The sequence below is a fragment of the Natator depressus genome, chromosome 21 (genome assembly GCF_965152275.1).
Source record: "Natator depressus isolate rNatDep1 chromosome 21, rNatDep2.hap1, whole genome shotgun sequence".
In the NCBI taxonomy this organism is placed as follows: Eukaryota; Metazoa; Chordata; order Testudines; family Cheloniidae; genus Natator; species Natator depressus.
Window position 1 is genome coordinate 14120406 of NC_134254.1, and position 65355 is coordinate 14185760.

Here is a 65355-nt window from a genome sequence, read left to right on the forward strand (position 1 = left end):
CAAACCTGATCCTCAGGCTCAGCCCAGTGCTAACCCCTCCCTGACCAGTAGGGACCCCTCCTTCCTGGGTGCAGAGCTCCCTTGGGCTCCTGCCCTCTGAGCACCTAAAGGAGCAAGGCCCCAGAAAGCAGCCCAGCCCAATGCCCCAGAGCCTTGCTCTGGCTCAGCCCCCACCCTGCCTCGCCTGCAGAGACCACGCAGAAGTGCCTCGCACGCTCACTGGGAAGCTTTTTATTGTCACAGCTAAAGGCACGTTGGGGGACTGGAGCACCGGAGCAGGGCTGCCGCCACAGGACGCTGCTTCAGCGCGGGACAGAGCTGAAGACGATCACAGATCTGGGGACAGGGCCAAAGCCGGCAGGCTCCAGGGTCCGCTGCATTTCTGCTGCCCACGCTACCAAGTGGCAACTTCACTCCAAGCTGCAGCTTCCGTCTACGGAGCAAAGAGACCAGGCCTGAGCCAGCGGGACAGTGCCGTGCTGAGACCGGAGCCTCCGGGGCTGGGGGGCAAGGAGAGGCTGTGCAGCCCGTCTATCCAGCTCCAGAGGGGAAAGCCTGGCCCAGAGCTGCTTCCCGACGCCCACACAGCGTCCTCCCATGCTCTGGCCTAGCTCTCTTCCTACAGACGTGTCCTGCCCCTCGCCCCTCCCACTGTATGACCAGGCTCCAGCTCCACTCATCTGTCTCCCCACTGGCCCCGTCCCACTCCCCCTGCATGGGCACCAAGGGCCCAGGCTTGGACCTCCCCATACAGATGCTCCCAACCCAGAATCCAACCGATGCTTTGCTCTCCCTGTACGTGCCCACCCCCTACCCTCCATGCGTCCGGCTACACTCGTTTCCCTGTTTGTGGCCACTGATGTCTCCCAAAGACTCTGTGCTCCCCGACACGCCAGAGCTCCCCTCACCCACATGCCCACTAATGACACAGGGCTCTCCACACACCTCCACCGTCACCACCCCGCCTCCCAGGCTCATGCCCAGCACGGCCCCAGGATTGGGAACGGCTTCTCTCGCAGGGCTTGGCTTGTCACCAGACTCACGCAGTGACAGCAAGGCCCGGGTCTCTGCTCCCCATCCCCACCACGCTGCGCTGGCCAGAATACGCCCTCTCTCCACCAGCAGGCAGCCCACAGGGGGCAAGCGGGGATGGTACTGATCACACGACCTAAAATGTAGCAACCGTGTTTGGGTCCTTGGGGCCGGATGCCCCTGCCCCAACTGGCCTGATTATAGCCCCATCTAGACGCCAACCTACCTTGTCCTTCCTCAGACCCGCCACACGGCCCTCACTGGGGTACTGTGAAAAACAATCCCATAGCAGAGTCAGGAAACCGCCCCTTGGGCCTTTGCCACTCATGCTGCAGGACAACGCCGTCCCTCATTCCCACCACCGTCTTCTCTGCCCTGCCCCTCAAGCTCTGCCCTCATGGGGGGGGCACAAACCCTGCTCTCAGGGAATCAGTACCCAGACCCACTAGTCTGATGTAGGAATGTTTCCCTGTCCACTCCGCCTTGGCTTCAAGCCACCACCTGTTGCCCTGCCACATTCGGGTCCCTTGCCATCTTCCCAGAGTGGGCGCGCTCCTCCCCTTCCTACTCTTCCCCTAAAGGTATTGGCGGCTGCACTCATGGCCACTCCGCTTTGCTGGACTGCACGCACAGCTCCCATGGCTCCTAGCCATGAACCCAGGCGTCCTCTGTTTTTGTGGTGCTCTAGCTTTTCCAGCCTGGGCCAGGGCTCTGGAGAGTGACACTGTCCCCACCTAAGGGCTTGGCGCCCCTAGGGTCCATGTGACTCCCCCAGCCTGCAGCGAGCCTACGTCGGCCACTAGCCCTAGCTTCTACAGCCACATCACACTGCAGAAGCGGGTCCACACCGGCTCAGCCCGCTGGGGTCCTGTCGCTGCGGCTGCATTTACGCCGACAGAATGCGTACCCTTAGCCCAGCAAGGATGCAGCCACAGTGGTGCTGAGCCACTATTGTAGATGGGGACTGAGCGGGCGTGAACCATCCCTCAGCTGTGAGGCCTGCCAGGGCTGGGCCTGTTTGGTATCTCCGTTGAGTCCTCTCAGGGGGGAGCCAGTGAGCTACTGGGCATTCGCATCCCTACGCCAGCTGGCAACTGATGGGGACGGGCTCTGTTGTCGTCTCATTGACTGTGGGTGCTGGTGCTGGGCGGGGGATGGCACCTGTTTTGAGGTCACCCCAGAGCAGGCAGCAGGGCAAGCTCCAGGGGGCGCTGATGGGCCGTGCCAGCTCGTTCCAGGGAGGGGATATGCCCCCCATGGTGGTTCTCCAGCGGAGCCATTTGCAGGCGATAGCAAAGGTGCCTTCTACCATCTTCAACTGGGCCAGGCGCTGTGTCCCTTTTCCCCGCTGACCCCTGCACTGCTGGGTCCTAGGCCCAGCCCCTCCGTGCAGGAGGGTTATGTCGAGCACGTCACTTGGCGCTACCCTGCAGGGCTAGTCAAAAGCTGCAGGTTGTGCAACACGGCTGCCCAATGTCGGCAGGGCAAGCCAATGTGAACGCCTAACACCTGTGCCCAAGCCCCGCCCAGGCTTCACTCTCGGGTGTGATTCAAGCTGTTAATACTAGAGCCCCTCAGACAGTCTCAGGACGACGTGTCCTCATCGCCTCTCCATTATGAGCAGCTGCAGTGCTCTTGCTCACCTCCCGGGGGCACTGGTGAGGTAGCAGGCGCTCAGCCCCGGAACCGCTCCCTCTCGTGGCGTGGCAGAGGCCAAGTTTGGTGACTCCTAGGCCGCAAAGCCAGGCGTGTCTGTCCAGGCTAGCTGCTTAGGGGCCTACTTGTGCAGGGGGTAAGGGGTGTGGCCAGCAGCTGGGCTGCTAGTTTATACGGTGGGGAGAGGGGTGCCTAGAGCGGCGATCTGGCTAACTGGCTAGCAGCTTCCTACTTTCAGCCTTCCCAATGGAGGTGCCCTTGCGTGCCACTGTCATTGCCTGGTCGCCAGACAGCGCTCCTGGTTCCTGGTACACTGTGGGCAGCTCAGCAGATGGGCTCTGGCTGGCTGCACCCCACACCGGCCTGAAGCCCTAGCGCAGCTGTTACAAAGCCCAGCATAGCCGGAGGCTCTTTGCCACCCCTGGAGCCTAATATCCCAGCCGCAGAGCTTGGCTTAAAGAGATCGCAGCAGGGCAATACGGTGACGCTGCGGCGCTCCAGAGGGAGGGAACACGGGTCGCCACGGGACAGTTCCTCATTCCAGCCAGGGGCGTCTGGGGGAGCCAGGCACAAATCTGGCTCATCTAGCCGCAGCCATGGGGCTGTAGCATCTGGGCGCCGGGCCTTGTGCACAGAGGCCACGTGAGATGGAAAAGGGACGTTCTACTGGAAACCCTGAGGCCTTCCAGCCTGAGCGCACCCCTCTTACCCGCCCCGGGGAGCGAGCTGGGAAGGCTCGGAGAATGGCAATGAGGTCATGGCCCGGAGAGCCACGACTGGAGAGCCATGACTAGCTGGCAGCTGCTCAGTGAGGGACCTAGGCCCCGCTTTGGTGGACAGCTTTCCGCATCACAACGGTTCTGGCCACATGTTCATGGGGGGTGCTGAGCGCTTGGGAAAACCGGGGCACAGCTGAGGATGCTGAGCCCTTGGGAATGGGGCTCTCGCTGGCTCTCCTATTAGCAGTCTCCACCCAGCAGTCTCCACCCGATGGGCTATGGAGGATGCACGCCCCACCCAACCCATCAAGGTGCTTATATGGCCCTCCTCACTCCCAAGTACTAATGAAGGGCCGGCCTGGGGCCCCTTCCCTGGGGGCATGGGGTGCTCATCCACCCCGTGCTGCACCAAGGGTAGCATCTGTCTCTAGGGCTGTAGAAGGTGCTGGGAATGTCCTAACTAGAGCCTGCTGCCTATCACCCTAAATCTGGGGCAGATACAGCCCTTCCCCCATGACACATTCATGTCACCCACTGAGGAGTGGGTGTTACAGGTCCCCCGCTGGGCCAGACTGTTAGAGGGGCAGAGAGGGACGTTTGACTCTTTAGCTCAAACTGGCACCATTCATGTTTTTCGCTCTGGAGGGCCCCAGTTCAATCCCTGCTGTCCCCCAAAATGGCAGCCGTCAGAACCTCCTACATAAAGTGAGGCAGGAGGAGATTCCAATGCAATGCCGTGGGCTTCAGTAAAACATGCAGGGTTGAGATTTAAAGAAGCCTAATGCCCCAGATCTCAGTGAGACCCAGGCACCGAAGGCTCCTGGACATCTCAGGCTGTGAATTTCAAAGACAAGCAACCCCAGCACTGGGACGAGGAACAGATCCACAAGAGCCGCCAGCCTTACCTTTCACATCAAGCCTACAGTCCACCGAGGCTTCCCCGAGGGGATTGACTGCTTTGCAGGTATAGACGCCTCCGTCAAATGGGCTGGGTTTCCGGATTTCCAGCGAGCAAACCCCCTCATTGATCACTGCGATGTACTTGGGGTCTTCCCGAATCTCCGTCTGGTTTTTCAGCCAGATGATTTTGGGCTGAAAGACAGCGGGTTTCGTTCGCCGTAGAAATGAGCTTGTTTCCCGAACAGCTGCTCGCGGCAGCTGGAGGCACCTCACCAGCCCAAAGCTTCTTCCTGTAGCCAGTGCTCTGCCTCTGGTCATCTTCACGGCTTTTCTGCACTGGCCCTGGCCGTGAGACCTTTGAAGAGCCCCTTTGCCACGGTGAATTAGAAGCCACCCAGCTGGTGTGATCTGTCAGTTTCTGGACAGGACCCTCAGGGCATGCAGCAGGGCCTTTGGGGGAACAGCCGTCCAGGGCCCCATGCCCGTCGCTGACGGGGCAATGGGGTAGCTCCCCGTGTGTGCGTGGAATGGGGCTTTGGTGCAGCAGAGGAGTGGGTTAACCACACAGGTGGCACTGTTCCCTCGGCGGTGGTAAAACACCCTGATGCCACGGAGAGGGGCACCTTAGATACTAACACACTTGCCCTCCGCAGCCCCGCGGGGAAACAGGCAAGTATAACTAGCCTCGTTTTAGAGATGGAAAAATTAAGGGTGAGGTGAGGTGACTTGCCTGAGGCTGTAAATAAGCAGCGCCAGCAGGATTAGAACCCAGGTCCCCCAGCTGCTGGCCCTGCATTCCAGCCACTGCCTCTTCCCCGCCATAGGAAAGTCCATGGGAGGAGGGCGGTGCATGTGGCTGGGGAGCCCGGGCAGAGTTTCTGCACCGCCCCCCCCAGGGTTGGCGCACGCCCCTGACCTGCCAAAACGGGGCGCTGCACGCCCAGTGCTCTCAGATAACTCCTCCGGCCCCTTCAAACACCGACCCCCGTAACGGAGCAGCCTCCGAGCCCGCTCCTTCCTGCCGGTCGCCTGGTGCCACCCAAGCACCCAGCACAGTCACGCTGCAGGCTCTGGCGGCCGCTCAGGCGCCCACCCCGTGACCAGACGTGCGAGGGGGGGCGGAGGAAAGGCGGGGTGAGGAGAGGGCAGAGTCTCACCTTGGGGAAGGCCCGGACGCAGCAGAAGAGCTGGGTGTTGTAGCCTCTGGTGGTGGACCTGTCCGCCAAGGGCTGGGTGAATTTGGGAGCTTCGGAGAAGTCCCGGCCCAAGTATTTCTCGGGCTGGTAAACAATTTCTAGGAAACAAACAGCAGTGCTCGTGCCAGGCGGCGGTGGGGCTCGGGGCACCCTCAGCAGAGAAGCACGGACTCCTCCAGAACACCCTCCTCCCAGGAACAGAATCAAACCCTGCCAAGAGTGGGTCACTGGAATGTGTCCCCGCCCCGTGCTCTGTACCAGCCCAGGAGAACCCCCACCCCGACCCCGCAACACCCTGATGTCCCCTGAGATCCCACCGCAGCCACCCAGCTGGTCTCGGAGGGCCAACATCTCATGCTGGGAGAACAGCTCTGAGGCCGTGCCACCCCATGCTACCTGGCAGGAGATCACAGGAGAGAAAGCAACGGGTTGGGGGGAAATTACCAGGGAGACCACTCCTCCTGGAAAAAAAGCTATTTTAGGAAGGTTTAAGAGAATATTTATTGGGACTATTTTTCATATCCTTCCGCCTTTGGAGCTAGGGGCTGAATCCCATGTTAGGGAACCCAAAGAGGTCCACAGAGCCTCCCCAAAGTGCTCTAAACTAGCTGTGTGCCTTTCACACCGTACCGTCCGCTACCGCAGGCTCTTGGGTGGGGTCAGGGACAAGGGCTGTGCTAGGACTCCCCCTGTTCTAACGGGAGAGCGCTCCCGTTTCGAGCCGGGCAGGGAGCTGAACGCTGCAACCTTTTGACATCTAGAAAACCCTGGGCCTCCTCCTTTCATTCACATCAGCATTGCTGAGCTGCAGCCGGCTGCAGCTTCCCCAGCCAAGCTGTCTGGCCCCCGCCCCGGGGGGATCTGGCTGGAGATCTCCTGCTTCTGCCATTGGGGAGAGCGCCTCCTCCCCGCCTGGTCGCTGCTCTTTGTTGGGCGCCCCCAGCACCCACCTGGTTTCGGGATGTGGGCCAGCTCCGTGGTGACGGCCGCCACGGCGCTGTGCCCACAGGCGTTCTCCGAGAACACCCGGAAGGAGTAGCTGTTGCCGATGATGAGGTCTGAGACGGTGCAGCTGAGCCGGGGGCAGCGCTCCACCACGGTGAACCATTGCTGGAAGCCAAGGGGAGCCGGGCTGTTAGTGCGGGGACTGGCGGACGCTACCCAGTCCCCGGGGCTCTTCCTGTTGCAAGCCCCAGTGCTGGGAGAGTGGGGTCAACCCCCCGCCATGGTTACAGCACAGGTTGGCAGGCAGCCCCTCAGCCCAGACCCTGGGGGGAGCCCGGGGCCCTGGCGATCCAGTTATGGGCCCGGGCTCCACCCAGGCACCGAGTCGGTCTTTCCATGTCTGCATCCCCGCTGCAGCCCCTCTGCCTTGAGCAGCCGAACCCAGCTTGGCCGAGGCCTCCACCCTCCCGTGAGGCGCCGGGCAGGAGCTGAGATTCCCTAGATGGACGCGCCGCTCGAGCCAGCATGGCAGCCAGCTTCGGCCCCTCCGCCCTCCCCCATCTTTTCTCTCCTCCTCACCTCCGCATTAACGGCTCTCTCCCTGCTCCACGGCACTCCCAGCCATCGCCCCGCTCCACCTTCACCCTCTCCTCCAACCCACTTGCACCCACCCCCCACTCAGTGTGAGCCCCCTCCCCTGCCCTCCATCCCACCCTCAGCGAATCCTGCTCGCCCCAGGGCCTGGTGGTGGCCTGGCCCTTCTGCTCTCCTCAGACCTCTGCTGGCCCCTTGACCTCAGCCCCTCCTGACCTGCCCAACACCCTCCATCGGCCCGTCGCTCTCCGCGGGCTCTTCTCTCCCGGATTTTACCATCTCCCCTCTCATAATCCCTCCCTTGAGCCTCCCCGCCTGCCCCTCACAGCCAAGATCCTCAGACACGCAGCCTTGGCAGTCCAGCTTTAACATCTCACCTCAGGCACCCAGTGGCCACCTGGCCCCTTCTCCAGCCTCATCTCCCTGGACCTTCCCACCGTCTCTGATCCTGTTGATTGCACCACCCGTCTCAGCTGCCTCTCCCCGGGCATGGCTGGTTCTCCCCCCGCCTCTCTGGCCACTCCCTCCGTGTCTCCTGTGGTGTCTCCCCCCACCTCCATCCATGGGTGTCCCTTAGGGGCTTCTCCTTGGGGACCCTCCTCTTCCCCCTTGCCTGGGTGACCTTATGTGCTCTGATGGCTTCAGCTGCCATCTCCCAGACCTTCCTCAAAGCCCCCGCAGCCCATCCGCTCAGTCTCATGTCTGTCCTTGGCTCTGGCACCTCAGCTGGAGGGCAGCATGGCAAAGAACGAGCTCATCGACTTAAAGGCCAGAAGGTCCATCCTCTCATCTGACCTCCTGCACATCACAGGCCACAGCCCCTCACCCACCCACCCACCCCTGCAGTAGTCCCACCACTTCTGGCTGCGTTACTGATGCCCTCAAATCGTGACTAAAGACCTCAAGTTACAAAGAATCCAGCACTGACACTACTTTAAACCTGCAAGTGACCCGTGTCCTATGCTGCAGAGGAAGGCGAAAACACCCCATGGTCTCTGCTGATCTGACCCGGGGGCGGAATTCCTTCCCGACTCCAAACATGGTGTCATAAATAAAGAGAAGGGTAACCACCTTTCTGTATACAGGGCTATAAAATCCCTCCTGGCCAGAGGCAACATCCTGCTACCTGGAAAGGGTTAAGAAGCTCAGCTAACCTGGCTGGCACCTGACCCAAAGGACCAATAAGGGAACAAGATACTTTCAAATCTTGGGGGGGAAAGGCTTTTGTTTGTGCTCTTTGTTTACGTGTTTGTTCTCTCTTGGGACTGAGAGAGGCCAGACAGAAATCCATCTTCTCCAACCCATCCTAATCCAAGTCTCCAAAATTGCAACCAGTAGAGATAAGCCAGGCAAGGTGGATTAGTTTATCTTTTGTTTTATGTGAATTTTCCCTGTGTTAAGAGGGAGGTTTATTCCTGTTTTCTGTAACTTTAAGGTTTTGCCGGGGGGGCGGGGGGAGGGATCCTCTGTGTTTTGAATCTGAATACCCTGTAAAGTATTTTCCATCCTGATTTTACAGAGGTGAATCTTTTACCTTTTCTTTAATTAAAATTCTTCTTTTAAGAACCTGATTGATTTTTCATTGTTCTTAAGATCCAATGGTTTGGGTCTGTGTTCACCTGTACAAATTGGTGAGGATTCTTATCAAGCCTTCCCCAGGAAAGGGTGTGTAGGGCTTGGGGGGATATTTTGGGGGAAGACGTCTCCAAGGGGGCTCTTTCCCGGTTCTTTGTTAAACACGCTTGGTGGTGGCAGCATACAGTTCAAGGCCAAGGCAAAGTTTGTACCGTGGGGAAGTTTTTAACCTAAGCTGGTAAGAATAAGCTTAGGGGGTCTTTCATGTGGGTCCCCACATCTGTACCCTACAGTTCAGAGTGGGGAAGGAACCCTGACTCATGGTGAGTAGTTAGACCCTGAGCATGTGGGCAAGACCCACCAGCCAGACACCTGGGAAGAAATTCTCTGTAGTAACTCAGAGCCTTTCCCATCTGGTGGCCCATCTCTGGCCGTTGGAGATATTGGCTGCTAGCAGTCGCAGATCAGCTCCGTGCCATGTAGACAGACTCCTCACACCATCCCTGCCAGAAACTTATCAAGTTCAGTCTTGAATCCAGTTAGGGCTTTTTGCCCCCACTGTGCCCCTTGGGAGGCTGCTCCAGAACTTCACTCCTCTGATGGTCAGAAACCTTCGCCTAATTTCAAGCCTAAACTTGTTGATGGCCAGTTTATATCACCCAGTAGAGAATCCAGGGTCTGTCCCATTACTCAGGCCTTGGGGCCACACTTACAGCCAAAAATAAGCCATGCAGTCGCAACAGGGAGGGGCTAGCTGTAGTGTAGACACCCCCTAAGAACGGAAAGAGATTCCTCATCTGGGCACCTCTGAAGTGGGTGGACCCTGATACCTTCCCCCTCAACTGTCATTTTAGCCTATTAATTACCCGTAGGGCAGGTGAAAAACAAAAACCAACACAGCCCACAACTCTGATTTCCGCCAGGAGGAGACATGTGGTTGTCTTCTTTGTGCAAACCTCTGATACTCCGATTTGCCTCCCCTTGGGATACCCTCGAGAACGAGTTGGGGCCGTTTTGCTGGGCGAGCTGCAGAAAAAGGCACTGACAGTTCTTGATAGCTCAGATCGTTACTGAGATACCAGCCTAATGACTTGCTCTTTGACGTCGTTCTGGTGGAGAATCTTCCCTCAGCTGCAAAAAGTAGGAGCCACTGAATGCCCCGAGCAAGACAGACAAGGCATGGCAGCCGGCCCTCAGCCAGGGTGAGCCTTTAATGTGCAGGGTAAGCAATTTGCTCATGGGGAGGCTGCAGTTGTTGACACAACAGAGAACAGTTGCCCTTGTGCCTGGCTCAGCGGGTCCTGCCTGCATGACATTCTCCCTTTCGCCTGCACCCAAGCATCATTCAGCAGCGACTGGTCTCACAACAGGTGCCGGTGGGGGTTGGGCAAGGGGGATCTCACTACTTTAAAGGCTGAAAAGCAAGAGGTGCTGAAACTGGCAGGCCTCCTCCCCTCCCCAGCCCACCCCACCTCCCGGCCTTCCTCTTCCGTATCCCCAGATGCTTCCTCGGGCCAGTCCCTCCCGTGACCTCCTCCAGTAGCAGCAGTGGGGGGTGGGGGGAGCTGCCATGACCCCTACATCTGCCCACTCCCCCGCCCGACAATTAATTCCACCCTCCAACTCCCAGATCAATCCTGTCCCCCATCAACTCTGCCCCTGCATCTATTCTGTCACATCTCTCCTCCTGCAGCTCCTGGGGTTCTTCACCTCCTTCTCCCAGGCCTGGGGAGGGGCTGCAGCGGGGTCCCCTCTCCAGGCAGGATGTTGCATGCAGGGAGGGGAGGAGCAGAGCAGACCCCGTTGCTCACAAGGGGAAGGACGGGGAGGAAGTGGAGCTGCTGGGGTCTCTCTGCTATCCCCCCGTCCCCCGCTTGACAAGGTGTCACGTCATTGGGAGGGGGGACAGAACCCTGTCTACCTCCTGCACAGATCTGATTGGCTGCTCTTCCCCAGGAGGTGGGTAAGTGGGGAAAGCAGCCAATCGGGAGTGGTCCCCAAGTGGTACTAACTATGCACCCCACTGAGACAGTTTATGGCCCGGGTCTGCGCCCCATTGCACCATGAGGCTTGAGCACTGGGTAGCGAGGGGCCTGGCAGTGACTCTCCGCTCACATCAGAAGGACACCCGCCTCTTGCTCAGCCCTGGGCCCAGGGCTACTCACTGCTCTCCAGCCTTCAGGGCTCTGCCTCCTGAGGGCAGCAGCCAGCCGCCCCATAGGCAGCAGCAGCTGGAAACGAGATGCCCCGGCTAGAGGCACGGCACCTCAGAGTGCTTCCTCGGGAAAACTCCACTTGACGGACCATCTCCATGGCAGGTGGTTCTGATCACGTCCGTCCCTCGAGCCCCACGCCCCACCACCAGCTCCTCCTCCATGTCATCACACACAAGCTTCTGCTCCTTTCTTTTCAGGTCCTACACAGCTTAGTGCCTCCCTGCTTATCCACACCACACGGCCCTGACTTCCCCCGCTCTGCTGCCCCTACAGCGCCAACCTCCATGCCCAAAGCCACCGATGCATCTTCTTCGGAGCACCCCTTGGGGTGGGCAGCGTCCTCCTGGAGCGACCTCTGCCCTCGCCTCTTTCAAGCCCCTCTCGGAGGCTCACTTCACTGGGTCACCTATGGGCAACTCCCAGCTGAGAACGTCGGGTCTATAGGGACCTTGGACAGACACCTGATTTCTCGCTCGCTTTATTATTTTTTGGAAATAGCTGATTTCAGACCACCTCACTGTGAACAGAGCCGGCCTGGGTAAAGGCCTGGGCCACCCCCCACCCCATTCTTTCCAGCTGCCTGTTACAGCCTCTTGCTTTCGCCTGCGAGCCCTGGCCGTGCAGCACCCGGCCCAACGGGACCCGGATCCCGACTGGGGCTCTTGTGCAAATAACCGAACACATGCAGAGCTGGGAACCAAACCCTTTCAGAGGCACCCAAGAACGCCCCGTGCAAACCACCCCTGCGCCGCGACGTGAGGACTCTCCTACACCGCGCAAACAGACCCCAGGAGGGGGCTCCATCTCCACGGCGCTGCCTGCTGAGGGAGGTTAGGAGGCTATCGACACCAACCCCCCCAGTGCCATGTCCACAGCGTCTGACTCAGCTCGGGCCGTACACCCTCCCCAGGTCCCGCTGCTCAGAGAGGTATGCCAGGCAGATGCCGCAGACTCACCCCACTCTTCCTGTCCGATTTCTGGACCGTGTACCCTTTGAGGGCTGCGTTCCCGTTGTCCTTCGGCGGGCTCCACTCCAGCGCCACGTTAAACCCCCACACGTCAACCAGCTTCAGGTTCTCTGGAGGGCCCGGCTGCTCTGCAATGACAACCAGAGGCTCATACCAGCCCCTGAGGCCGTCCCCTGCCAGGTACGGGGTGGGCACGGCCGCTCACAGCAGTAGCCAGAGAGCTCACACAGCCACCTGCCTGCGGAGATGGCAGCTGCTTTGCTGAGTCCATGGGTTGCGGCTCTGTGGATCTGTATGGGGTGGGAGTAACTTAGGGAACCCTGGCTGGTCCCTCACCCAGAATCTGCCCCATCTCTTACGAATCTATAGTGCCCATCACCATGGTGTCAGAGCAGGGAGAGACCTGCATGTGTGTCTGTCTGATTTCATGGGTTATTCATGTGTGCAGGAGCCTACCGCAGCATCCAGGAGTCTAGCAAGAATATGCACCCTGTCCCCCAGCCCATAATGACCCTCTCTCCGTCCCTACCTTCTATCCATTTTGCACCCTCTTATTCATCCCTTTAGGGCATCTTAGCCTTATGCCCAGAAGCAAGCCCCAAACCCTGCAGTGTTTCTCATGCAGACCTTTCCTCCTGACCACACACAGGGCAGCGGGCAGAGCACCCTGCTCGGGGAGGTGCTGCAGGAGCTTCCAGCATCTCACACATAAGGACAACACACTGGACTCTCTCCCCCCATTGCTGGGTGCTGGCCAGCAGGGCATTTTGCTGGCAACGCCATCCCCAGCCACACCAGGGCTTGGCTAGCCCAGCTGGAGCTGCCATGTGGCAGAAGTGAATTCTAGGGGTCCCGTGCTGCAGGGAATCTTGCTTGATGGCTGCAGGCCCTTGAGAGCCGGCAGAGGCCGCAAAGCTCCATCCAGGCGCCGCCCCACGCCCAGTGCTTGCTCCGTTCTTACCGATGACGCAGATGTCAATGGTAGCTTTGTCCTCCAGCCTGTCTATTTTGACGCTCAGCTGGTACTGGCCAGAGTCACTGCGCTCTGCCTTGCGAATGAAGAAAATGGTGTCCCTGTCGCCGTTGCGCACGGTCACCCTCTTGGGATCCAGAGGCTGGCCGTCTTTGCTCCAGCTCACCTGGGGCCTCGGCTGTCCCTAGGACAAAGGCGGAGGAGAAAGCTCAGGAGAGCAGTTCAGCTCCATTCCACCAGCCGGGCACCGCCCAGCCAGCTCTCTGCCAGTGGTCCCTGTGCGGTCTTTGCTGGCGATGCACAGGATAGGGCAGAGACGTGCCTTCTGAGAGCACCTTTGAGACGTCAGTTTTTTAGGGGGCGGGTGGCTTTGCCTAGTGGCTCAATCTGTGGCTTGGCTGCGATGCCATTTCCAACGCCCGTCTTCTGATCTCCCCCGCAGCTGTGGTCCCTGGGAGCAGTCGCTGCTAGTCAGCAGCCTCAAGAGGACAATGCCAGCTGGGCCCACGCATGCTAAGACTACGGCTAACGCATCAGCTGTGACACGAAAATACAGCGTCCATCCGAAAGCGGATAGCCTGTGGCCCTGATCCTCCAGTGGGAGCCCCACCCACTCTTACAATCTAGTCTAATTAGCTGCAGCAGTGTCAAATTCTCGTTTTGTCTTTGCTAGAGAGACCAGAATGTGCAGACAGCGGGGGGCGGGAGGGGGTTGCTGCTCTGGAGCGCTCAGCGTTTGCATTGAGTGTCACCTACTGAAGGGCACTGACAGTTAATTACGGCCATGCTTTAATTGGCACGATACCCAGATCACAGCACCAGGCACCTGGCTGGAGAATGCACGGCACTTTGCAGGCACCTACTCGCCCGCACGAGCCAGAGCAGGAGGATCGCAGGGTATGCAGAAAAGACCTTTGCAGCTGCTTGGTTAGGTAAACAGACAGGGCGGACCCTGGGCTGGACAGAACGCTCAGCCCCCGTTGGGGCCCCTAGGCTGTTGACATGGCGTTGGGGCCAACCTCTACCATTGGGGCCAAAGAGAGTTGGAGGATGCCCTGTCCTCGCCAGTCACTGGTGCACGTGGCGTGCAAGGTGAGCGAGGGAAACACAGCTCCAAGCCCCCGAGTCACGCTCCTGGGAGCAGGCAGGAACCCCCTCCTCCACTCTGCAGGGGTCCCACCAACCCCTCTCTCTGCGTTGGGGCAGGGCATGGAGGACAGCCCTGCGGATGCAGGAGCCTTCCTACTCCTGCCAGGTGTGAAGACCTTGATGGTATGGCTCTAGCCCCTCCCACCCAGTCAGTGGGGCAGTAAATATATTCTCAGTGCCCCCCATGTGGTTGGGGGGTAAAATCCCACTGGGGCCTGCCCCCAGGACCTGGTGCCGAGGAGCTGGGGGAGGGGTGAATGGCTTTGACTGAGGGGAGAAAGGGCATTTCCCCAAGCCCTGTAATTGGCAGAGCTCCTTTCTCCCTCCAGCCTGTCCCATATCTCAGCCCAGCTCTCCGCCATCTCCCAGGTAGCGTGGGCCCAGCTGACCTCCCAAGGCCAACACCTGGGCTCTCACCCAGGCCTCCTCATCAACCCTGCAGAGCCAGGCAGCATCCCATTCTCATCTCTTCTTCCTCCAGCATGTGGCCTTCCCGTTCTGTCCCGGGGGCCTAAACTCCCCACCAGGTCTCCTCTGCCTAGACCCCCTCGAGCCACGCCAAGTGCAGCTGCTGACACCTCTCTATAGTGCTTTCCTGGCTCTCCTCACCTCATGCCTCTGAGCACCTGCCGACCTTTACCATACTTACCCTCACACGGGCCTGAGAGGCAGGGCACTGCTAGTCCCCATTGGCCAGCTGGGGAACTGAGGCACAGAGAGACTAAGGGACGTGCCCAAGGTCGCACAGGGACTCTGTGGCAGAGCCAGGCATTGAACCAGCGGCTCTTGAGTCGCAGCCTAACCACTCTTTTCCCTTTGCTCTCCACATGCCCCTTGGATCCCTCCGCTAGCTCCCCGTTTCTCCCCACCACGTTGAAGCTTCCTCTCCCCTCCCCACGTGTCCGCTCCTGTCTGTTCTGCTGGTCTCCCTTGAGCCACCTGCTGCAAGGAAGGAGCCCCCCAGCAGCTCCACACATGGGAGGGGTTTTGCTGTGTAGCCAGAGGCCAAGCCCAAGAGCCATTCACTGGAAACAACAATCACCTACCTGGAAAGGGATTAGCAGGTTCACCGCCTCCCCCACGGGCCGGAGGTACGTCTGCCGCAGGTGGCGCGGCACTCGGATCTTCGGGTGCTCTAGACAAAGCAGACGTCACACACGCCCGTCGTTTTCATGAGAGCTTCGGGAAATCACAGCCCCGCGCTCTCAGCGGGAGTTCCTACAGCAGGATCTCAGGCCCCCAGAGCACTTCTTGTCCCAGGTATCCCCAGCCGCTCCCCGCCTGGGCAGCACAGGATTGGCTGACTTGGCACCAAAATGCAGCCACCTCTTGGCTGGAGCGTGGCTGCCAGCTCACACCAGTAACACAACACAAGGGGATTACGGAGCAAGTGGGGAATTACTTCTCCAGCAGAACCTGGGCAGGCTGCTGTTGGGCCAGAACATCCCGACTCTAATGAACAGGGGCTGCGGAGCTGTTACTGCCCACAGGTGGTCACGGGGTTGGTATTTTATTGCATCTTCATGGCTGTGCCTCCTGCAGCGTAGTACTAAATAACGCTGTTGCTGGGACTGGAACTCGCTCCAGAGAGAGCGCCCCCTGCTGAGTCACCCGTGCCGCTCCCTGCAGCACAGCGCCCCCTAGCACCACACCGGGTCATTGGGGTCAGTGCTCACCCACTGGAGAGAGCGCCCCCTGCTGAGTCACCCGTGCCGCTCCCTGCAGCACAGCGCCCCCTAGTACCACACCGGGTCATTGGGGTCAGTGCTCACCCACTGGAGAGAGCGCCCCCTGCTGAGTCACCCGTGCCGCTCCCTGCAGCACAGCGCCCCCTAGCACCACACCGGGTCATTGGGGTCAGTGCTCACCCACTGGAGAGAGCGCCCCCTACAGAGTCATCCAACACCCCTCCCTGTAGCACAGCGCCTCCTAGTGGGGAAACTGGTTCTCTACGGACTCAGGAGAGAGAGCACTTCTAACTCACGCAGCACCATTTCCTGCAGCAGCTGGGGTTCCCTGTTTGACTGTGAGCTGAGAGAAGAGTGCAGGCCGGACGGTGAGGGGTACTAACTGGGACCTCTGGTGCTAACACCATGTGCTGGAAACTTACTTCTGTGTTCCCTGGGGAACATAACAGAGGGAAGCAGAAAATATTTGCGCGTGTATACGGACTTTCTGTCTCCTTTACCAGAGTCAAAATAGCAGCAGGGTAACTAATATGGCTGCATTTGCTGGCAGTTCCTTTGGGGCCAAAGGGTTTATGCTAATACATAATAAAAGACGCATATGCCTCTCCCAGGATTAAAAATGCAGGGACTTACCTCTAGGAGGGATATTGTGTGGTGGGGGTGTCTAGAATTAAATCTGAGTTGAATGATGCCTAAACAGCTGTGAGAGTAAAACACAGGCAGTGCGGTGCGGGTAGCGAAGGAATGCCTGACATTCCCAGATGGCCTGCCCAACAGCTGAGCTAGCATCCCCTCCTCGCATGCTTCTATTTGGTCCTGGAATTTCTTCCTGATGCCCACGCTTGCCCTTATCAGTCTCGGTGGAACAAAGAAATCTCACACCCCCCCCAAGAAAAAATGTTAATTCACGTGTACCCGTCTCAGCGCCTATACACACACATCGTCAGGTGTACCTTACCCTGGCAGAGACCTCATGATAATTGTTTCCCCAGGTGTGAAACACTTCTTCCTGCCCTAGTTACATGTGAAATGTGCATTGTGTTGACTGTCCAACAGATACATCACAATTCCCCATTCCTGCTTTTAACTGTCTGTCTGGGGGTCTGCTGCTATTTAAAATCTCTTCTGAGCACTCCACATGATTTGTTGAAACAAGTGAACTGCATCAATAAATAAGTGAAAATGGAAGATAACAGATGGAGCAGAGTGACATACACACAGTAGGGTTTAGCAGAACAAACATGCAACATTAATAAGCCATGCACAGTATTTGTTCCCAGCACAGCGAGGAAAGCAGTGACAGGTACACATTGAGAATGAAATGCAAAAATTAGATTAATGCCACTTTTTGGTTGAGATTTTAGTTTAACAGAAACCAGGACACTCAAAACTGTAACTTGTCCCCAGGGCATAAGCATGAAGGCATCAAACTGGCCAACATACCATAGATACAGAAAAATAAAATACCACGCAAGGTGGCCAAGTTACAGTTTGCTCAGGAGCAGTGTTCCTTTTTTCATTTCCAATTTTTTCGGTTTGGCGGCTGACCCAAAAGGTCCACGCCCCCCCCCCCCCCAAAAAAAGTCTTTGTTTGATTCAACCTGAAATAAACGTTTTCATCAAATAACTCAAAAAAGTTTCATTTGGAATCAAAATGTTGGTCGACTCAAAATAAAATTATTATTTTTTAGTTTTTCATTCCAATGTTGGCCTTTTCAGGTGTTTCCCACCCTTTATGTGTGTGTGTGTGTTTTTAAACTGGCCAGATTTAAAACTGAAACACTGTTTTGGATGAAAAAAATCTAAACAAAACGTTTTAAAACAAAACAGTTGAAATAAAAAATGTCACCTTTTCTGGAAACAATTTCCAGTTGAAACTATTCATCGAATTCAAATTCGGCAAATGTTTCGGACCCTGAAAAATGCATTTTTCAGCAAAAAACAAAGCAAAAGAATTGCTTTATTCACTAACAAAAGTTCACCCTGTACTATTCAGGACCCATCTTTGAATTTCCTGATTCAAACATTTGCCCACGGTAGTGCAGTGTTCTGTATTTAGCATGCGTTTTCAGAAGAGACTGTGTTTTCAGAAAGCAGCTGAGTGATGGTTAGCGGCCTGGGAGATACAGGAGTTCAGACTTGATGTTGATCTCTTCTGACCTTAAACTCTGTGGGCTCGGCTTACTGCGTGGCAAGCCAGGCATGTGACTCTAGAGCGCACCAGCTTGCCGTGCAATAACTCACCCTTTGCACAGTGCTACAGTGCAGTGAAAGTCCCAGAGTGTGGCTTAGTTCGCATGGAAATTGGTGCACTATAGATTCACATGCCTGGCTTCCCACCCAGCAAATCACCATGTAGATGAGCCCTGGCATGTCTACACAGGGACACTTAGGAAAATTAATCTGAACTAACTTAAGGTGTGAATTTACAGTGGATTCGTGAAACCACATTAAACTCCGATGTGGACGCTCATTTGGAAATAAATGGCCTTAATTTGATTTAGTTTAATTCACTTGCAGAGTGAACTAAAACTGGCCTCATCTCCACTAGGATATCTGCTAAAGTTACCAGTTGATCTGCTTCTGGGAGCACAGGTGTTGACAAGGTGCTGGTGGCTGCAGGCATATTAAACACTGGTTTGGGTACAATTGATCTCAGCAGGGTTAGACAACGCTGCCTGCAACATCCTGGCAGAGGCCAGAGGCCCTGTGTATGCTAATAACACACTGGACCCAAGGTGGCCGTAGCACTCAAAATACATCAAATCAGATACATCAAAGAATCCTTATGTGAATACCGACACAGTTTGTGCTCCTGCCTGACGGGATTACAAACTGCATTACCTCCGCCGTCAACTGCGTTGCTGGGGAGGGGGCTCATCGAGAGAACGTCGTCCACCAGCACGACAGTCTAATCCTAATCCCTCTCCACAGTGATCATAGAAACCCACGGGAGCTGATGGGATGCACAGTCCTGCTGCTAACGGTGTACAGGGCCTCAGCATTCCACACGGGATACTGCAGGGTAGGCATAGCAATGGCCATTCAAGCTTTACATCCCTTTTTCAGCTGCTGATAGCTTTATTGGAGTTTTCCTCTGGGGTTATCATTTCTCAGAAGCTATTTATTTTCTTTTGGGGGGCCGGGGGGAGTGTTTAAAGAAAATCCACTGAGCTCTTTGAGTTACAGGAACATGAAAACACACAGGTTAACAATTTCTCAGTCCTGTCTGCTCTCGGCTAGCTGACAAACAGCTTTGTGTTCCCATGTCACGAGTGGCATGTTCATAGCCCGCCGAGAGGAACAGGAGCCTTGCTGAGTGTGGGGACCATGATTCTTTAGCCAGTTCGAAGTGAGTCACGTTCCCATGTTGCACACAGACAGTGCGTAACTCTTCCGAGCAAAATAAGCCGGCATCATTCTAGCACACAGACAGTTGCATACATGTGTGTGAATGTACAACAACACATGAGTGTGCAAAGGACAAGTGAGCCCCAGATGCTATGAGTGTATAAATAGAGGCGTGTAAGTGCACACACTGAAATAACACAGCAAATGTTTATTTCAATGATTAGAACGTTCAAATGAACGCCTTTTGCTGGCGCTCTGACGATACATGGGCATTCCATGAGCTATCTAGTGGTCTGTCAGGAAGTGTCTAGACACAGGTCAGGGACGTCCAAATGGAGTGCCCTGAAATCAGTGGAAGTTGCACCCATTTACATCCAGGCTGAATTTGACCCAGTAACTATTATTTGAGAAACAGCAGTTGATCACAATCGAAAGCCATACTGTAATGCATCAGTGGGCAGAGCTAAGGGTTCGTGAGAGTTCAACCTTAGCTGAGCACATACTGACTTGTGCGTCTTTGTGCTACCATAACGATGCACCAGTGTCGCCTCTGTATAGGCTGCATGGAGTGAGGACAATACCGTACCGAGTATCTCTCTGATGACGACAGGCTGTTCCAGGACAGCTGGAACACTCATGCCCCCAGCATTCACTGCCTTCACGCGAATCTGAAGTCTATCTCCGGGTGTCAGGTTGCGGATCGTGTACCGGACAGAAAGAAAGAGTTCTTTGTTAGCAGCTTCCCAGTCTTCAGCTGGAGCAAACAAACAAAAGATCTTCCTTAATAAGACAGCAGGTGACAAGCGGAAAAAACCTAACTGCCAAATAAAGTAAATGACGGAAGTTAAATGGATTCTGACAACGTTCATAGGCCCAGCGTGGGACCAGTTTTGTGGTAGTGCAATGCACCTGTCTACAAAATCTAATTCTCTCCATACGGGAGTTTCCCAAAACTACTTCAGTGCACCTGTGCCACCGTTCAAATCCCTAGCTAGCAAGTTGGCAATTTCATTCCCCGCAGAATGCAACCCAAAAGACCTCTGTGCAGCTTCCTTCATCCCCAGCAGAGCTGGCTAAAGAGTGAGTAATGCTGGTTTGGTGAGTTTTGATCAGACTTTCAGTGGGACTCTGCTCACTTACTCTTTCCCTCACTTTTCCTGAGCGTTCGTGACTGGGTTAATGTTCCCAGAGAGCAGCTTTCTCAGAGCTAGTGTAAGCGGGGGAATAGTCCCGCTATTGTGGGGAACTTTCCTGGCTTCTGCACTACCCCAGTGAAGTGGGCTAGCGAAAGGATCTGAGTCCTCGCTCCGACTTCCTTTACCCAGTGGCCTCCCTGCCCTTGAGGACTCCCCTTCCACTCTCCTGTCTGGCAGAGTCCTCGTAACCCCAACAAGGCTGGGCCCAGGATTCCTGGGGGGCTCGACCCCCAACCCTGCTGTGGTCACCTAGGACAGGGGCTAGGGTGTCCCCACTCCGGGGTACTCTCTCTGCACTGGGCACTTCTCTGACCCACTGACCATTACATACAGTTTAAAGCAAATGCAAGTTATTTAATCAACAATTAATTTTAAAAAGAATAAGGAAAAATGGGAAAGGTGAAAGGAAACACATCACACCGCTCTGCGGCAGGGCACATCACAAACAGCGTCTCTGGAATGTCAGGGCAGTTCACAGTCTGTTCCTTGTAAAGCCCAGGCCCCTGCTCAGGCCCTGGCTGTGCTGCAGGGATGCTGCGGGTTGGACACTCGCTCTGGTGGTGGCCACACGCTCTCAGGCTCTAAGTGGTGGGACCCTTCTTCCCAGTGTCGCCCCCGCCCTGTCGGGGTTACGATCCAAGCCTGGCCTGCAGAGCCCCTTGGCTGAGGCGTCTCCCTGTGCTGGGCCTGCTGCCCAGGGTCCCCCTCGCTCTCCCCAGCTGCTCATCACACCCGGCTCCGGACTGCTCCAGCCCCAGCTCCACCACTCGGTCTCAGCACGGCTGCAGCTCTGCCTCCAGCTCCCGGGGCTGCTGCTCTGGCCCCTCTGGCTCTGGTTGCTGCGGCTCTGCTCCCAGGACAGGTCTGCTCTGCAGGCTGCTTCTGTGACTCTGCTCCCAGCACTGACCTGCTTCCTGGGCTGCTTTTCTGGCCCCTCTGGCTCTGGTTGCTGCAGCTCTGCTCCCAGGGCAAGTCTGCTCTCTCTGGGCTGGGCCTCTGGCTTTGGGGCTGCAGCTCTGCTCCCAGGACAGGGTCTGCTCTCTCTGGGCTGCTTTTCTGGTCCCTCTGGATCTGGCCCAGCTCTGCTCCCCAGCTCAACTTGGGCCCCTGCTTTCTCCTCAGCTCGGCCCCACTCTGTCTGACCCAGGCAATTCCAGCTCACACGGTGGACGGGACCTCCCTGGCCTCCTGACTCCCTGATTAGCCTGCCGGTCCTGTCATTGAGGCTGACCTGGAGCATTGGCCTCTCCCCATTGTTCCTGGGGACTGTCAGTCTCAGGGTCCTGATTTGCCATAGACCCTTCCCCCTTTTAGTACTGGGAGCTAGCAACCAAAACACCCCCACTGAATGTCGGTAAGGGGCCAACAGTCCCTTTACACTAGGCTCAGAGCCAAATGCCACTGCATTGCAACACCTGCTTTGATTCAGGCAAAGGCAGCAGAAAGTTACAAAGGTCAGGTTATCCAGTCAGGGAACAGAAACAATGCCATGCGGCTAGAGGTGACCATTTGCACAGTGTGACTATGGAACGGTGAATATCAGATACTCGAAGGAGTGCTCATGCAGGCTGAAATTTACTCACACAAAATATCCATCAAACAATCCGGAACAGCAGACACCTTTCAAACAGGAAAAAGGGGCGAAACTCACTGAATAAATTGCTCGTTCTGAACTGTTCACCCAACGCTCGGCCCCAGCCAACCAACACTCACCAGCCCCCTCCGATCCACCAACCAACCAGAGCTCATTAGCCATCCCCACCAGCCAGCTCATTCGTACTTATCAGCCTCTCAGAGAGAAAACTGGCGTGCCATCCAGTGTCCCAGTGGGGAAGAGCCTGCAGAAGGGGAATGGCCCTCAAGTGGGGAACTTTGCACTTTCAGGAGCTGCACAGAAGCTAGTGCACTGCTGCTTCCCCCTCGGGACCGTACAGCTGCGAGCCTCAGGCTCCATCCTACTCCGCTTTGTGCGTTCCCACTGAGCCTCTGGTGAGTCAGTAGCGTAGCAGGCAACACCACGAGTTGCTGGTGAGTTGACAGCCACATAGCAGGGCTTGTCAGCCACCCGAACAAACAATCTACATGCCCTGGCCTCCCCAAGCCAACTCACCGGGGCTTCCTGACCAGGGCTTGGCAGCTGCACCAAAACAAGCAAGAGGTAGGACTCCTCTACCATCCGCTAAACACTAACTAGGGCTTGCTAGCCAACCTCAGCCAGAGCTAATCAGCTGCCTTCAACCAGCCACAGCTTGGGAGCACAATGCCTCTAACATGCTAGACAGCCAAGGCTTGGGAGCCTCCAAAAGTCAATCAAAGTAAGGATGGCCAGCCATGCCATCCAACCAGAAACATCCATGCCCTGGAAGAAGTCCTCAAGACCCACCAGTCCGTCCCCCCCAAAGCAGCCCCCCAGAGCTAGCTTGCCTCAGCACCCAAAGAAGCGAGGGTCACAAGCCCTCCCTTCCACCCCTAACCACCAGCAAGGTCTGTGCATCAGCCAAAACTTTCCAACCAGCCAAAACTCTCATGCCGGCCCCAACCAACCAACAGCCCAGATCCAACTAGCTAGCCAGGGCGCAAGAGCTACCCACTGCCAGATGGCTAGGGCACCCTTACCAACTAACCAGGCCCTATACAATCAAGGATCATAACAGACTGGATATTAGCCCAGCTCTGTCCAAACAGGTGCTTGGTTTAGCACCAGACTTGGGAGTGCCAGGTTGGGAAGCACTTTTTCCTCCTTCGCTACACAGTTCAGTGTTAGGGGCTGGTGGTGATGTAACCTCCAGTAAGGCAGCTTCCCATCCTACCAAGGCTCATGGGCTACCCCAAGCCAGCCAGTGCCCGTAAACCTCTCCGTATCAGCCAGCTATGGCTAGCACTCTGCCCCAAAGCCACCAACCAGGGTCTGCTGCAACCAGACATCAGGGACCCCCACTATCCAACTGAACAACCAAAGATTCACATAGCATCCTGCTCACACAGCCCTGCCAGGCTCAGGAACCGCGCCACACATCCAGCTCCCACCGACAAACCCAGCCACAGCTCCCCAGCATCCTCCAAAACTCAAGCCACCAACAAATGCAAATGGGGAATCCCCAACCATCCCCCAACCACCAGTCTGAAAAACACGATGGAGCAAATCCTGCCACCAGCCAGGGATCAGCCCCAAAGAATCAGCCAGCCGACGCCTGCCAGTGGCCCCAATGAGAACTTGCCAAATGCCACCAGCCGATAAGGTCTCCCTCCCTAGCCTGCCCTATTCCATCAACCAGCAAAGCAACCAGTGGGCTAATCAGAGACCATCAACTTGCCAACCAGAGCCTGCCAGCTGCCACCAGCCCACCAAGTTTCACTAGCCTCGTCCAATCCAGTTTGCCACCATCCAGCTCACCACCAGTCCTCAACCCAGGAACCAACACCTACAGCTTCAGCCAAGCATGACTTGCCAGCTCTCCCCAACCCTCTCTTCCTAATCCTTACATTTCCTTTCAGGTCCATGAGGATTAAATATTTCCCCTCTCCCTGCCCATCTCCACCCCCTCACCAATCATCCTGAGTCTGAAGCCAAAATATATTGCACCTGCTGATCAAACATAACGCCAACATGTTCAAAATTCGGTGCCTCAAATTAGGGATCTATGTCTATATATAGGCACCTAAATATATGAACTGCTTTTCAGAGGCACTGAACAACCGCAATACCTGCTGATTTCAATAGACCACTGAAAATCAGGTCATTTATTTAGGAGACAAAATAGAGACACAGACCTATATCCTCAAAAGGATTTAGGCACCTAATGTCCAATGAAATCAATGGGAATCAGGTGCCTAAATACCTTTGAGGATCTGGGCCACAGGGCCCTGAAGTGAAGTACACAAGTTTGAAAATATGGGACTGACCTTCTTAGTGCCCCTCCATTTGGCCCTAGCCCCCCACCCCTTCCTGTTCCTCTGCAAACTTTTTCCTCCTCCTGATGTTTTTATGGCTTTCTGGCACCCAGATCCACATTCATATGTAGTGATTCAGATGTTCAGAGACCCCAACATAGGACAAGGAACCACCCTGCTGTTCCCACCGCTGTCTCCTGACTCCAGTATGCAGCTCAGGAAGAGGGACTTGGGTTCATAGATTCACAGATTCCAAGGCCAGAAGGGACTGCTGTGATCATCCAGTCTGACCTCTGGTATAATACAGGCCAGAGATCTGCCCCAGTATAATTCCTAGAGCAGAACTTTTAGAAAGACATCCTATCGTGATTTTAAAATGGTCAGCCATGCAGAATCCACCACGACCCACAGTAAATTGTCCCAATGGTTAATTACCCTTGCCATTAAAACTATACACCTAATTTCCAGATTGAATTTGTCTAGCTTCAACCTCCAGCCATTGGATTGTGTTAGACCTTCCTCTGCTAGACTGAAGAGCCCAGTATTAAAAATATGTTCCCCGTGTAGCTACTTATCGACATAATCAAGTCCCTTTATCCCATGGGAGCAACGCTTCCTCTACAGGTCGTCACTGGACATTAAACCTGTGGCCTTCAGCACCAAAAGCATGGCCCTCTTCCCGTGGAGCTATTGGCATCAACCCACTATCTGGCAGCAATAGGAAGCTCCTATCCTCTATAGACAGCTGGCCAATTGTTACTTATTTGGAACTTTCAAAGCAAAAAGAAATTTTACACAAAAATGTTTTGCTGGTTTTCAACCAGCTCCTCCCCTGTGTGGCCTGTCCATGAGTCAGGGACATGACACACTCAGTCAGTGTGTCACACGATCTTCCCCATTAACACACAGCTCTTCATGCTTATAAAGGAGTAAAGCTCAAGCCTACTTCCATCTCTACAGCACTCCACCAGGTATCCATCCAGGCCAGTGGAGCCCGCCTGCTCTGGGGCCTTCCATGTCAGGGACACCGAGTTATCATTCACGTCCTCCACTGCCAGGTGCAATGGGCAGCTGGGCGGCTCTGTAACAAACACAGACATGTTAGAAAGACACAGAACCCCCACTGACACAACCCCTCTGGCTAGGCCTGTTCGCCACACACAGCCTCTCAATGCATTCCCCAAGTGCCTAACACACTCCCACCACAGCCTCCCACCACCACCCCAGCCTCCCACCACCACCCCGGGACTCCCACCCCAGCCTCCCCTGCCCACTCCATCCACCCAGAGATACCCACCCCAGACACCCACCCCAGCCTCCCCTAGCCCCCCATCCACCCATCGACACCCACCTCAGCCTCCCCCACCCACCCCCCAAGACACCCACCCCAGCCTCCCTCACCCACCCCCCACAAGACACTGAGACACCCACCCCAGCCTCCCCTGGCCCCCTATCCATCCATGGACACCCACCTCAGCCTTCCCCACCCAACCCCCACAAGACACCCACCCCAGCCTCCCCTGCCTATCCCCTGAGAAACCCACCCCAGCCTCCCTCGCCCACCCCCATCCACCCAAATACACCCACCCCAGTTTCCCCTACCCAACCCATTCCCTCCTAAATGCACCCACCAGCTTCCCCATGACCCAAAACACACCCAGCCCAGCCCCACACACTCACCCCATTCCCCTCTGCCCCCCCAGCACCCAATACACCCATCTCAGCCCCTTGCCCACACCCATGCACCCAGACACACACATCCCAGCCTCCCCTGCCCATCCCAGCCTCCCAATACACCCCCAGCCTCTCCACCCACCCCCATCCCCCAATTCACACCCCCCAGCCTACACTGCCCACCTCCCTACTCCCAGATATCTATCAACGTAAGAGGGGCAATACCAGGTCAGACCAATGGTCCGTCTAGCCCAGTATCCTGTCTCTGACAGACAGGGCCAGGTACTTCAAAGGGAATGAGCAGAACAGGGCAATTAATGAGTGAACCATCCCCTGCTGTCCAGTTGGAGGTTTTGGGACACCCAGAGCATGGAGTGTGTCCCTGACAATCTTGGCTAATAGCCATTGATGGACCTGTCCTCCATGGACTTATCCAGCTCCTTTGGAACCCTGTCATACTTTTGAGCACCTCAGCCTCCCGCTGCCTACCCTATCCCCTAAATACATCCCCTCCCCCTGCCAGCCTAACCTCCTCCCCTCTTTGCACCCCCAGACTCCCCCTGCCCACCCCATCCCCTAAATACACCCCTCCCCCACCAGCCTAACCTCCTCCCCTCTTTGCACCCCCAGCCTCCCTCTGCCCACCCTATCCCCCTAAATACACCCCTCCCCCCACCAGCCTAACCTCCTCCCCTCTTTGCACCCCAGCCTCCCCCTACCCACCCCGAACCCCGAGGATGGGCTCCCAGGTCCGCCTGGCTCCCCCTGCACAGACGCTCCTCTCTGATCAGATCCCTGTTCGCACCCTCCCAGCCCCCCTTCACCTGCTTTAGGCTCCCCGCGCTCCGGAGCAGCGGCCGGGGGCTGGGGCTCAGGCGGCAGGGCGCCCCCTGCTGGCGAAGCGGGAGCCGCTTCTGCTGCCCGGGTTTCGGCCGGTTCGGCTGCTGGGGTCGCCTGGGCCAGCTCTGGGTCTGGTTCTTTGCTGGGCATGACCGTAAGGTCTGTGGGCTCCGCTCTAGGGGGGAAGAGGGCTCTGCCCGGATGGGACCGGGTGTCTGCTCCGGATCTGGGGGCACCGCACCGCCTGGGACCGGGTCTCTGCTCCGGATCCGGGGGCACCGCACCGCCTGGGACCGGGTCTCTGCTCCGGATCCGGGGGCACCGCTCCGGCTGGGACCGGGTCTCTGCTCCGGATCTGGGGGGTCCGCTCCAGCTGTTACCGGGTCTCTGCTCCGGATCTGGGGGGTCCGCTCCGGCTGGGACCGGGTCTCTGCTCCGGATCTGAGGGGGGCTCCGCGCGAGGAGACCGGGTCTGTGAGTCGCTGGAGGCTCGGGAATTTTTATAGGCTCCGGCTGCCACCTGTCACCTCCCCGCAGCCCCCTGCCGCGGGTGGGGGCCGCCGCCAGGAATAGCCGCCCGGGAGCTGCGCGTCCCCGACTCCCCCCACCCGGCCCCCGGCCTGGCCCGGAGCTGCGGGGCTCCTGACTCCGCCCGCCCGGGACCGGCCCAGTGCGCCGCCGCCCCGCAGCGGGCCCCCAGCGCCCCCAGGGAAGAGCGGGGCGCTCCCCAAACCCGATGGCCACAGAGTCTCCTAAAGTGAGCCGGCTGTGGGTACCGCTCCCCTGACCCCCATTCCCAGAGTCACCCCCCCCGACCCCCACTCCCTGAGTCACCCCCCACTCCCTGACCCCCATGACCTCCCCTGACCCCCACTCCCTGAGTCATCCCCCTGACCTACCCTGACCCCCACTCCCTGAGTCACCCCCTGACCTACCCTGTTAAGTATCCTCACACCTTCTTGTCAACTGTCTAAATGGGCCATCTTGAGTATCACTACAAAAGTTTTTTTCTCCTGCTGATAATAGCTCATCTTAATTAATTAACCTCTCACAGTTTGTATGGCAACTTCCACCTTCTCTGGATGTATATATATATATCTTCTTACTATGTGTTCCATTCTATGCATCCGATGAAGTGGGCTGGGGCCCACGAAAGCTCATGCTCAAATAAATGTGTTAGTCTCTAAGATGCCACAAGTCCTCCTGTTCTTTTTGCAGATACAGACTAACACAGCTGCTATTCTGAAACCTGAATTCCATGAGTGACTCATCTGCTCCCGCCTGGCACTTCCTGAGTCCCTGGCATCCATATTAGTCATCTTGGGTTGCAAACAAGGTGAGCAGGTGCCCCCTCCTTCCCAACAGGGTCTAGTGGACATGGGAGCAGGGGTTACTCTGTCCAGCTGCCTGTGGGCCAAGAGGGGAGGAGGCTTTGTTCTTTTAACAGAAATAAAGTCCACTCAAGTTATATCAAATTCACCCACAAAGCAAGAATAGCACTGATGGATTAAGCACTCTTTGTTCTCTCTCTCTCTCTCTCTCTCTCTCTCTCCATTTTTACCACACTCATCTCTGCATGCCAGTGCCTAACAGAAGTGTCATCACCACTGAATAAAGGCCCCATGTGGTCTCTTTTCCTCCCTACCTTTCCCTGAGGCAGCCAGAAAGTTTTCTCCTCTTTCTCCACATTTGTAGTTGTCTATGTTATGGCCAGGGAAAAGTTTTATGGTATCTGTTTCCACCCTTCTGGACCAGCTGCAGAGAAAGCTCTGTCCGCTGCCCTGGTGGGCTTTGCCCTGGGGGCGCACGATTTCATAGTCCCTGAGAAACCTGCCTGCCTAGGGAGATCATGGCTGCAGAGAGGCAGGCTTGGGCCAGTTATCTGGAGGGTATTAAAGCCTGAATCTAAGCCACTCTGGGGTATAGGGAGCAGTGCACCAGGGTGATGTTCTCGCAGCAGCCCATCTGGCTGAGGAGATGGGCATGCTGGACTAATTAAAGCATTTTTAATGTTGGGGGGGCTCATTCCTAGGTGGGGTGAGTTGCAGTAATCCAAGAGGGAGGGCATGAAAGCGTAGAACACTGCGGCCTAGTCAGCATCTGCAAGGAGAGCGACAAGCTCTGGGCAGCTGCGCCGTGGAGGAGACATTTTTAGCCACTGTAGTCATCTGAGTATCCAACATCAGCAGCGCAAGGTCCAGAAGGCCCCAGGCTGCACACTGCTCTGACCATCTGAAAGCAGACTCAAGAGAGGGCAAAGTTATAGCGGTGGCCAGATCTTCCGAATGTTTCCCTCTTCAGTCACCAGGTTTAGTTTCAGCCAACCGCCAACCATCCAGGTGCCAATGTCAGCCGGGCACTGGGCCTGCTGAGAGACAGGAGCATTCACAGTGGCAGACGTAAATGATATGTTAAACGACGTGTAATCTGCATGTTGCCGGCACTTGAGACTCAGTCCTTGACTCCTGCCAAAACCTTCCAGGACGTCGTTCCGATACTTTTATGGGGAGCCAGAACAGCATCTGCTGGCACTTCCAGTATTTCCAGTATTTGCATTCTCCAGCACAGCGCTCACCTGCCGATGTGTCCATGATATCTCGTGATCCCGCCGTGGCCGCGTGGAGATGTTAAATAGGATGAGGAAAAGAACAGAATCAGGTGGAACTCCACAAGGTATTCACTGTTCTCTAGGAACTGCAGAAAGAAAGGGTTGGGCCCATCTGGGCACTTTTCTGTTAACTCCTGCTTTAGCTTCACGCCAGGAGAGTAATTGATCATGATCATTAGCATCCAAAACCACCGAGAGATCCACTAATACGGATATGGACATTCTGACCACAGTCCAGGGTCATTCGCCCTCTGTCCATTCAGCAGCGTGGCCAGCATTATTGTCACTCCACATCCCAGCCCGGAGGGATCTAGAACACCGGTGTAGTTGTAAATGGCTCTTTGCTGGTTTTTCAGTTACTATATTCAAAAGTAAGAAGGATACCAGGCAGTAGCAGGTAATGTCTGTTAAATCAAGAGATGGCTTCTTGGGTACCAGTTGGATACCACATGCACAGACCCGTCTGAAAAGGGGTCTTGACAATATCTGTTAGTAGTAGTCCTAGCTGTTGTCAAGTCACTTTCACAAGCTAGGAAGGAAGTGGGTCTGAGGCCCAGATAGATCCACAAGGGTATTTAGGCTCATAATGTCCATTGAGGCTCTGGGCCTGACTCAGATTTCCTTCAGCATTTCTGCTATTTTTTGCTGTGTTAGATGCAGGCGTGGGTTTAGCCTGGGTTCCTTTCCACCCCCAGAAATCATGAAACCAAGGGTGCCAAACTTGAGTGGCACTGTGACCCCATGCACCAGGTCAGGACGCCGGGTGCAGGGAGCTAAGCCTAGACCCAATGAACAGGAGCTGCTGCTGTGGGGTGAGTGAGGAGTGGGCTAGCTCTCCAGACCACCACCACCACCCAGGGCCTCCCCTCTCACCAGGCTGGGATTAGGGTTGCGGGGCTGGGACAGAAGGTGCTGTGGAGGGTGGTTGGTGCCCCTCCCTTGACTACAACTCAAAATCACGTCCAAGAAGAGTGCACCCATGTTTATTATGGAACACTAGTAATGCACAAGTTAAAAATAAATGTCTTTGCAAAAACTGCAAAAGCACCTAAAACATGTCTAGTTATGCTAAAGAATTGAAAAATCAGAATAAAAAGCAAAAATATATTTTAACAAAGGGGGGGGGGGGGATAAAGAGTGAAAAAACAGGTCATTTTTCTCTCATATGCTGTACCAAAGCACAGCTTGTGTTATAAATGACTTGAGCCGTATTATATTGTAAATAAACTAAATTAATCTGTGTATACACTCGGGTTACTAAAAACAAGGGAAATGTAACACCAGACAAACAAACAAACAAACAATATATCCTGTTAACCAACTTAAGCTATTTAAGAGTGCATCCCACAGACCACAAACACCAGGAAATATCAGTACAGAGTGGAAAAAACCTGCCATGTTGAAAATATTTTTTTAAGTGTGTTATAAATAACAGACTGGTCCACTACACTTCTGCTTACTATACATGGACAAACGAGGATGCGATCAACTATAGAAACATTATAAAAACCAATAGCCGGGCCAGGTCAAACTGTTATTTAAACTGTATATTATTAAGCAAAGTAAGTTCACGGATATACCTGTGGTTTTAAATCTTTCTCACTAAAATATGGCGAAATTTCTTTACTGCGTAAAAACAAATGTATCATTACTGCATATTTCTTGATTAATTAATATGATAGCATCTTATCAGAAATGAGCACAAAACTCAAGGGCTGGTCAAAAAACTATTTCACAGTCTGGTATCTTTCAAAATACTGTAGAACACTCCAAAATCCAGACGAAATTCTTGGCTACATTTCAAGATGATCTAAATCTAAATATCTTCTTGAAACAGGGGTAATAGATAGATAGATATAATAGATAGATATAAATCATGAACTATTTTGACCACCAGGCAGTGGAAACCATTGTATGGTACTGACGGCCTGGCCACTAAGAAATGGTACACCATTTACAATATGCAATATGCTAAACTGTAAAAACACAAGTACAAATTAATACATTATTTACAGTAAACAACCTAAAGGCAAGGGGAAATCATGGTAGGGAAATTATATGTACCACTTACTGTGTAACTCCCATAACCAGCTCGTTAGAAAACACTGAAAAAGGAAAATTGCCCAACCTTATTAACAATAAACAGTTAGCTAATTGATAAAAACTCTAGCTAACTGACAGTGTGTTAAAGCATGTAACCAAATTCCCTTTAAGAACCATCTGAGGTCAGTAACATGACATCCTAATTAAGGCACATGTTATTCAAAACAATCTTGCTTAGCATCTGGTTCCATGTACACTTCTCTTACGGTATCACTACCGATATTGGATCCTGGCACCGCAATATTTAATAAATTGGGTACTGTCCATTCAGCAGTATCTACACTGAACTGGACGGCATTATCTACAAAAACAGCTGAATCTACGTCAACTAGTGGTGTATCATGCACCAACGCACACCTGATAAGCACCCCACACAGCTTCTTATGCCAGGGATGTTTTTAACATCACAACTCCAGAAAGGCTCAGCCCAGCATCGGAGACAGAGACGCTCGACGCTCCTATCTCCTGCCCAGTAAAGCTTACCAAATGGTAAACGTCAGCGGGAAGGGTGACCTATAACATGAATAGACAGTACTGTGTAGTAACTAATGACGAGAAATGTCACTTGTAATGTCACTACTCCAGATTTCTGTTTTGCTCCTCATGTACGAGCCTTTGGAACACACTCATAACGCCTTTCCCAGTTTTTCAAAACAAATCTGTTATCCGAAGTAAGCTCAATACCAAAACGAAGTTAACATTTACCTACCAGTTTTAATGTCCGTATTAATCACTTTAAAACATGACTAGCCAAAAAAGCCACACACATTATTCACATTAGCAATAACATGCACAAGGCAAAACAGGCCTCGAGTAACTTGGTCCATAGTGGGGATCTCGACATGCTGATTTCCTGCACTTGGATGAAGTTGTGTTTAAGGCTTTGCTTGTGTTACAAGGTGGATTCGTTTTAGCTGTGGTAATTATGTATTGCCGCTTACACCGTTTGTTAAAACACTTTAAATTACATATAAAGGGTTCTCACCACTAATTCATATATTAAATTGGCAAAAGTATCACCTTGACTACAACAAACCAGACAGCAAGCAGTGGCCTTGTTGACTATATATGCTGGCTAACATAAATATATATCAATAATACATATTATCTGCACCATCTATATACATATTAGTATACATTAAGCACCAACAACATTAATCACAAATATTATAACAGTGATATAGCATAAACAGGCCTGTATCAAAATCCCATTCACTTATGCTAAGTATCCAATAACACCTTAGATTTGCTGAAGTAAGCATTTCACTTAAGCAGATAGGAAACTTGTCAAAATCAAGATACATTTGTTCTATGTCTTAGAACAAGCTAGAGAAGGACCATCATGGATCAATACCAAAACAAAGATCCAAAACAAAGAGAAGGAAAGACCAGAACAAGTTAGGGAACTGGGACAAGCTGATGGATTGAATTTTAGTGATGTGTAAAGAAATGTGTAACTTGTAAAATCATATATATAATACCAGCTAAAATGTGTAACTTGGGGGAGCACACCTTCTGCACAAGGTAAGTGTAACATCCCTGCACAGAACTGCTCTTCGGAGACTGGTATCATATAAACCCATTTTCCTGCACCATATTCATAAACATGACTAACGTTGGTTCTTTTTCTTAAGTATATTTCATAACAAACCAAAGTAGGGTCAAGCAATACAAATCTTCACTGAAAACCGAAACATTTTGAAATATTTCAGCTTTCAGGCATTCAGTTTATTGATGAAAAATTGTAATTTTCTGTGTCTTGTGGACATTTTCCACGAAAATGGTTTAGGAAGAGATTTTTCAGCCAGGCCTAAGAACAATATATACCCGTCTCCCAGGGAGGTTGTGAGGCTTCGTTAATTATTGCTTGGAAATTGCTTTGCAAGTCTCAGATGAAAGGTGCCACCTAACTGATAAGGTATCACTCTAATTCCCAGCACCCTCCGGTAGAATCTCTGGAATACATCTTGGAAATGACCTATCAACTCTGGCTTCCCTATCATTCAAGAGGGTGGCAAGAGTGGACTAGAGCAGAACGGGGAAAAATTGTTTCCTGCAGTTCAGTTTTTCCCAAGGTGCTTAGGTCCAGATCCTCAAAGGTATTTAGGTGCCTAACTCCCATTGAAACCAATGAGAGTCAGGTGCCTAAATACCTCTGAAGACCTGGATCTAGTATTGTGACATTTGTGTTACCTCTCAGTCCATATACAGGTTCGCTTATCACCAGAGCACCTGGATGCCAGATACATGATCAAGGAGAACACCAATCCTTTCTTAATGGGCCAGAGTCCTCGCTTCTCACTGATCGTAGGCCCTTCAAATTTGTCTTCAGAAGCAGTGTATTGAGAGGAGGCTCGCGCGAATGGATGAGTCCTACCGCACCCTATAAGTGGTCAGGCTCATCCAGATTTTTAGCAGTAGGAAATGACACAGCCAAGTATCTTCCCCCAGATCTGGCCTGGGCCCCCAGCACTTTCGCTCTGGGACCGTCAGGCACTTAGATCTCTGTTAACCACGGCTGATGTCTTGGTGCATGGAGATAGAAGCTATCTCTGAGACAGCTGGGCTGTAGCCTGAGGCTCCTGAGATTAAGACCAGCACCTTGACATGGATCCAGAATTAGACAACCAGTCATGATGACATTATGTAAATGCAGGAGGACTTTGTGTCCTCATGTCATGGAGCAAAGTGGTGACACCAAAGGCCCAGAATAAATTCAGGACTCTTTTCTTGTCCTTGTGGGAGAGGCTTGTGAAAGCAGGGTTGTTCTGAGGGATTCATAGTAGTTAAACATTGACACTGTGCGTGGAACTGTAAAGTGCGCAGAAGACACAGTCCTGCTCTGACGAGTTTAGCTTCAGTCTGCCACGCAGAGAAGTCATCCGCAACTTGCACCCGGGGTCTAAATCCGGTGTTCACAACCTCATTAAAGGCGATGGTAGGTGTAACACCTAAGCACACTTCTGTAGAAATCTGATATTCCCAGATAACTGATGAGAAGGTTCAGAGGATATTTACAGCTTGATATCTTCAGTCTGCGCACCTCACCTTATCAAAGTCACCTCACTCTGATCGCTTATTCCCCACTCTGGCTCGTGTTTTCTTATAATCAGTGATCAGGTCAGACCTATACCCATGTAAGCAGGGTCTCAATGAATGATCGTCTGATAGCTAGCTGGGAGGGGGAGAGACTTTAGGTGTGTTTATGTAAATACAGTTTGCTCCTGCTCTGCTTAGATATTCAGCAGATAGAGTGGTGTCAAAGTGATCAACGTTGGCTGGTGTTGGGTTACAAATCACTTTAGTACTGAATAGGGGTAATGAAATATGGTTACCAATGTTGTAATTATTGTAGGAATACAGGGAAGCAGGACTGTGCTTAATCTGTCCCAAATGAGGGGGTCACCCTCCCTTGAAAGACCCTTATTAAGTCAGGGGCTTGAATGCCAGAGTCCTGTGAAAATAAGATGGGTGAGAATAAGAGTCCTGTTTAAAGCTGGTTTCAGAGTAGCAGCCGTGTTAGTCTGTATCCGCAAAAAGAACAGGAGGACTTGTGGCACCTCAGAGACTAACACATTTATTTGCGCATACGCTTTCGTGGGCTACAGCTCACTTTGTCGGATGCATGACCTTTCTCCAACTGTTCTTCTAGGACTGGTTTAACATGTTTCCTACTTCTCTTTTTTTCCCCCACCCCTTCTTCAAAGAAAGCGCTAAACAGGCTTTATTAGGAGTCTCTTTTTATTTTTGTATTTTAAATGCTCAATCAGCACTAAAACCAGGTGTGGTGGGACTGTGTTTCTGCCATGCTAAGAGCTAAAAATCACTGAGAGCTGAAATCACTCAAGATGGGGCAGGGTTTCTGCCCAGCCTGCAAAGAGCTGAAAATCACGAAGGGGCTACGGCTGGGAACTTCAACGCGCTGTCGCGGGAGCGCTTTGAAGTGCGAGCGTGGTCGCGTGAGCGCTGGGAGAGCTCTCCCCACGCCCCTGGTACTCCACCTCCACGAGGGGATTAGCTCTGAGCGCCCAGCGCTTGGAGCCTGTCCACAGTGGCGCTTAAAAGCGCTCCGACTTGCTGCACTCGGGGGGAGGGGGGGGCTGATTTTTCACCTCCCTGAGCCAGCAAGCTAGAGCGCTATGAAATGCAAGCATAGCCGAGCTCTGAGAGACGGACGTCCAGAGGCCACAGCAGAGAGGCATAGCAGCAGAAGGTGGCTGACAATCGGCTGGCGAACGAGTGGCTGGTGAGGTGGCACAGTGGGCGGTTGGCAGGGTGGCCAGGTGGTGCAGAGAGTGGCCACAAGGCCCGGTGAGTGGCCAGCAGGGCAGCTGGGGGGGCGGCGAGCGAGTGCCTGAGCAGTGGAGCAAGTAAGGTGCCTCCTTACCTTCACCCAGGGTGGGAGGTGAACTCTGCAGATGCACCTCTGAACTCTGGGGCCGCACTGGCCAAGGACAGCAACTGTGAGTGGGGTGCAGAGAAGGGACGGGCACGTTAAGGGGACTTTTGGGTTGCAGGGCTCAAGAACGTGAGGGGAAAAGGACACTGCCCAACTTACTTGGGGCTGGGTCTGTTGCTCATGGTTTCTGTTTATGAACCCTGTCTGCGGTGTTTTCCCAAATTAACACTGAGTTACTTCCCGCCTTTTATTAAAAGTTTATTTTCTCCACTCAGCCTCTGTGCTTGTGAGGGGGGAAGTAGGGCCTCTCAGAGGTGCCCAGTGGTGGTGTGTAATTTTCCCAGGTTACGGGGTGGGGGCTCAAGCCAGCTCTATGTTGTATCAATGGAAAAGAACCCTGAGATATTGAACCCGGCCCTGGTTGCTGCTGGCTCCACCTGGCAGAAGGGTTACACGCTTCTGGAGAGATCGTGGGGAAAGACAAGGCTCACAGATCCTGGCAGCGAACGTCACTCCAGAGAAACCCCTTAAAGGCAAACAAAGTGCCTGTCATTTCATGTTTCCCTGGGCTCTCAGAAGAGGCATTTCCCAGCTTAGCATCATCAGGATATTCACAGCAGGCTGAGTCAAATCCCTTGGATACACAGCAGGTGGACTTGGACACAGAGAAGCTTTCCATTTTGTGTGTCACACACGGACATTTACCTCACTCGTAAGCAATGATGGCAGGTGTGCCCTCTTGAGAGTGGGCAATGAATAGGGTTCCGCCTGACGTGTGTCCCTCTCTGTTGTATCCTATTCTTCAGCCCCTCGGTAGTGCAGTGCACCCAGGTCCACTCTCAGCATTCGTTCATCTGAGACAGTCTTTGGTTTTGTTTAGTTCTATAATTTTAATAATATTTCCTTTATTTCTGAACAGTGCATCCAGTCAAAAATAAGGACACATTTCACATGCTCAGCATGGGATCTCCAAGCTCCTTTGTACACTGGCTCCGACAGATGCTATGAGTCCTTCTGCCAGCAGATGGATACTAAGGGGGGAAAAGTCCTACATTTTCAAAAGTGACTTATCAGTTTGGATTCCCAATTTAAGGGACCTGAAAGGACCCTTATTTTCAGAGGGAGAAAGAGAGGGTGCTCGGCACTTTCTGATCATCGGAATTAGGGGCCTTGAGTGAGGTACCCAAAATCACCAATCACTTTTGCAGAGCTGTTTGAGGTGAGCCCTGGATAAAGCTCCCAATCTGAGGTTTCCAGAGCCCTAAAAACAAAACACATCTTTTCATTTCTGGAATTGGCACCTTCAGGTAGAAATGGCCCCAAGATCTGCCCACACAACAGAACAACTCGCACCTGGGCTGGCATGTTAAGAGAATTAGAGAAACCAGTTCAGTGGACTTTTCTTCCCAGCATCCCAGTGTGATGCATGCCAATTTAGCCGACACCAGGGGGACATATTATACACACTGCCCAGCTGGTTACACCGGCACAGACTGTGGTGCCTTCAAAAATCAGATCAGCTCCCAAGCTGGAGCAGGTGGGGAACTTTCTGACAAAACAATTTAGCTGGAAAATGCCGATTTGTCGAACCCAAAATGTTTTGTGGAAATATCTTGAGTGCGAACCCTGCCTGGTTTCCAGGGTAGCCTGGCCTTCCAGGGTCCATAGCTCAGGGGCAGCCCATCTGGTGGATTCCCCAAGGATGCGGGGAATCCCCAGGTTTCCAGGTTCCCTGCTACAGAGCCAGGAAACCCTAAGAATCCTGGCCATTCAGTGTCTGGCAGCGGTGACAACTGACAACATCTCGATTTCATTCTGAAACTGTCAGGCTCTGCATTTTTTGTTTCGGAAACACCAGGGGTCGGTGTTTCCCAAATGAAAACTTGCCAGCATTTCCGGTTCACAGGAAATTTAAAGAATGTTGGTTTCAGTCCAAACTGGAATGAACCCAAATTTCAAAATGTTGAGATTTCCCACAAATTGGAAATTCCAAGTTTCCGCCAGCTCTATCCAAACAGATATAGGGAGGCGACTGTAACATCCTGGGAATATCCACTCTCAAATCCTGGCCTGGCCTTTGCACAAATGAAGAAGAGATGCCCACTGATGAGTCTAGCCCAGGTTTACAGTGGAGGATGGGGAGTTTTAGTGATTGCTGGGCAGATGCACATATATCTATGATGATATTTATTGATAAATCAAAGCAAATGTTTATTAATGTTGCATCCTTGCCTTAGGCCACACCGCATACAAAATAAAGACATGCTTTAGAATCAGCTCAGTAAAATGGATATGCAGGTTTTAAAAGACAAAACTTAACAACACAGGATTAATCCTTCTCCCAAAATCAGTTACACCTTCACAGTCGCCCTCCCTGATGATACACAGTGTGAAAGAGGCACGTGATGAGCTATGAAGAAATAATGAGAAAGACACGTTCGGTAAGGAAATATCTTTTATTGGGCCAACTTCTGTTGGTGGAAGGGACAAGCTTTTGAGCTTCACAGAGGTCCTTCCTAGTGAAACTGACATCTCCATACACTGCCTGTATGTAGAACCCGAGGTACTGTACACTGTAGTGTTTGGGCCCTATGCCAATTTCCTCTCAGTCTCTGGCCTGCCCTCCTGATATAGGCGAGGCTTTCAAGCCTGAAATAGCAGCTGGGGACTCTAATAGCTGCTTGCTGGGCCAGTTTCTCTGCTGTACTATATCAGCAGAGAATTTGGCCCCTTGTTCTCAGAGCAGTTCCTGTTTGGCTGCTGAGATGGGTCAGTGTTGGCTGCTCCAGGTGTTTTTCACTGTCAGTGACCGTGTGTGCATGTGTGTATGTTCATGATTGTGACCATTTGACCTCCTGTATAACACTGCCCAGAGGACCTCATCCAGGTATTTCAGCATCCAGCCCATAACTCATGGCTGAGCTAGAGCAGAGCTTTTAGACAACTATCTTGGCCTGGATTTTTAAAGGTATTTAGGCCCGTAATTCCAATTTAAATCATGGGAGTTAGGAGTCTAAGTACCTTTGAAAGTCTGGCTCTAGTCTTGATTTAGACTCCAAGCAATGGAGAATCCATCACACCCCTTGGTTGTTCCCTTGGTTAATTACTCACTGTTACAAATTTGCAGTTTATTTCTGGTAGGAATTTGTCTCACTTCAGCTTCCAGCCATTGGATCCCATTAACGATATTTCTGTCTACACAGGAACACTGTCAGTGACACATCTGGATGTCTTCAAGACATAGCGAGCTTCCTTGGTTTTGTTCCTCCTGGGGACTGAGCCTGCTGGGTAGTCCCAACAGATGATGTTGGTGTGGATGGGTCAGCTGTTAGCGCAGCAGGTGGCCAGCCTCTAGCTCTTTGAACTCTGCCCTTAAAGTGACAAGTACATTTCCGGTGGTGTTACAAGAAGAAGGAGGAGAAGCAGATGAGTCCTTCAGATGAGGACCCTGAAGACAGAGAGAACCTATCATTTCCCCTTAAGGAGCTGAGCTGCTCCCTAGTGCCCAAGGCCAGATCTGAAGAAGCAGACACAGCAATACTGGTCCAGTCCTGGCTGGAAGGATCAATGCAACAGTATCAGCGACCACAGCATCCAAGAGCTGCAGAGCCCTTAGCCATTGCCCTCAAGTCTAAACACTTACTTGGCAATGACCCATCCTCATATCCATGGTGCTTCTTTGCAAGCTGTTCCGAGCAATAAGTCCAAGAGGAAAGGAAGGTACAAGGATACTTACTAGACACTGGAGTTCTCCTTTCACGGGTCATGTGCTCTTGAGTCTCTTGAGCAATTTGAAAAATCCCAGCCTGGATATTATTGCTTCTGCAGAGCAATTTGCAATGGCTGTTGGATCTCAGCACAATCCCCAAGCTGTACAACCGTCGTGGGGCTTGTCCTGTGAACTGCCGACCAACCACGGCTGTGCAGGGGGCCAGACACAAAGCCCCTCTCTGCTGCCCTCCCCTTTTAACTATTAAAACACTCCAAAGAAGCAGAGGGGGCTGCAGAAACAAGGAGAAGCCCAGATAGAGTAAATCACCCTCTCTTCTCCACCAGGAAATCTCCACTGCAGGGCCTTGTGGTAGGGGATATGTAAACAGCAGACTATCCCGGGGAAAGGCTGAGGACGGCTAATTAGAAACCTCTTGAACTGGGGCAAGGATATCTGGAATGCTCAGGGTCAATCAACCAGAGACTGGTTCCTGGTGGATCTCCAGGCACCTCATCCTGTTTTGGAAGGGATGTGGGGATGGAGAGCTCTTCCTCCAGGAGGGGGCGGGATGCTCAGGAATTGGGTGATTTGGGCACTTGATTGGACTGTATACCCTGGGGTGTTACTAATGTGCATCTCCTCTTCAACCCTCATGCTCTCTCTCTCTCTTTTGGGAATCTACCCAGTAACCCACTTCATGGGCAGTGCATAGGATTCACTGGGTGTAATTATCTTACACTGGGAACGGAGGAGTTGCCAGATTGGGAGTATATCTAGCACAGGCTCCTGTCTCTGACAGCCGCCAGCACCAGCTGCTTCAGGGGAAGGTGCAAGGAACCCCCTATTGCAGAACAATGGACTAAGCCCCTAAGGGGAGCTCCTTCCTTTCAGTCAGTGCTTGACTCACGCTGCAAAAGGAATTCACCTCCAAACAGGGGCAAGGGATGTGACCCAGGATGGAGAAAGATAAACCAAAACCTTCACTGAGATACAAGGCCTGATTTTTAGCAACTGCATGAGCAAGTTACACACAGGTCTAGAGCTTCTAGGCCAGCGAGCTGGGCTTGGCGTGGGCCCAAGGGAAGCAAAGGTAGCTTTAAGACTCCTTTGGCCGCAGAAGAATGGTGCCCATGGCTCCAAGGGGTCTCAGCCAGATGTTGCCATGTCCCAGCCATGCCCTCTTTGCCTGGATGCATGGGGCAGGGGCTGTAGGAGCAACTCTAGTGCCTCTGTGCTGCCAGAAGATTCACTTGCCCCGGAGGAATCCTTTGCTCCCTCTGTCTCCTGGATCTACAGATCTACTCAGAATTTGCCTGTTCAATTAAGGGCAGTTCAGCTGGGGGATGAAGTGAGGATGAGCAGATGGGGATAGTATCTCCCATACTATCACTGCTGGGGATGAGCACTGACAGTATGGGAGATGTGGGTAAAAGCAGAGAGCAACACCGCTCCTGTCTGATGTGAAACCAGACACATTCTGCTCTGGGAGAAAGGCTGATTCACATCACTGGAGGGAAGAAGAACTGGTCCAATCTGAGGGCAGCCTCATTAACCAGGGGGACTTTGGACCAGGCACAGAACTACTGAACCACTGGATTCAGCTACGAGTGATTAGATCCCGGCTGCTTTGACCAGTGTCGGGGCAAAACGTGGGGAGAACTGCCTTTTCTTTCCTGGTTTTCAGTGCGTCTGGGGATTTGTCACCAATGGCCTATCAAATGGACTGTCCTTCATGCCGATTAAAGCAAATGGAGAGATTTGGGGGTGGATATTTCTGACGATTGGTTAATGCCTTCTTTGGGAGAACAGGGACAGCAAGTGGGGATTAAACCCTGGCTCAATATACAGATCTGGCGGTGAACAGACTCTGCCCGCATCACCTTGGGCAGAACGTCCCTGTCTAGGGAAGATTGCTGGGAAGTGGATGTAAGCAGAGTCAGGATGAGCTCCACCCTGACATCTGGTGGTGAGGTGTGGCAAGTTGTGGAAAAGAACTTCAGGGGCTGATCTCATTTGCATAGGCACACCCATCCCGCCTAGAATGAGGCCATAGCTGCCCAAATGGTCACTTTGGCTGTTGTGGGATCCCCAGTGTCTCTGTTATTGGGGCGGGAAGAATAAATTGTTATTACCCTGATTATGGGAACTGTGCTTGGAACTGTACTTGGCCTTTTGTTATGATGGAGGGACTCACCATCAACTAAGTAGCACTTGCTAAGCAAGGGACATGGGTTCCAAAACTCTGTGAATGGAGAGAGGTTTGAGACAGGTATTTGTACCTGGTGGTGTGGGCCCCTTTGTGAGGGCCTGAAACACCAGTTGCACCTCTGTCTCTCTCCACTGTGGAATGGCAGAGCTAATTTTGGGTCTATTAAGAGTCTTGCTATAGGTACTGTGCTGAATTCACTTTGGCCTTATGGTGAACCAGCACTAAGGCTCCCACTACTATGAGCTGAAATCACTGAGCACTGTGTCAAGTAGTGGGGAGCTGGAAGAACCAGAGTGCAGTGGTGCTGTTCATGGATAGGCTGGCGGAGTGTTTGTGAGACGGCGAGGTGAGCTGTGCAGAGCGGAGCCATTCGTGAGACGGCGGAGTGTTCGTGAGATGGTGAGCTGAGCAGAGCTGTTCATGAGATGGCGGAGCAAAGTGTTCGTCAGACGGCAAGCTGTGCAGAGCGGAGCCGGTCGTGGTGGAGCGGAGCTGTTCGTGAGACAGCGGAGCAGAGCAGAGCCCTGTGGGGCAGTCAGCTTCAGGACACGTAAGGTGCCCCTTACCTCTTTCCCCCACACACAGGCACATTTTAGCCAGACTGGGGAGTAACACTCTGCAGATGAACTTTTGAACTCTGGGGCTGGACTTTTTGAACTTTGGGTGATTTGTGGATTGCTGGACTCAAGAGACGTTTGGGTTCTGGGACTCAAGAACCCGAGGGAAAGGATGTGGCCCAATTTGCTGGGGTGGGTCTTTGCTCATGGTTTGGTTAATGAACACTAGTTGTGGTGTTTCCCCAATTTAATGCTGATGTCCTTCACCTCATGTTATTAAAGATTCTCTGCTACACCGAGACTCTGTGCTTGCGAGAGGGGAAGTATTGCCTCTTTGAGGCGCCCAGGGGGTGTGTAAGATTTTCCCAGGTCACTGGGTGGGGGCTCGAGCCAGTTTTGCATTTGCTTTGATGAGAGGGAACCCCTGTGTACTGAACCCGGCCCTTGCTGCTATCAACTTGGCCTGGCAGAAGGGTTACATGGAGATCCAGCTACACTTAGAGATCCCAGATTTATTGTGGTCCATCTTCCCCTGAAGCCCTACAGAGAAACAGCAGTGGGAGAGGAAGTAGGGGGCGGCCTCCAACTGTCTTTTACCCTTCTGTACGCTGCCACCTCTGTTACACACACACGTATGCACAGCGCGCGGGCAGGTGTCTTTTTGCATACAGTTATTTAGAGGGACCCGAACAGTCAAAGTAGCTACGTGATCTTAGAGTGGCAGTGCATGTCCACACACACCCGCCCCAGCCCTGCCCCATTGGCTGATGGTAGCACCCAGGTCTGTGGGCCTGTACCTCAGACTGACAAGGTGGGTGAGGGGATATCTTTTATTGGACCAGCTTCTGTCGGTGAGAGACACAAGCTTTTCAGCTTACACAGAGCTCTCCTTTGGGTCTGTGTAAGCTGGAAAGCTCATCTCTCTCACCAGCAGAAGTTGGTCCCCTAAAAGATCTCACCTCACCCACCTCGTCTCTCTGATCTCCTGGGACCGACACAGCGACTGCGACCCTGCATCCAACCATGTAGTTCAGACTGTGAGCTCTGCCTGGCTCTGAGCACACTTCTGGGGGCTCGGTGAACAGGCGTCTCTGTCAGCTGGGGAGGAAGCAGAGGCTGTGTGGATACGGATGACCCATGATCTCTTTCTAGAGATGGATAAGAGCGAGGTGGCCACACTGACACAGCAGGGTCTGTCATGGCTTTTGATACAACTGACCCTGCTGTGCCACTTCCTGACCTGGGGGCTGGAGGAATGGATCTATAGGAGGTTTGCGCCTCCTTGTTTGTGAAATTCCAGCTTCCCCCTCACAGTCCTGCAGGCCTCCAGGTTGTACCCCCTCCCAGTCAATGTGGGCGAAGGCTTCCGCAAGGAGCTGAGGATACTCTGCTGTCACCGGACCCAGAGACCCCAGGGACTGCGTCTGTCTGAGCCAGGGATCTATAGACTCTTAAACTGGCACTGACTTCACCCCTACGAGCCGGACGTGGAACGTGACAGAGGCAGCTATTATCCAGACTACAAAGCTCACTGGGGAGCAGGGTGCCGGAGGCAGGAAGAGATCTGCCGAATTAGGCAGCCTGAGGGACCCTGTTGGTGAGAGAAGCGCAGTGGAAACGGGAGGGAGTTGGGTTACTCCCCAGCCTACGGACGCTGCAGGATCCAGGGGGTGAGAGGGGCCACAGAACGTGAGAAGCTGGGTTCATTTCCCAGCCCAGCCAGCCCGTCAGGATCCTGTGGGGCCACAGCTGCTGTGGAATGGGAGGGGCTGGTTCATTTTCTGTGCCAGGTTCTGTGACTCGCAGAGGGTGGTGAAGGCCACATGCTGTGTTAATATTTTCCTGAACGGCTGTTAATGATTTATGAATAAAACTGAAACCCCCCCACACTATTGCGTGACATGGCTTTCACTCTCCCCTCTTTCCCGAGCGCTGCTGGCTGGAGCTCAGGGCTGCTTCCTCACTCCCTGTTTCTGGGAAGCTGTATTGTTTTAGAGTAACAGCCGTGTTAATCTGTATTCGCAAAAAGAAAAGGAGGACTTGTGGCACCTTAGAGACTAACCAATTTATTTGAGCATAAGCTTTCGTGAGCTACAGCTCACTTCATCGGATGCATACCGTGGAAAATACAGATGTTTTTATACACACAGACCATGAAAAAAATGGGTGTTCATCACTACAAAGGTTTTCTCTCCCCCCACCCCACTCTCCTGCTGGTAATAGCTTATCTAAAGTGATCACTCTCCTTACAATGTGTATGATAATCAAGGTGGGCCATTTCCAGCACTAATCCAGGTTATCATACACATTTTAAGGAGCGTGATCACTTTAGATAAGCTATTACCAGCAGGAGAGTGGGGTGGGGGGAGAGAAAACCTTTTGTCGTGATAAACACCCATTTTTTTCATGGTCTGTGTGTATAAAAACATCTGCTGTATTTTGCACGGTATGCGTCCGATGAAGTGAGCTGTAGCTCACGAAAGCTTATGCTCAAATAAATTGGTTAGTCTCTAAGGTGCCACAAGTCCTCCTTTTCTTTTTGTGTTGTTTTGAGGCTCAGGTGGAGTGAGTGCAGCCAGATATCTGAGCCTGTCCCAGCTCCAGGGTAAACTTAGCCTGGCCTTTCGCAAAGTACTTGCTGTGGCAAAATGCACAGTAAATCAGTGCTGCGAATGCCAACAAATACTTAGGGATTAGCAAAATGTATGGAATGGCTCAGCAGAAAGCGTGGAGCTGATTCAGCCTCCCAGAGGCAGAGGACTACCCAGCTGCCTCACCAGCCTGATCCCTTCACCTCTGCCCAGGGCACCACGGGGAACAGCCCCGAACACGGGCACTTATTGTAACTGCTCTTTATTCCTTCAGGCTTGAAGGTAACGGGGGGAGATGGTGGGCCCCAGAACGTCCAACTTAACCCCATAGATACAGGCTAACAGTAGAGCAGAACATGCCAGGCACCAGAGGCACCATGGGCCCATAGTGGAGCAGGAATGCTGCTTTATTCTCCGTTGCTTCCTCCGTATTTTTTCCTTCATATTTCCACGGGAGTTCCGTGCCAGTGAAAGGGGAGAAGGGGACGGCTGGGAAGAAGCACGCAATCCCCATCACGCCACTCCCACGATGCCTCCTTTTCCTCTGGCATTCGCCACGTGATGCAGATCGGCCCCAGCTTGCCTCACGGTCTCTCTCAAGGATCAAGGGTTGACACAAACGCTCCCCCGTGCCCACCCATTTTCCCACTCGAATTATTGGGTGATATAAGATTTCCGCAGTTGTAGAGGAGAAGTAGCACCTGTGACCAAATGCATCCTGGTGTTTACACCCTGTATGCCGTTGTAATCATCTTGGTACAAAATATGCCTCGGGAGATATCATTTGAAAACTAATAACTCCCTGGTCAATAATATCATGGTAGAATGTGGGTAGCAACATTCTATGTAAAGTGACGAATTCCCACTGAATGATGTTGGAGACACATGTTCAAGCCCCCGTAGCCCCACTTAAGAAGGACTGGTCAAGCAGGGTCTAAACAAAGGAATGTGTGTTTACCTCAGTTTACATTTAAGTTGTAAACAGGATCCCCAGACAGCGAGGGGGGGGGGGGGGGAGAGGAGACAAGAGACAAGGAAAATCTGCATTCCAGAAAATAGATGAAAGAAGAAACAGCATGCACCCTATTGCACCACCAGGTCGCCTTCTTTGCTGTTTGAATGAACTTCAACTAGGGTTTGCCCTCAAGAAAATGCATTTCAAAAGATAATTGAACTACAAAAGCAAAGAGCAAAAACCCCCCAAGTCATCGCTCCCCATTCATCTCTCTCTTTTTCACCTGAAACAACAAAGAAAGAGTCGATCCTGGCCTGAGAGTTTAGCCAGCAAGGTGCTGAAAACACACAGTAAGGGACTTCACCTTGAACCAAGTCTAGTTTGTTACATTTTGAAAGCATTTTATCTTTATTTGTCTTGTAACCATTTCAGACTTTAAATGCCTCATTAGTTGTACTCACTGAAAATCTCTTTGTAGTTCAATAAACTTGCTTTATTCTGTAATTCAAACTAATCCAGTGTTATGAACTGTTTGGGGAACTCCATTTAAGGCAGCAGACTGTTGTATGTTGATCCCCTTAGAAGAGCAACAGATCTAATATACCTGGACTGTTGAGGAGAGGGCTGGACAGAGCAGAACACACGATTCTGGGGGGGAAAGCCGAGCATGGGAGTGTGTTGGGATCATCCTACAGGTAGTAACCAAGGCTGGTGGGAGCCAAAGCGTGGCTGGTATTTGCTGACAGCTGCTGGACCAGAGCTGTGGTTACGCAGACACTCAGGCTGGGACCCGCATGCTGTTCGTGAGGAGCCCTGGTTGGGTGCTGCAGCAGCGATGCATAGGGAGGCACCCCAGGTTACAGAGCGTGTGGGGGGCACAGCCCCTCCCTGGTCTGGCTTGCACCCTGCAATGTCAGAGTGCCCTGAGGCATTGACTAGAATAAGAGGAGAAAATATTGGTACTAAAAAGCTTTGTAATCCAATGGAGAAAGGCAGACCAAGAACCAAGGGCTGGACGTTCAAGGCAGAGACATTCTCATTTGAAATGAGGCACACAGGTAAACAGTGAGGGTGAGTAACCCCTGGAGCAAACTGGAGATTCTCCATCTCTTGATATTTTCCAGTCAAGGCTGGGTGCCTTTCTGGAAGATGCGTCGGTCAAACAAGTTACTGGGCTCCATGCTGGGGTAAGGTGGATGAAATTCTTGGGCCTGGGTTATGCAGGAGGGCAGATTAGAGGACCTAATGGTACCTTCTAACCTTGAACTCTGTGAGCCTCTGATCGGCACACAGCTGGAAGAGAGTCCAGCCCCCGTTCATGGTCTCTCTGCTTAGACTGCTGGCTCCGTCTGCTAACAGCCTTCGCTCAAGACAGCGCAATGCTAGGTCTGAACCTGTGACGGGGCAGCAAAGAGGCCTTATGGCCCAGCACCAATCAATCATAGAATCAGAGAAGATTAGGGTTGGAAGAGACCTCAGGAGGTCATCTAGTCCAACCCCCTGCTCAAAACACGGCCAACCCCAACTAAATCATCCCAGCCAGGGCTTTATCAAGCCTGACCTTAAAAACCTTGAAGGCTGGAGATTCCACCACCTCCCTAGGGAACCCATTCCAGTACTTCACCAACCTCCTAGTGAAATAGTGTTTCCTAATATCCAACCTAAACCTCCCCCACTGCAACTTGAGACCATTGCTCCTTGTTCTGTCATCTGCCACCACTGAGAACAGCCGAGCTCCATCCTCTTTGGAACCCCCCCTTCAGGCTGCTATCAAATCCCCCCTCACTCAGTGTATTAAAATCTCAATGAGCGGCAGCATACAGGGTCTACCACACAGCAATCTGGGCTCACACAAAGAAGCAGTGGGCAGGCTAAGTTTACTGCAAATGGGACAAAAAAAAAAAATCTTAGGTTTCAGTGTAACTGAATGAAGTAATATTTTTTTGGGGTGCGGGGGAGGGATAACTCAGTGGTTTGAGCATTGGCCTGCTAAACCCAGGGTTGTGAGTTCAATCCTTGAGGGGGCCATTTAGGGATCTGGGGCAAAAATTGGGGATTGGTCCTGCTTTGAGCAGGGGGTTGGACTAGATGACGTCCCGAGGTCCCTTCCAACCTTGATATTCTATGATTCTCTTCTGCAGACTAAACAAGCCCAGCTCCCTCCGCCTCTCATGCGTCCCAGCTCCCTGATCATTTTCATTGCCCTCCACTGGACTCTCCAGTTTGTCCACATCCCTTCTGTAGTGGGGGGCCCAAACTGGACACAATACTCCAGATGTGGCCTCACCAGTGCCAAATAGAGGAGAATAATCACTTCCCTTGATCTGCTAGCAATGCTCCAACTAATGCCGCCCAATATGCCATTGGCCTTCTAGGCAACAAGGGCACACTGCTGACTCATATCCAGCTTCTCATCCACTGTAACCCCTAGGTCCTTTTCTGCAGAACTGCTGCCTAGCCAGTCGGTCCCTAGTCTGTAGCGATGCATGGGATTCTTCCGTCCTAAGTGCAGGACTCTGCACTTCTCCTTGTTGAACCTCATCAGATTTCTTTTGGCTCAATCCTCCAATTTGTCTGAGTTACTCTGGACCCTATCCCCATCCCCAGCGTATCTTCCTCTCCCCCCAGCTTAGTGTCATCCGCAAACTTGCTGAGGATGCAATCTATCCCATCCTCCAGATCATTAATGAAGATGTTGAACAATGCCTGGGGCTAGCCTAGTGTGGGCAAGGCACGTGTTCAAACGTCATGAGTGAGGAGGCCCAAAATCCTAAGCTCGGCTTAAAACTCATGTGGGCTTTTCTAACTGCTGGGATCTTTTTCTTTCCTTTCTGGGTTCTGAGCCTTTAGGGTCACACCCAGAGGGGCACATTGTCAAGCTGTTCTCCACAACCACGACAGCTAGAAATTTACTTTTAAAAAAAATAAGAGCTCAGATTATCACACTGTCTTCTGACTCCAACCAACAAGGCTTTACGCAAAGTAGCAGGAGACCTGGCAGCCCTGCCATCCAGGCTCCATTCCCTGACTCACCAGCTTCTAAATGTGTATTTGCTAGAGCAGGGGGAATGCTTGGTGATGAATGATACAGTCAACACACGGAGCCAGCTTTTCTGTTCGTGACCAAACTCTTTTTTTCTAATGTTACCTGCACAAAATTCTCTGTTACTCTCACACTCTAGGGAAACCCACCCTTACCCTGTTCCTAGGGCTCAGGTGTAACCCTGCAGGTTTCTAGGACCTTTTACTAGTCAAAGAACCTTATACAGCAATATCCATATCCTCTATTTATTAACAATCACCAAAAATAGAATGCACATGCTACCCATATATTGCTCACCACTCACAATAAGACAGATGAACTTTCCTTGATGGCCAGTCAGGATCAGGTCATCTGGGGGACTCCAGTCTCTGCACGGTGTCATTGGGCAGAGTTTTGAGGTCTGGCAGCTCTGATCTTTGGTGTGTCCGGGAGTTGGTTCCCAAAGAACTTCCTTTTGGACCCCAGTTTATATAGTGACATTTGAGTCCTGTTTAGCTATACCTTAAACAATCATTATACTAAAGTTTTACTAACCAATCCTAACAGTGTAACAAAATTCTCTAACCAATCCTACCCCACCACCTTAATTCATTTACACATAGCAAAATGAATTATGTAACAGACAGGAACACTCAAAGAACCAGACAGAGATCATACAGATAAACCATAGGGAAGTGGGGACCATAATGACAAAACAATAAAGAAATGAGGATGTCACAACTACAACTATTGATAAGGGATTTCTTGACAGACAGGATGCCTTGATCTGTTCCTTTATCTGGTGACAGTGGGGGCCATTAGGATGGGGTCTCCCTCTTAATAGCCTGATATTACATTGTTTTAGTGTAATTTAGATGGAATGTGAGGATATGACTTCCTGCTTCTCAGCTAATGGCTCGGCTGCTCTTTTAATCTGGCTGCAGATGAAGGCCTTAGGCCTTGCAATATGGCTGCAGACAAAGGCCTGATCCTTACACTAACTTGTTCAGTCTGATCATTGTTTTACCATTTATTTAGGTGTGTGGTTTTAAAACAACAACAAGACGCGTACCAAGGGCTCTACATCCTCTAGCCAGTTGTTAACAGTACAATCAACGCAATGAAATCCAAAACACCCTTAAAGTGAAGGCATATAGCTCAGTGATCCAGCATTTGACGACAGCTGAAGAGACTCCCTGGTTCAAATCCAGGTGCTTGCTCATTACAGGAGCTCAGACTTGGTGATCACTGATCTTATACTCTGTGAATCTTTCTAGCCAAAACTCAGCTAACCAGTAGGGTGACCAGATGTCCCGATTTTATAGGGATAGTCCCGATATTTGGGGCTTTTTCTTATATAGGCGGCTATTACCCCCACACACACCTCCGTCCTGATTTGTCACACTTGCTATTTGATCACCCTACTAACCAGACACCAACGGAGCTGGCTTTTCACCCCTTCACCAGTTGGTGAAACAGACCCTCATTCCTCTCCAACAACTGTACCAAACATTTTTATACGAACAAATTTTAGCCTATGGGCCACTTGTACTTGTTGAGTTCTTAGTTACATGGTGTCACAGAGCATTGCTCCCGCTTACTGATTATAGGTTTCAGAGTAACAGCCGTGTTAGTCTGTATTTGAAAAAGAAAAGGAGGACTTGTGGCACCTTAGAGACTAACCAATTTATACAATATTTTCCACTTTATGCATCCGATGACGTGAGTTGTAGCTCACGAAAGCTTATGCTCAAATAAATTGGTTAGTCTCTAAGGTGCCACAAGTCCTCCTGTTCTTTTTACTGATTATAGTTTCACTCACCCAATTAGCAAGGGCAGAGTGTGGCCAATTAAGGGGGGGGGGTCTTAGTGGGAGCAGTCTGTGGCGTTAGAAGGTTCTAGGCCGCCAGGATGAAGGAATTTTTAGGACGTGATACACCTTTTCCTCCCCGGGACGCTGTTGCTGTCACAGTTCTGTTGTTTAACGGATGGGCCTTAATTGAAATGGCTACTAAATCACTGCTCTTTCCACCCCTAGTGAATTTTGTTTAATCACAACATCAGCTGAGCAATTTGGGCCAGGATCCGTCTCTTTGTCCTGTGTCTGCCCAGCACAGTGGAGTCCTGCCCACGGCTGGGGCTCCTATGTGCTAGGGTAGTGCAAATGAGAACCAATCGTTCGTTTTTCCACAAACATTCTGCGAGCGAAACACCACTTCCAATATTCTGAGTTCTTGGTAAACAGTCCGGCCACACCATTCACCACCTGAACCAAACTTATTCAACACCTGTCCATAAGCCAGGCTGGTCACCCAGTAGCGTCCCTACCAATCAAGAACTCAGCCAAGTACCGGCAGCTCTCACACTTGACCCAAATGGCAGACTCCCTCAAACCCAGCCACGTTTATCCAGGAGGTGGCTGTTGCTCTCATCAGCACCTGCTGGCTCTTAAAGCCATGGGCATTTCACCCTCTGAGGACACCCTCAGCACCCAAATAGTGGAGTCTCCTCTCAGCTGGCGACTATGTATATCAGCTCTCCACTATCCATGGCAACCAGCATCCCATGTTCCAGCATGAGATGGTCCAAGAGGCAGTGACACTGCACGCAACAGGAAAAGGAAGAGAAGAAGCAGGCTGCAGAAGAGAATCAGGACAGAGGGCTTTCCTGCAGGGACTGAGGGTGTCTAGCAACGGAGTGACAGTGTATTTAAAAATAACTGTGCAAAGCAAACCATTAGACCTCAGCTCTGTCCTCACATCTTCCAGCCGCATTGTGCTTTGATTCATAGAATATCAGGGTTGGAAGGGACCCCAGAAGGTCATCTAGTCCAACCCCCTGCTCGAAGCAGGACCAATTCCCAGTTAAATCATCCCAGCCAGGGTTTTGTCAAGCCTGACCTTAAAAACCTCTAAGGAAGGAGATTCTATCACCTCCCTAGGTAGGATTCATACGCAGCCAGGCCCTGTCTGGCAGAAATCCCGCGCTGGAGCAGGGCAGGAAAAGCATTTTTGTCTTTCTGACCTATTTAGTCCTGTTCTTAAAAAAAAAAAAGAAAAGAAAAAAAAAATCGAGCTTCTGATGGTAAAGAAACATCCCTGGGAAACCGGTGTCTGTTGTGCCTGCCCTGGGGAAGGGAAAATCCACCCTGCTGCACCGTCCTGGAGAGGAGAAACATGCATCGATGCTAGCCCCATTGCAGGCTGATTGCCTCCAGCTTGCATGCTCGCCATTCTGTCATTCATGTTCCTATGGTGCTGGCAGTGCCCGGTTTGTCTCTTCTGTTACTCGCGGATAACCCGTGTTAGGGGCAGCTCTACCCAATACTGGGGCCGCACTAGAGGGCTCTCTCTTTAGCGAGCCCATGCACCAGACAGTACACATAGGATCAGCCTAGGGATCCATCTCTAATCCCGTATTGTATCTCCAGCAGTGGCCAGCACCAGCTGTTTCAGAAGAAGGTGCAAGAAACATCCCCAGTGGGCAATGATGGAATAACCTGCCTATGGGCTTGGGGGTAAAGGGAGGTTTTCCTTAACGCTTCCTAGCCCAATTGCACCTGCCTAATCTGATCTGTTCCCCATTAGGTCCTTTCCGGTGTGTACCCCCCACCCACTCAGTGTGACACTCTGTCCCTCACTAGCAGTGGCTGGGCCATACATTGAGACTGAGGAGCCTGCTGTATCCTGGGTTAATTAAATTGACTTTTTTCCCAGATCTGGAAGTAGAGACTTGTGTGCTAAGTTCCAGAGGTTCAATCCCCACAGGCAACAACCCCCCCCCCCCACCACCCTGTAGCGGATCGAGCACCCACGGCCACATGTAGCAGCTCGCTCACTCACTGGCACGACGCCTCCTGCTGGTTGCCTCGGGAATTAGCTCCTCAGCCTCAGAGCGCCCCCTGCTAGCCGGTGTCTCACCTGCTACAGGCCCCATGTTCCTCCCGGACCCCGCTGCCCCTTTCCTTGGGGTGCTGCCCCACAGCAGTGCCCCCACACTCTAGATCTCCCTTCCCAGGAAAACCCCCTCCCCCTATGCCCACCTTGCCTCAGTGGCTACTGCAAGTCATCATCCAGCCCCCTTTCTCTGGGGCAAACTGCAGTCTATGATGGCCACTCATCATTGGCAAGGGGGTTGCCCCTGCCCCTGCCCCTGCCCCTGCCCCTGCCCCTGCCCCTGCCCCTGCCCCTGCCCCTGCCCCTGCCCCTGCCCCTGCCCCTGCCCCTGCCCCTGCCCCTGCCCCTGCCCCTGCCCCTGCCCCTGCCCCTGCCCCTTTCTCCAAAGCTGGAGAGAGACAGCCTGCCTTCTGGCCCTGCAGCCCTTTTATAGGGCCCAGCCTGGCCCTGATTGGCTGCCTCCCAGCCTTTTCTGATTGGCTCTCAGCCCCAGCCCCATCCAAGGGCTGGCTTTTAACCCTTTCTAAGCCGAAACAGGGTGAGCGCGCCGCTACACCCCCCCACAGGGGAGCTGTGTTCCAAGATCTCCCATGCAGAGGGGATGTGGGTCACAGGGGCTTCAAATAACCTTTATTCCTCATCTAAACCTGCTCCTTGCTGAAGCCCCCTTGCCACAGCACTCCTTTCAGACAGCAGGTCCCTTTGCACAAGGTCCAGTCTCCCTTCATCATGCGCAGTCCGGGAGGCGAGGCGTTACAAGGCATGTGCCCTGTGCCGTCTCCAGCCCCTCGCATCTGCTGCCCCCTGCTATGACACTCCGAGACCTACAGAGGCACTTCCCTAATCCCAGAGCGGGTAGTAAACTGACTCGAGTGCATGTTCCTCCGGCAACCCAGCCATCCACACCGCTCCCGCTGATCCTCCCCGGGGGAGGTTGGCACCTCTATCTAGTGACTAGCACCCCAGGCCTGGGCACATCATTACACACAATTGCTTCTGTTAAAGGCAAATAGAGAACCAAGAGCCCAGGGAGGAGAGACACAGGGGGCCTGATGGGGCTCTGCATTACACAGCCATGAATCAGGAGTCACCCCATTGACATCACGCTGGCATCTAATCGGCCAGAGTGGGACAGAGGTGCGAAGATATATGTGCTGAGTGGAGCCACTGTTTAAAATGCACGGAGTTCCTACTAAATCAGGGGTGCAGGGACAGCTGTATGCAGTGTCGCTCATTGCCAAAGAGCCAGACAGAAAAACGAGCGAGGGGGGAAGAGGCCTGAGCAAAATACAAAGGAGCTCACCCCTAGCTTTCAGTCAGAGGCATAAGAGCCTCAGAGCTTAACAGCACAAGAAAGGGGAAAAAGAGTCTTCTGCAAGGATCTTCCTCTCTTAGGCAATCAGGGGATTTTCAACACAGCAAACTACCTGGAGTCTCTCTCGGGCCTCCCCCCCGGAGCAGTTATGGTGCTGTAATACTGCCCTCGGGTAGTGAAAATTCCATAGCCTAAGAAAGGACTGAAGATCAGGTCCGGGAAAATTCCTCCTGACCCCATTGTGAGAGGTTGGCTTAATTAAGCCCTGAAGCAGGAGGGTTTAGATCCCATCCAACCCCCTTGAGTTTTCTTTTAGTGTTCATGACTGTAACTCTGGATATTCTTGCTAGCCATGAAAAGGTCCACCCCTTTTTTTAAAATCTTGCTATGCTGTCAGCCTCAGTGACGCCTTGCAGCAATGAGTTTCTTCTCCTCTACCTGTTTAAGTTCTTACACTAGGAAGAAGATGTTCTTCTGTGGAAGAGCTCTGTGTATCTCAAAAGTTTGTCTCTTTCACCAAGAGAAGTTGGTCCAATAAATATATTACCTCACCCCCCTTGTCTCTCTCATATCCTGGGACCAACACAGCTACAGCAACACTGCAAAAAACAACAATGTAAGTTCTTATACTGCATCTAAGCATCTGGCCCCGGGAACGGCAGGTGGCTGGCCACCCTTGGGACACCTTATGGAGTTATTCAAGTACCTATGGAAGCAGAGTCTGGATGAGCTCTCCCCTGACATCTAGTGGTGAGCTGTGAATAAAGACTTCAGAAGCTGATCTCATTTGCATGGACACACCCACCCTGCCTAGGTGCTCATCATGATGGGATTGCTTGCCCAAATTATCAGTTGTGGCTGGTGTTGGATCCTCAGTCTCTTTGTTATTGGGGCAGGAGTAACTAGGGGTTGTTATTCTCATTGTGTGAACAGAGGCCAGCAGAACTGTACCTGGCATAGCCCAATGGAGGGACTCACCCTCAACTGAACAGCTCTTGCTAGGCAGGGGACATGGGTTTCAAATCCCCCCCCCCAAAAAAGGGTGGGTATATGTTTTGTTTTGGGGTCCTAGATACCAGTTGACTCTTTCTCTCTATGGTGTCATAGAAGAGCTGCTTTAGACTCAGTTGAGGGTCTTGTTACAGGCTGTAGAGCTGAAATCACTGATACCTGGGTCTAAGTATTAGATCTACTTTGGGACAGTGTCTTTATTGCAAAAGACTTCCCAGTGTGCACCAGCAGTGAGGCTCTCCCCCTAACAGCTGAAATCAGTGAAAGCTGTGTTAAGTGTGGGAGGGGGGCCCTGAAGACATCTTGGTGGGTGGGCAGCTGGTGGAGAGGTGTGGTAAGTGGCCAGTGGAGAAGGTGGTGGAGAGGGCCAGAGCAGAGCCCTGCAGACGCATGGCAATTGGCTGTTACAATGCAGTGTGTAAGGTGCCTCCTTTACCCCACCCCTGCCTTCCACACAGGGTGGGAGATGAACTCTGCAGATGGACCTCTGAACTCTGGGGCTGCATTGGCCAAGGACAGCAACTGTGAGTGGGGTACAGAGAAGGGACTTTTGGGTTACTGGATTTAAGACCCTGAGGGGAAACGGACATGGCCCAACTTACTTGGGGGTGGGTCCTTTGCTCATCATTTGTGTTTATGAACCCTAGTTGCGGTGTTTTCCCAAATTAATGCTGAGTTACTTCCCTCCTTTTATTAAAAGGTTTTGCTACACTCAGACTCTGTGCTTGCGAGAGGGGAAGTATTACCTCTTAGAGGCGCCCAGGGGGTGGTGAGTAATTGTTCCAGGTCACCGGGTGGGGGCTCAAGCCAGTTTTGTGTTGTATTGTTGAAAAGGCACCCCTAGATACTGAACCCGGCCCTTGTTGCTGTTGGCTCCGCCTGTCGGAACGGTATGATTCATAACAATCTTTATGGCACAGCAATGCTAGCCCAACTTTTTGTGTCCATCCTGCAAGGGCAGTGACATACAAGGGATTACAGAGGCTTCCGCCAGCCGCTGTGTATTTGCATATGCAGGGCGCATTGTAAACACCTAGATCTTTGCCTGGGAGAACATGATGTTTGCAGAAAGTAAAAATCCAGATTTGGTTTATCGGCCTGGCAGTAAAGTTTGTCTCTCATGGCAACAAGCCAAAAGAATACAATTCACGCCCTACAATGTGTCCATTTTGCCGTCACTGTGGGTGGCTCTGCAATCCCTCAGAAAGGAGCTTTCAGTGCAAATGTTAAAAGTTCAGCCCATTTAGCATTGCTGAGTTTGCTCAATTCTGTTATCTGCACAAAGGAGTAGTGTTTCTTCAGGGATGTGTTGTAAATAACACTCTCAGCTCTGTTTTCTTCCATCCAGAAGCAACCTCAGCAGTATCCAGGCTGTAGCGGAGTGGGATTAGATCTATGGACTTTTCCTAAGAAAAGAGAAAGATTTGAACAAACCCCAAAGAAAAGAATGGATTTCAGAACCAGTGCCCGAGCAGGGGCAATAACCATTCTGTCAGCATGATCCTCTGCTCTCGGCTGTTCTCAGGAAACTGAAATTACAGGGACCTTTTCCTCTAGGCGTAAGAAAAACTGGATTTTTTTCTTCTGTAAATATCAGATTCTGCCAGGGGAATCAGCTCTGTGCACTGCATGCTGGGTATGTAAATTTGCTGTTGCTGCCCCATGCGTGTAATTTAGCTTCTACCATGCTGCCCTGAGTTGGTAGGGCAGAATGGTAGAGGCTGAATTACACTCCATTATACTCAATTGAATGACCACTAGTGGTTACTGCCTATGCCACAGGCTCTTAGTACAAAGACCCCCTACAATTCCCCCGACATGACTGCCAATCCTGCAGCACTTTGCATCAGAATCACAGAAGATCAGGGTTGGAAGGGAGCTCAGGAGGTCATCTAGTCCAACCCCCTGCTTGAAGCAGGACCAATCCCCAATTTTTGCCCCAGATCCCTAAATGGCCCCCTCAGGGATTGAACTCACAACCCTGGGTTTAGCAGGCCAATGCTCAAACCCTCGCTCATCCCCTGGCATTGGCTCCTCACTGCCGCCATGGGAAAAGCACCCCTTGTTGAGTCGCTAACTCTGCTTTGAGCAATAGGTTCCATACCTGAATCTCCAGGGCCAAGCTCTGCAACAGAGAGCTGTGCTGGGGCCTTGATCTGATGGAGGAATATGCACGATCTATTGAGTCCCCAGCTGCTCCTCCTGCAGCACAGCTCCCCGCGGAGTGTGACGGGGGTATTGCAGGGAGGGGGTATCTCAGTATTATTACACTATCGTGTGTGTTTGAAAAGCATCCACCAATGTTGCAAATGGGTGAGTTTCAGGCTGGCCTGCAGCCACCAGAAGTGATGAGTTCCACAACAGCAGCTCTGTGTTTGAGACCCCGCTGTCCCTGACAAACCTGAGCTCCAGAAATGTTCCCGCTGAATTTAGCAGCACGGAGAGTGCCCCCCACCGGTCTCTGCAGTGCAGCACCACTTCCTAGCGCAGCGCTGGAGCCAACGCCAACTCTGATCTGGAGGATGGGGTGGGTTGCACCCTCAGCAAGTTCGCAGATGACACTAAGCTGGGGGGAGAGAGGTAGATACGCTGGAGGGTCGTGATAGGGTCCAGAGTGACCTAGAGAAATTGGAAGACTGGGCCAAAAGAAATCTGATGAGGTTCAACAAGGACAAGTGCAGAGTCCTGCACTTAGGACAGAAGAATCCCATGCACCACTACAGGCTGGAGACCGACTGGCTAAGCAGCAGTTCTTCTGAAAAGGACTGGGGGATTACAGTGGACGAGAAGCTGGATACGAGTCAGCAGTGTGCCCTTGTTGCCCAGAAGGCTAACGGCATATTGGGCTGCATTAGTAGGACCATTGCCAGCAGATCGAGGGAAGTGATTCTTCCCCTCTATTCGGCACTGGTGAGGTCACATCTGGAGTTCTGCATCCAGTTTTGGGCCTCCCACTACAGAAAAGATGTGGACAAATTGGAGAGTCCAGCGGAGGGCAGCGAAAATGATCAGGGGGATGGAGCACATGACTTATGAGGAGAGGCTAAGGGAACTGGGCTTGTTTAGTCTGCAGAAGAGAAGAGTGAGGGGGGATTTGATAGCAGGGGGTTCCAAAGAGGATGGAGATTGGCTGTTCTCAGTGGAAGCAGATGATAGAACAAGGAGCAATGGTCTCAATTTGCAGTGAGGGAGGTCTAGGTGTTGGATCATATTAAAGAAGTTCTAAAATCACAAATGAGTTTGATTCCCCATAGTTTAAATTCCAGGGTATTACTAATTAAGAGCTCTCTTGGTTTTCCTACTGTTTCTCTCCCTCTATGTGTGAAACTTGCAAGCTGCTAATTGTGTTAGTACATTCTAAGACAGAGTCTGTTCTCAAAGCAATTCATAGAATCATAGAATAACAGAGTTGGAAGGGACCTCTGGAGGCCATCTAGTCCAACCCCCTGCCCAGAGCAGGACCAATCCCAACTAAATCATCCCAGCCAGGGCTTTGTCAAGCCTGACCTTAAAAACTTCTAAGGAAGGGGATTCCACCACCTCCCTAGGTAACGCATTCCAGTGTTTCACCACCCTCCTAGTGAAAAAGTTTTTTCCTAATATCCAACCTAAATCTCCCCCACTGCAACTTGAGACCATTACACCTTGTCCTGTCATCTGCTATCACTGAGAACAGTCTAGATCCATCCTCTTTGGATCCACCTTTCAGGTAGTTAAAAGCAGCTATCAAATCCCCCCTCATTCTTCTCTTCTGCAGACTAAACAATCCCAGTTCCCTCAGCCTCTCCTCATAACTCATGTGTTCCAGTCCCCTAATCATTTTTGTTGCCCTTCACTGGACTCTCTCCAATTTCTCCACATCCTTCTTGTAGTGTGGGGCCCAAAACTGGACACAGTACTCCAGATGAGGCCTCACCAATGTCAAATAGAGGGGAACGATCACGTCCCTCGATCTGCTGGCAATGCCCCTACTTATACACCCCAAAATGCCATTGGCCTTCTTGGCAACAAGGGCACACTGTTGACTCATATCCAGCTTCTCATCCACTGTAACCCCTAGGTCCTTTTCTGCAGAACTGCTGCCTAGCCATTCGGTCCCTAGTCTGTAGCAGTGCATGGGATTCTTCCGTCCTAAGTGCAGGACTCTGCACTTGTCCTTGTTGAACCTCATCAGATTTCTTTTGGCCCAATCCTCCAATTTGTCTAGGTCCCTCTGTATCCTATCCCTACCCTCCAGCGTATCTACCACTCCTCCTAGTTTAGTGTCATCCGCAAACTTGCTGAGGGTGCAATCCATACCATCCTCCAGATCATTAATGAAGATATTGAACAAAACCGGCCCCAGGACCGACCCTTGGGGCACTCCGCTAGATACCGGCTGCCAACTAGACATGGAGCCATTGATCACTACCTGTTGAGCCCGACAATCTAGCCAACTTTCTACCCACCTTGTAGTGCATCCATCCAGCCCATACTTCTTTAACTTGCTGACAAGAATACTGTGGGAGACCGTGTCAAAAGCTTTCCTAAAGTCGAGGAATAACACATCCACTGCTTTCCCTTCATCCACAGAACCAGTAATCTCATCATAGAAGGCAATTAGATTAGTCAGGCATGACTTTCCCCTGGTGAATCCATGCTGACTGTTCCTGATCACTTTCCTCTCGTCTAAGTGCTTCAGAATAGATTCCTTGAGGACCTGCTCCATGATTTTTCCGGGGACTGAGGTGAGGCTGACTGGCCTGTAGTTCCCAGGATCATCCTTCTTCCCTTTTTTTAAAGATGGGCACTACATTAGCCTTTTTCCAGTCTTCCGGGACTTCCCCCGATCGCCATGAGTTTTCAAAGATAATGGCCAATGGCTCTGCAATCACATCCGCCAATTCCCTTAGCACTTTGTAACAACAACTACTCACACAGATAGAGACTCAAAGCAATACTCTGTAACAATAGAAACAGCACCCAATACAATAGAAACAGCACCCAGAGACTCCCCGCCCTTTTGTTGTATTCATCTCGCTTTTTTAACAATTGTGATTAAAATTGAGATAAAGGATGTATGTGGATGGATGCTTGGTATGAATAATAACTGAATGATCAGGGAGGTGCCAGCCTAAGAATCCAGTGTCCATCGGCTGAAGAAGGCATCAAGTGGAAATAACCAGAGGACCCCCGGAGGGCAGAATGGAATCCACCCAACAGCCTCAAGAACGAGAGAACCAAAGAACAAGATAACATCTGGCAGCATGGAGCCGTCAGGAATGGCCATCTGCTGATTGATTCAGCAACAGCATGATGAAGCAATTCCCATAGACTGGCCTAGAAGAAATTCCTATAAAAATGGACTCTAGAAAGTGAGAACTTTGGGGTCTGATTCTGCAAACCAACTTCCAGGAGCATCAGATGAGCATCTGACAAGGCCCTGCTCCCTCCTCATGTCCAGGCCCCCTGGCCAGTGGCTTGGCATGAGCAACTCCAAGGCTGGTAACTATGATAACAACCTTGCAGAACCTGTGTGTGTGTGTGTGTATGAATGAATGAATGTGTGAATAAATATTAAATTGAATGTAATGTTATAGCTATAACTAACTGCTTACTATGATTCTTTCTGTATTCACAATAAATGTGGCATTTTGCCTGTCCCCCCTTAATAAGATCCTGCTGGTTTTTATTTTATTGGTATAACATAGGTTGGATATTAGGAAACACTATTTCACTAGGAGGGTGGTGAAGCATTGGAATGGGTTCCCTAAGGGAGGTGGTGGAGTCTCCATCCTTTGAGGTTTTTGAGGCCTGGCTTGACAAAGCCCTGGCTGGGATGATTTAGTTGGGGATTGGTCCTGCTTTGAGCAGGGGGTTGGACTAGATGACCTGCTGAGGTCTCTTCCAACCCTGATCTTCTATGATTCTAAAGGTCATGCCCCACTGAGTCCTGCAGCACTTGGGTTTTCATTTGAGGCCTCTCCCCATCCCCTCCTGACTCAGCTTAGTTTGGGAGATGTGAAAGGTTGAAGGGTTACAGGGAGTTGCCAAGGGGAGCAGCTTTTCATTACATCTGCTACTTCAGTGGAACCAGACAAAAAAATCTGGTTAAGGGAAGTGAAAGCAGCAATAAATGATACGTATCTATAAACGTGGGGAAAAGGGAAAGTTTGCAGTAACGATTATAGAAGAGAAATTATGAGATGCGGACAACTGATGAAGATAACGGCAACAATGAGAAAAATCTACAGCTGGGACAGCCAGGACAATAAGAAGCAATTCTTTACACACATCCGGAACAAAAGCAATTCTGGCAATGGGATAGGGCTGTTACCAACCGGGTACGAGTACATCGTCCGTAATGATACCGAAAAGGCAGACGTGTTCAATAAATATTTCTGCTCTGTGTTTGGAAAGAAGCTGGACAATGTAGTCACGGTTTACAGTGATAGTGGAGTCCTCCCTATTCCAGCAGTAACCAGCCTCGAATGAAATGCAGCATTTTTAATCGGCAGGATCAGATCACTTGCACCCAACCGGATTAAAAGAATTCACCTCGGCGCTCAATCTCAGCCCCGATGTTGGTTTTTAATCAATCTCGGCTTAATGGGGAACTTCCAGAGGGCTGGAAAAAAGCTAATTTTGTGCCAATGTTTCCAAAGGGCAAACAGGAGGATTCGGAACTAAGGTCAGATAACCTGGCGTTGATCTCTGGCGGAATCATGGAATGGCTGATATCGGTGGAATATGTTTAAAAAAAAAAAAAAAAAAATTGAAGGATAAAGGGTAATTAACAGCAGTCAGTGATGGGTTGTATGGAAAATACATCCTATGAAACAAACAGGATCATTTTTTTGATGAGATCACGAATTTGGTTGATAAAGGTAAGTGTTAAGATAATGGACTTCGACAGAGACAAACACCTACAGGATCTCTATCAAGCATTCTTAAAACTATAATACTGACCTGGTGAAGTGAAGAAACAGATTGACAGAGCCAGAAGGGTACCCAGAAGTCACCTACTACAGGACAGGCCCAACAAAGAAAGTAACAGAACGCCACTAGCCGTCACCTTCAGCCCCCAACTAAAACCCCTCCAACGCATCATCAAGGATCTACAACCTATCCTGAAGGATGACCCATCGCTCTTACAGACCTTGGGAGACAGGCCAGTCCTCGCTTACAGACAGCCCCCCAACCTGAAGCAAATACTCACCAACAACCACACACCACACAACAAAAACACTAACCCAGGAACCAAACCCTGCAACAAACCTATCTAGCGAGCATATCTATTCAAGGGACACCAACATAGGACCTAACCACATCAGCCACACCATCAGGGACTCATTCACTTGCACATCTACCAATGTGATACATACCATCATGTGCCAGCAATGCCCCTCTGCCATGTACATTGGCCAAACTGGACAGTCTCTATGCAGAAGAATCAATTGACACAAATCTGACATCAGGAATCATAACATTCAAAAACCAGTTGGAGAGCACTTCAATCTCCCTGGTCACTCAATAACAGATTTAAAAGTGGCAGTTCTTCAACAAAAAAACTTCAAAAACAGACTTCAACGAGAAACTGCAGAACTGGAATTAATTTGCAAACTGGACACCATCAAATTAGGCCTGAATAGAGACTGGGAGTGGATGGGTTACGACAGAAACTAAATCAATTTGTTAGTCTCTCAGGTGCCACAAGTACTCCTTGGCACCTTAAAGACTAACAGATTTATTTGAGCATAAGCTTTCATGAGTAAAAACCCCACTTCTTCAGATGCATGGAGTGAAAATTACAGATACAGACATAAATATACTGACACATGAAGAGAAGGGAGTTACCTCACAAGTGAAGAACCAGTGTTGACAGGGCCAATTCGATCAGGGTGGATGTAGTCCACTCCCAATAATAGATGGGGAGGTGTCAATTCCAGGAGAGGCAAATCTGCTTTTGTAATAAGCCAGCCACTCCCAGTCCCTATTCAAGCCCAAATTAATGGTGTTTAAATTTGCAAATGAATTTTAGTTCTGCTGTTTCTCTTTGAAATCTGTTTCTGAAGGTTTTTTGTTCAAGTATAGCTACTTTCATATCTGTTATAGAACATACAAGAAGATTGAAGTGTCCTCCTACTGGCTTTTGTATGTTACCATTCCTGATGTCCGATTTGTGTCCATATATTCTTTTACGTAGGGATTGTCCAGTTTGGCCAATGTACATGGCAGAGGGGCATTGCTGGCACATGATGGCATATATCACATTGGTAGATGTGCAGGTGGAGGGCTGGGGTCATCCTTCCCCATGGAATTAGAGACCACCACTGTCCCACAATGATATGTAAACTTCATACACTGAGATCTCCCAAAGACAGTGCAGGAAATTGGCATGCCTGTCACATACAGCATTCTGATTAACAGTTTAGCACTGTACAAAACTCAAAGCAGCACGTATAAAATTAATTTTAAAAAACTGGTTAACTGATAGCTCAAAGTCATTTAAAAATGGGAACACCTCATCTAGTGGAGTTCTACAGAGCTCTGTTCTTGGCTCGATGCTATTCAGTATATCTACCAAGGATCTAGGAGAAAAAATATACATTAATTGATGGTAAAACTGGCCGACAACACAAAGATTGGTGAAGTGCTAAATAGGTCAGTGACACAGAGTACCTTGGAGCACGTGGAAAACTGGGCTTATTTGAACAACGTGCATTTTTAATACAGCCAAATAAGGTCAGACATCGGACTAGGATCAAAGACTGTGCCTCACGCTTACAGCAGGAACTGTATCCTGGAAAGCAGTGACTCTGAAAAGGACGTAGAAGTCCTGGTGGAAACCAACTGAACATTATCTCCCAGTGCAATGCGGGGGCTAAGACAGCTAATATGACCCTTGGATGCATAAACAAAAAGATGTTGAAACCACTGGGTAACTGAGGCTCTCTGGCCTGTGTTATGCAGAAGGTCATTCTGGCCTTCCACTCTAGAAATGTTGTGGTCCTACCCCAGGCTCTCTGTGCTGTGCTAAAGGACCTGAAGCTGGCTTTGTGCCTGGAGGTTTCCCGGGGTGCCAGGCGATGCATTTTGCCTCTGGGCCCTGGCTGAGGCAGGAATCCTTCCGCTGGGCTGCATTTTGGCAGCCGAGCTAGCTGCTGAGTGACAGACGAGGAGCACGGCCCCTTCTGTGGAAAGGCCCCTGCAGCAGGAGCTGGAGCAGAAACGTGATCAGGGCAGGACAGCCAGGCCTGACAGCAGCTGCCCCCAGGTATGAAGCAGAGCTGTCCTCTCTCCTCCCCTCTAGGTGTACACCTGCCTCCCTCCCCCCACAAGGAGCAAGGCTGCCCTGTCCCAGTCTCACCTTCTCCTTCCCTGGTGTGCAGATTAACCCACCTCTCCCACTACAGGGGCAGGCTCAAAACTCCCCCACATGTGCAGCTCCCCCACCAGGGGCAGGGCTCTCCCCCCCCCCCCCCAGGTCTGCAGGTCTGTGACATTTTCAAGGTTACCTGGGGGGTACAGGGTAAATCGCTACTGTCTGCTTGTAGCACAAAGGAGCCTTGTCTGTGCCTACCTGGGGAAACTCACCCCAAACAACCAGCTGCTGATGACACAAGCACCCCACTCCGGGCTCTGTGAGCCCCAATTCTTTCCCGATTGGCACACCCCAGTCCTTAGGCTCCCTAAGAAAGCAGAGACAACCTGGGGCTAAATCTCTGGAGTTAGTTAACCCCCAGAGCTCACACTGACCCTGGGATACAAGTTCCCCCCTTCCTGACAGTACCCTCGAGTGCCCAGCCCCTCGACTTCTGGGATGCGCCCAGCTTCTCTGCCTCTGCCACCCAGCTCAATAGCATCCCCTCCTTCAGCTCTCTCCGAGACACCTTTCACGAGACACTGGCAGAGTTGCCTGCATAATGGACACCATCTCGTGCCGTTCTTTCTCCCTTTGTACAGTTCCAAACTGTGTGTCTCTTTTCATAGCTGGGGCGTTTTGCCCTGATGGTCCCCCCCACTGAGGGTATTTTTCAGGCGCTCTTTTGGGCTTTGCCAAGGCTCAAGCTCACGCCTTGTCTGGACTGTCAAGACGTGGCCGGGCTGGGCCAAAAGATGTCAATTGTTCTCATGCTTGACGGAGTCAGCTCCGAGATCCGCCCACCCCCGGGGGACCAGTTTCACCTCTAGCTGCTTTGGACCCCAATATTCTACAGGTGACAGAACCCCCAAAATATTTCCCATACACACCTCCAGGACAGCCAGCGAGTCCCTTGCGTTGGGCAGAGACTGCACCCCACCCCCATGGGTGAAATATTGTGAAGAGGGTGATCAGAGGGGAAACATGCCCAGCGGGGCATAGGCAGGGCCCTGGGTAGAGACTCAGAACTGTGTCTTTCGGTTGCCACCGTGGGGCATCTGGGTCACAAGC

The 65355-nt window shown here is 51.8% G+C and overlaps 1 protein-coding gene and 1 long non-coding RNA gene across 2 annotated transcripts; one reads left to right on the forward strand and one right to left on the reverse strand.

Annotated features, from left to right (window-relative positions):
- Positions 1–338: 338 nt before the first annotated feature.
- MYBPH (myosin binding protein H) lies at positions 339–27159 on the reverse strand. The gene is made up of 11 exons (XM_074935904.1): positions 26548–27159; positions 24996–25130; positions 19549–19716; positions 14970–15058; positions 12763–12958; positions 11790–11929; positions 6454–6613; positions 5465–5601; positions 4313–4499; positions 1259–1300; positions 339–433 (listed from the first exon to the last, which is right to left on the reverse strand). Exons 1-10 carry the CDS (start codon positions 26711–26713, stop codon positions 1290–1292), a joined length of 1389 nt encoding a protein of 462 aa, XP_074792005.1. The 5' UTR covers positions 26714–27159; the 3' UTR covers positions 339–433; positions 1259–1289.
- Positions 26622–29361, forward strand: LOC141975507 (uncharacterized). Its single transcript, XR_012635942.1, has 3 exons — positions 26622–26722; positions 27782–27899; positions 28596–29361. It is a non-coding gene; the product is annotated as an uncharacterized LOC141975507 (long non-coding RNA).
- The last annotated feature ends 35994 nt before the right edge of the window (positions 29362–65355 follow it).

Excerpts from the sequence above, each read along its gene's own strand:
- MYBPH (XM_074935904.1), bottom strand. The coding sequence starts at position 26,713 with ATGCCCAGCAAAGAACCAGACCCAGAGCTGGCCCAGGCGACCCCAGCA. Across the intron at positions 15,059-19,548 it reads CGTCATCAGAGAGATACTCG|AGCACCCGAAGATCCGAGTG; the intron begins GTACGGTATTGT and ends TGCTTTGTCTAG. Across the intron at positions 11,930-12,762 it reads CATTGACATCTGCGTCATCG|AGCAGCCGGGCCCTCCAGAG; the intron begins GTAAGAACGGAG and ends TTGTCATTGCAG.